General features: G+C 44.7%; 7 protein-coding genes and 1 pseudogene across 9 annotated transcripts in view; 6 read left to right on the plus strand and 2 right to left on the minus strand.

Annotated features, from left to right (window-relative positions):
• Nucleotides 1-2354: 2354 nt before the first annotated feature.
• On the minus strand, nt 2355-11454 carry LOC117058506 (angiogenin-like). Its single transcript, XM_033169696.1, has 2 exons — nt 11271-11454; nt 2355-3188 (listed from the first exon to the last, which is right to left on the minus strand). The coding sequence occupies exons 1-2, from the start codon at nt 11373-11375 to the stop codon at nt 2730-2732; spliced, it is 564 nt and encodes a 187-aa protein (XP_033025587.1). The 5' UTR covers nt 11376-11454; the 3' UTR covers nt 2355-2729.
• A 681-nt stretch (nt 11455-12135) lies between these two features.
• Nucleotides 12136-14555, minus strand: LOC117057480 (annotated as a pseudogene).
• A 1762-nt stretch (nt 14556-16317) lies between these two features.
• LOC117058607 (ribonuclease-like) lies at nt 16318-18897 on the plus strand. Its single transcript, XM_033169881.1, has 2 exons — nt 16318-16464; nt 18039-18897. The coding sequence occupies exon 2, from the start codon at nt 18069-18071 to the stop codon at nt 18495-18497; it is 429 nt and encodes a 142-aa protein (XP_033025772.1). The 5' UTR covers nt 16318-16464; nt 18039-18068; the 3' UTR covers nt 18498-18897.
• Nucleotides 18898-25315: 6418 nt separating this feature from the next.
• LOC117057481 (angiogenin-like) lies at nt 25316-25759 on the plus strand. Its single transcript, XM_033168330.1, has one exon. It carries the CDS (start codon nt 25316-25318, stop codon nt 25757-25759), a length of 444 nt encoding a protein of 147 aa, XP_033024221.1.
• Nucleotides 25760-37952: 12193 nt separating this feature from the next.
• On the plus strand, nt 37953-38544 carry LOC117058740 (angiogenin-like). The gene has a single exon (XM_033170083.1). The coding sequence runs from the start codon at nt 37973-37975 to the stop codon at nt 38420-38422; it is 450 nt and encodes a 149-aa protein (XP_033025974.1). The 5' UTR covers nt 37953-37972; the 3' UTR covers nt 38423-38544.
• Nucleotides 38545-42187: 3643 nt separating this feature from the next.
• On the plus strand, nt 42188-46221 carry LOC117059181 (ribonuclease-like). 3 transcript variants are annotated; one of them, XM_033170734.1, is made up of 2 exons: nt 42188-42299; nt 45381-46221. In XM_033170734.1, exon 2 carries the CDS (start codon nt 45394-45396, stop codon nt 45826-45828), a length of 435 nt encoding a protein of 144 aa, XP_033026625.1. In that variant the 5' UTR covers nt 42188-42299; nt 45381-45393; the 3' UTR covers nt 45829-46221. The 3 variants fall into 3 exon arrangements, with proteins under 3 accessions (XP_033026625.1, XP_033026626.1, XP_033026624.1); XM_033170735.1 differs by having other exon boundaries at nt 42188-42295; nt 45386-46221; XM_033170733.1 differs by having other exon boundaries at nt 42189-42299; nt 45386-46221.
• Nucleotides 46222-55101: 8880 nt separating this feature from the next.
• On the plus strand, nt 55102-55665 carry LOC117057482 (ribonuclease-like). Its single transcript, XM_033168331.1, has one exon. The coding sequence runs from the start codon at nt 55102-55104 to the stop codon at nt 55540-55542; it is 441 nt and encodes a 146-aa protein (XP_033024222.1). The 3' UTR covers nt 55543-55665.
• Nucleotides 55666-58965: 3300 nt separating this feature from the next.
• Nucleotides 58966-70066, plus strand: part of METTL17 (methyltransferase like 17) — a 15125-nt gene continuing 4024 nt past the window's right edge. The window contains exons 1-11 of the mRNA XM_033169633.1: nt 58966-59061; nt 61055-61208; nt 62493-62627; nt 62878-62974; nt 63673-63754; nt 65301-65374; nt 65652-65746; nt 67289-67359; nt 68164-68271; nt 69001-69069; nt 69891-69941. Coding sequence (XP_033025524.1) covers nt 59008-59061; nt 61055-61208; nt 62493-62627; nt 62878-62974; nt 63673-63754; nt 65301-65374; nt 65652-65746; nt 67289-67359; nt 68164-68271; nt 69001-69069; nt 69891-69941 — 990 coding nt within the window. The 5' untranslated portion in view covers nt 58966-59007. The remainder of the gene's footprint in view (nt 59062-61054; nt 61209-62492; nt 62628-62877; nt 62975-63672; nt 63755-65300; nt 65375-65651; nt 65747-67288; nt 67360-68163; nt 68272-69000; nt 69070-69890; nt 69942-70066) is intronic.

Genomic DNA, 70066 nt, shown 5'->3' on the forward strand with positions numbered 1-70066 from the left:
CTAGATAGACCAATGGTCTGACTCAGCCTAAGGCAACTTCCTGTGTTGTTGTTTTTTAATGGGATGGGCCCTGTCTCTTATTAAACCCTGGATTTTTTCTTTCAAAATCCCTCTTGGTTTCTCGATTTCTCCCTGTAATTCAGGAATTCTGAACCCTTTGGTGTGAATTTGAGGAATTTGCAGCACATTCGTTCAAATATTCTTCACTGAGTGATGTGCTGCTAGCTTGTCCAATGTTCTCATAAAGTGTGGGGTGGTTGGGAGGGAGAGAATCGGATTCTTTCAATAGCAACAGTGCCCAAGGGCCATGACTAATTGTAGTCCTGCAATATCTGGAAGGCCAGTTGTGTCCCATCTGTACTAAGATGAATGGATGGAAAGAGGTAGAATGAATCAGTACCGACAATTACTGAATGGCAGGTGCTTATGTTAGACTATTTACAGCTGGCGAAACTGACGGAAGGAGTTAGAGGAGAAATGAAACAGAAAACCTTTGGAGAATGGAAATTACTTAAAGAATACATAAGAATATATCGTAATAACAAGGCCATATTAGCAGAACTAGAGTGAGTGATACTTGTAATTGAAAATAATATTAAACCATATTGAAGATAGATGGAAGAGAAATAAAGATCAAAACTGTGCGGGGGGAAATAAGGATGAATCGAAAGCACATTAAGAAAGATAGGAAGACCTGTATGTGAGAAGTTTGGTTATGTCAACCAATTTTATACTTCCTTTTCTTCTTTTACTAAATTTTCTTTTGCTTTTTGTACCTTTTCTATTTTTTATTACTCTTTTTTCCCCACTCATTTTTTCTTATCTGTATTGTTGAGACTGTAAGTTTTCTTTTTAAATGTGTAAATAAAATCAATGAAGATTATTTAAAAAAAAAAAAAAGATGAATGGGTGGAAAAGAAAAGGTAAAAAGGATTTGTGCAGTATTTATTATTATTATTATTATTATTATTATTATTATTATTATTATTTGTATATCCCCTTCATCTGAAGATCGCAGTTTACAATATAAAGACACAAAATGAGAACAAACAAACAAAACAAACAAAACAAAACAATAACCCCCCTTACCACAAACACATTTAAAAGGACATAGAACGTTAATCCGCCTAAAGCCTTGTTACAGAGAAATGTTTTAATTAAGATTTCCTAAACCAGTATGCCTAAATCAGAGAGGGAGCAGGAGTGTTTAAGAACACTGAAAGACGGGAAGAAGGCCATGAGTTCTACAGCTCAGAAAAAGTAGATTTGATGATAGCAGATTCTTGCAACTGGAAGCCTGACTGATGTCTCTCCTGGACGTCATCAATTAAGAAAAACTAGATCTGTGTGAAAAAATATGCCACAAAATGAAATGATTAAAAACAAACTCGAGAGCCTTTAATGTGTTCATATGCAATGTTTTATTCACTTCTAATTTAAAGATAATGAATAAAAAAGGTTTGTAAGGTTTTTAGTGTGTATTTATATCGTCCTTACTTTTCTTTTTACATGTGCAGTCAATATATGTGCAGCATATATATATTGTGAGCAGTGGCTCACAATAATCACAACAGTGATGAAAATAAAACATCGCAATCATTATAACACCAGACACAAAAGCATAGAATTAAAGCAAACAGCAGCAGCAAATTCATCAAAGCGATACGATCCAATAATGTCATGGTAACTCATAGTGTTGCCAGGATACTTCCCAATGACATGTGCTGAATGCGGTATATTCCAGCACATTGTCACTTATTTCTGTAAAATGATATTACAGTGGTACCTCAATTTTTGAACACAATCCGTTCCAGCTTCTGAAGCGTTTGAGTTCTGAAACGTTCAAAAACCGAAAACTCAATAGCCGACAGCTAGGCCTCAGGATCTTGCACTCAGAGGAAGCTGCGTGGCATGCTCGACTTCCGAGATGTGTTTGAAAACCGAAGCATTTACTTCTGGGTTTACGGCGTTCGAAAACCGAAATGTTCATAAACGGAGATATTCAAAAACCGAGGTACCACTGTGTAAACCTGTTGGATCAGATTCAGTCTCATTCATATTTAGAGTAGTCTCCTTTGTTGTTGTTGTTTAGTCATGTCCGACTCTTCATGACCCCATGCACCAGAGCACGCCAGGCACTCCTGTCTTCCACTGCCTCCCGCAGTTTGGTCAGACTCGCGTTAGTAGCTTCGAGAACACTGTCCAACCATCTCGTCCTCTGTCATCCCCTTCTCCTTGTGCCCTCCATCTTTCCCAACATCAGGGTCTTTTCCAGGGAGTCTTCTCTTCTCACGAGGTGGCCAAAGTATTGGAACCTCAGCTTCAGGATCTGTCATTCCAGTGAGCTCAGTCTCCTTACTGTTTGGAATACCAGTGATGACTCAGTGAAGCTCTATTGATTTCCGTGGGCCTAATCTGCATATGATTCAATCTGGATCCCGTGGTAGTGACCATGATTAACAATGACAATATTAGCATTGATACAATGTCATCTGTATACACAGCGCTTTGCAGAGTAACAAACATTAAAGGCGAGTCCTTGCCCCAGTGAGCTTACAATCTATTTGAGAATAGGGGTGGTGAGCATTAAAGAGGGAAGCGAAAGTCGCGACAAGGGGAGGTTTCAATGGATTAATGTGAACAAAGCTATTTGGCTTTGTTTTGACTGGGATACAGAATTTGATGAATACACAGGGAAGAGAGATGCCTTGAGGTCTAGCAACGGTACTTCAAACAGAGGTCACAATCTGGCTTTCGTCATAGTGCACCGGCCAGCCGCCTTCGCAGCCAATGACGATGTACCTGGGCGAAATGTTCTCCTTGTATTCACATGGTGGGCGGGTGGAGCCCCCCCGGAGTGTGCAAGTTGTGACTCTGAAGTGCTGCCTGCTCTTCCGCAGCTCCCCCAAGGGAAGCCCTCCTTCGGCGCACACGGCCCGGATCTGCCGCTTGGAGCCGTGGATGAAAGTGTTCACCTCCTTGCACTCGGGTTTGGTCAGGCCACGGCTGCCCATGAGGGTGTTGCAGTATCGACCGTGGAAGCGGCTCCTGGGTTCATCGCGGTGCTGGTTCAGGAACTTCTCGTAGCGGGGGTTGTTGCCACAGGAGGACTCAGGCAGTAGATCAACCAGCAGGACAGCAAGGAATAGGCAACAGGCGTCTTTGGACAGCCTCATTCTTCCCAGCACCTAGGATTGTAATATAAATTATAATGCATAAAATAATATTATACAGTCATACCTCGGGTTGTGTCCGCTTCGGGTTGCGTTTTTTCAGGTTACAAACCCCTCAAACCCAGAAGGGTTCTACGCACTTCACGCATGCGCAGAAGTGCGATATCGCGCTTTTGCGCATGCGTGATTCCGCCGCGCGGGTTACGGACTTTTCGGGGTGCGAGTGGAACCCCGGAACGGATTGGGTCCGTAACCCGAGGTACCACTGTAATGCATAAAATAAGTTATGGCAGCAGATAAAGAAATACAACAGGAACATCACGGACATAAGAATGGGAAGCCAAAATGTAAGAAATTATTATTTTGAAAGTGAATTGAATAACGTAATTTTTTTTGTAAAACAGGCACACACGCACGCACACACACATATGGATGTGGGTGGTGCTGTGGTCTAAACCACTGAGCCTCTTGGGCTTTTCGATCAGAGGTTAGGAGGTTCAAATCCCCATGATGGAGTGAGCTCCCGTTGCTCAGTCCCCGCTCCTGCCAACCTAGCAGTTCAAAAGCACGCCCCAAAGTGCAAGTAGATAAATAGGTACCGCTGTGACGGGAAGGTAAACGGCATTTCCGTGCGCTGTTCTGGTATCTGTGTTCCATTGCACAAGAAGCAGCTTAGTCATGCTGGCCACATGACACAGAAAAACTGCGGACAAACGCCAGCTCCCTTGGCCTGTAAAGCAAGATGAGCGCTGCAACAACAGAGTCGTCTGCGACTGGACTTAACTGTCAGGGGTCCTTTATATTTCTTTGCTTCAGAACGACCACTTTAAGCTCATTTACAGAAAAATCCTCCAGATGACCTCTTTAATCAGTTCCCACAAACCTTCTGTGGAAGTTAGAGGACATCAAATCTTTATAGAGAAATTGTTCTAATTTGCTTTCAGGGAGGCAGGGATGGGAGGATCAATTTCAGTTACTCTCTGTTTCTCGTCCCCCCCCCTCCATTCTTAAGTTCGGTTCTCGACGTTTTCACACCAGTTTGCAAATTCTTTTTTTTTTTCCGAAAAAAGTTCTCATGATGGTTAGTTAGCATTCTCATGTGAATTTCTCCCTATCTTTGATATGCATTTTTGCCTAATATTCACATTTTGGAAGGCCGTTTCCTGTAATATAATGCATATTTGTATGTTATCTTCACTACAATATGCACTTTTTATATGTATCTCCTCCTTCCAGTTATTGTACCCCCCCCTCTCTCTCACACACACACAGAGATAACAAACTTTTTTGTCAACTGAGGATTCGACCATTTCTCTTCTCTCAATTTCACATTTTCCCAATTTTAAATTCAGCTATCCACATTTTGCACCAATTCATTATATATATAAATTCATCAGCATTTTAGTGCATGTTCCTCTTAATAAATGCATTTTATATGCAGTTTTTACAAATGTACATACTTTTTGCGAGCAATTTCCTCTGATGCAATGTTTTTTGTTGGTTCCTTTCACTAACATCTTCATTCATGTACACTTTTATCCTAGAATTACATTTTTGTAAGCTTTGGTTGGAGTACTTCACAGGAAAATTTCGGATAAGTGAAATTTTGGATAAGTGAAATTTTGGATAAGTGAAATTTTGGATAAGTGAAATTTCGGATAAGTGCATTTTGAAGGACACCTGCATTTTATCTTGCATATAGTTTTAGAAAGTACAAATTTGATAGATTTGTCTTTAAATGAGTACAGAATTGAACTTCTGCTGCATTTCTAGTCAACTGAAGTTTGCATGGGCAACTTTGAAGCATGCACTCCACCAGAAAAAATGCCTTGCCTCCCTGGAGCCATTTTGTTTGCTTAATTCCTAGCCAGTGGAAGAGTACTGTGTCACTCAAAAGCTTGCACACCATGGTGTGGGTTTTTCCCCCTAGCTCATCATTTATGTTTACAACCAATTAACCCCTGTGTTGCAAACCCTTGAACTGTAACAATGAAAGGCAACACGTTGACCGATAAACAATAAAGGCACTAATTCATTAAACATAACAGCAGTGTGAGTCAACAGTGTGATGCAGCAGCTAAAAAAAGCCAATGCAATTCTGGGCTGCATCAATAGGAGTATAGCGTCTAGATCAAGGGAGGTAATAGTACCACTGTATTCCGCTCTGGTCATACCTCACCTGGAATACTGTGTCCAGTTCTGGGCACCACAGTTCAAGAAGGATACTGACAAGCTGGAACGTGTCCAGAAGAGGGCAACCAAAATGGTCAAAGGCCTGGAAACGATGCCTTATGAGGAACGGCTTAGGGAGCTGGGTATGTTTAGCCTGGAGAAGAGAAGGTTAAGGGGTGATATGATAGCCATGTTCAAATATATAAAAGGATTTCATATAGAGGAGGGTGAAAGGTTGTTTTCTGCTGCTCCAGAGAAGCGGCCACGGGGCAATGGATTCAAACTACAAGAAAGAAGATTCCACCTAAACATTAGGAAGAACTTCCTGACAGTAAGAGCTGTCCGACAGTGGAATTTGCTGCCAAGGAGTGTGGTGGAGTCTCCTTCTTTGGAGGTCTTTAAGGGGAGGCTTGACAGCCATCTGTCAGGAATGCTTTGATGGTGTTTCCTGCTTGGCAGGGGGTTGGACTGGATGGCCCTTGTGGTCTCTTCCAACTCTATGATTCTATAACAAACACCCCATTGTTATGTTTAGTGAATTAGTGCCTTTATTGGTCAACGTGTTGCCTTTCATCATTTATGTTTGGCAACTGAAGCCTCACGGTCTGCTGCCTGCTACATTTAGAACTGATACATTTAGAAGTGCCACATAAAGTTCATTTCACATTTGCAAGGTTTGGGTGCTTTTAGTGTGGCAGCACCTACGTGTATGGTGGAACTCTACAACCATTGATGTTAAGCAGCTTTACTTTATATTGATATGTATAAGAAAATGCCAAAATTGATTGACCACTTAATAACTTACCGTAACACAGCATCTTTAAGTATAAAATAGTATATTGTTGTATGTAAACAGTTCAGAGGGCTCTCTCTCTCTCTCTCTCTCTCTCTCTCTCTCTCTCTCTCTGTGTGTGTGTGTGTGTGTGTAGGTGGTCTGCGAATTTTATTTATTTATTTCATAAAATTTACATGCCACTTGATTGTAGAAAAAACCTCAAAGCAGTTTACAAAAAAAGGTTCTTTTTGTTAAATAAAATAATTATATGGATGTAATCCTAGAAAGGTGGGCCATAAAAGCTCAAATATACATATACAACAAATAAGGGCACCCCATCTCTGTCCTTGTTTGTGAAATTCCCCTGGTGAAACATTGCAGGATGAGGCCCGCTCTCCCGTGCTGTGGTGACAGGTCTTTGAGGTTATTATCCCCTCTACATGTGTGTCTCAATCTATTAAGTCAGTTGGTGGTTTGGAAGCACAAACAGAAGGCAGTTACAAAACACAATTGCAGGACCAAGGAGGTCTTAGCCATTTGCTCAACAGGAAAGATCAGGAAATTGGAGGAGGTTCGGACAAGTTGAGGGATCTCCTTTTTTGAAAGCTGGTTCCAAAAAGTGCCTTGATCTGTTGAAGAAACTCAGACTGTCTTCACCCACCCTATTCAATAACATTTCTATTCTATTCTATTCTATTCTATTCTATTCTATTCTATTCTATTCTATTCTATTCTATTCTATTCTGTTCTGCTCACCTGCTCCATGTGATATAGGCTCCAAAGAAAGTCAATTTGTACTTCTGCCAAATGCCAAGTGCTACAAGTACCACCTCTGGCAGTAGCTGCTCCCGTTTTAAACTTTGTGACTGAAAAAAATAATTCAGCTGTGGAACATTTTGTGGGGATGAAATGAGGAGGAAAGCATGGCCAGTCTAATTTCTGAATCCTGGCCTCCCACATCCTAGTCTGACACTCTAACCAATCCACCACACCAGCCCCCTCTTTGTCCCTCTTTTAAATGCAGCAACAACTGTGCACAGGTCGAATTAGATCAGGGGCACAGTAATGGGAGATTGGCATCAGGGCTGGCAGCCTGAGGCGGTTGCCTCAGGTGGCAGAATCCCAGTAGGGTCTAGGGGCAGCAGATCCTGCCACTGCACCTGCCAGTTGCTGAGGCTGCTGCCGCAGCTGCCATAGCAACCTACAAAGATAGCACTGAGGTCAATTCCGAGGCCTATGGCCTCAGCACCATCTTATACACAGCCTGAGTCTCGCATCAGCAAAGAAGTCATCACCCTCTTCTCTCCCTTCTGCCTCCCTCAGCTAATGTTGCCAGGCACAACAGCAACTGTCCTCTCCCATCTTCTCCCCCACACACAGAATGCTACCTTGCCCAGTGAGGCAGCACCTAACCCCCAACCTTTATTTCCTTTCTTCTTCATGTTTACACATAGGCTTGCAGACCCTCCGAATGTCCCTGTTTTCCAGGGGCAGGCCCAGATTTACAGAAGCCATCCCAGTTTCAGATTTGATCCCAGAATGTCCCAGTTTTCCACGGGATGTCTCTATTTACATCAGAGGATATGGAGCGAGATGACCCCTGAGCCAATGACAACCTTTATTATATATCCGAAGGCAGTTTTTTAAATGTTTAATGTTACTTTTTAAAAATGTTTAATGTTTAATGTTAATGTTAACATACAATCGGCATCGGAAACCCATGAAATGCTCACAATTGTGTACGGAGAGGAAGCTGTAACTCGAAAGGCAGTGTATGAGTGGTTTAAGCGTTTCTGTGAAGGGCTGCCAACCATCGAAGATGACCCTCAGTCTGGCAGGCCATCAACAAGCAGAACGGCAGCAAATGTTGACAGGGTTCGTGAGTTATTCATGCAGGATCGACATTTGTCCGTCCAAATGATGGCGGAAGAATTGCATATTCCGCGTGAAATTGTTACTGAGGTTACTGAGTCGTCCCACCTTCCATATTCTCCCGATCTGGCCCCACCGGATTTCTTTCTTTTTCCAAAACTGAAATCTGCACTGAAAGGGCATAGATTTTCCAACACTGAACAACACTGAATATTTGCTCCAATGTCACCCTGATGTGCTTTCCTTCAGTCATCTATTCCATTGCCCTTTTGCTTTCCTAACCTCAAAAATGTTTTAAAAACCAATTATTTAAAAGTGGGTTTATTTATTTATTTATTTATTTATCGCACTGCAGCAACTGGGTGCGTTGTTCCACTTTAATCGCACAAACCTAAATTTTCAGTATGCAGCTGAATCCCTTCTGAGAAATACTGACAGCCTGGAGATTATCATGTTGCCATAGCTGTCAAGTTTCGGATTTGAAAATAAGGGATCAGCAGTCTCACCTATCCCGGGGACAGTCACATGTCAGTGGTGGGCGGAGCCAGAAGCAAAAGTGGGCGGAGCAGCAATGTAAACTCCAAGCAGGCTCGGGCTCGGAGCGAAGCAAAGAGGAGGGCAGCCAGCAAAGAGGAGGGCAGCCATGTGCTCCGCGCGATGGAGCCCCATTGTCTTCTTGTCTGGTCCCATCAAAACAGGACAGGAAGCAGCAGCTGCTCAAAGGCAGCCAGGCTCCGCCCGCCAGCTAACCCTATTGGCCGGCTGAGGGGCTCAGCGGCAATGGATAGGGGCTGATGTAGGGGGAGGAATACACCCCCCTGTAAGCACGGGAAACGGCTCCCACTTGCTTTGAGGGCTGAGGCTTTTCTCTCCAAGTAGGCGAGGTCTTCCCACCCAGTCCCTGGCCAGCAGGGGAGGAGCTGCTTCCATTAAAAACGGGAAATTTAAGGGAAATAAAAAATAAGGAAGAGCAGCGGGAAACTGCTTGAAATAAGGGAGAATCCCGGGGGAAACGGGATACTTGACAGCACTGCAGGTTGCCCTGGGAGGTTGAAATCCCCCCCCCCCACTGTTGCTTGAATGATACCATTTCAGGTGTCAGATTTGTGACAGTTAATTGTTTTGCACAGAAACTGGCCTGGGTGTCCTGTGCTGAAAGCAGGAGGGCAGTGTTGGGAGGTGATGTCATACATCACATTGGAAAATAGGGGGGGGGAGAAACGTGGGGGAAGTGGAGAGCAAGTGAATAGTGTGTCCTTATTTTTGCCACGAGAGGGCAGAGCAGTGACAGAATTGCTAACCTGGCATTTGCACAGTGAACACAACCTCTCCCTCAGATGGGATGTGCAAATTCTAATAAGCATTCATATAAATCAGACATAGACAGGAGAAGAGAGGGGTACTGCTTTGATAGCTGAACACGTCATTCCCCTTCCCCCTGCAATAAGGTTATAGGTGATTCAGAGGAGGAGGGGCATATGTTGCAGGAGGAAGGAGTCTGGTGCTCCACTGGCAGCACTTAGTTTCAGATATGAATAGGGGGTCTCACACCATGGGGTCTTCCAGATGAGCTGTTTATTGAGAATACATCCTGATTTGCTGGCACAATGCTTAGATCAAGACTGTGATCATGCTCCCAATCACTGTGCATTCACTGTGTTACCAGTGTCTCGTTTTTATTGTGTTTTCGCAGCACGTTATCCAAAATGCATTGTGTATCCTGCACTTTGTTATAAATTGAGGTGTTGTTTCTCAATCCAGCTTCATGCCAAAAGGAGTCCTTAAGTCACTCCTAATTTTTCTTTAGCAAAAGTGTGAACAAGCTTGCCAAGGGAATAACATCCCTCACCCCCATCAATAATAAAAAAGGTAAATGTAGAGGACCCCTGGACAGTTAAGGCGACTATAGGGTTGCGGTGCTCATCTCGCTTTCAGGGCGAGGGAGCCGACGTTTGTCCACAGACAGCTTTCCAGGTCATGTGGCCAGCAGGACTAAACCCCTTCTGGTGCAATGGGACACCATGACAGTAACCAGAGCAGATGGAAACGCCATTTACCTTCCTGCTGCAGTGGTACCTATTTATCTACTTGCACTGGTGTGCTTTTGAACTGCTAGGTTGGCAGGAACTGGGACAGAGCAAAGGGAGCTCACTCTGTCACGTGGATTTGAACTGCCGACCTTCTGATCAGCAAGCCCAGGAGGCCCCGTGATTTAGACCATAGCACCACCTGCTCCCTATCCCCATCAATACCCCCTGGTTAGTACACAAACAGAAATTAACAGCCTATGTGAACAGCGGGGTGGGGGGGGACAACAACGTGAAATGTAGTGGTGAAAAAAACAGCTTCACTGTTCTCTAAGATAGTGATGGGAACACTATGCCTGAACTTTATGGAGCATTTGTTGTGATTTATTTGGGAGGGGGTTATATGGAAAAGAGCATTCCTCCTGAATCCACCCTAATTCACCCTAATTCACAACTTCCCATTTATGATCCACTCATTTCACACTTTTTGGTGCCTTCCCCCAATCTCTTCCATAACCACAAAAAGTCCATTATTGTGTTTGAAGTAGATTTGCAGCACCATGCTTGCATGTATGAATTTGCATGAATTTAATTGTGTTGACATTCTGGAGGCTGCCAAAATTATGTTTTGCATATCACCCCATAAGGATCGCTAATTGGACCGGGCAGGATGACTTGGTGGTGAGTGGAAATGGATTGATCTGCTCTTTCAACATTTGAACAAAAGCCAAAATCTGCATATGAAGTGTTTTTAGGCATGGGGATAAGCAGTCCACGTGCAAATATTTCTTGCAGGCGCAGCTGCAGCAGCTGGCTGAAAAATTAGCAGCCCTACCGCCATCCTGGTTGCTCCATGCCTGACCCGCACCTGTTTCTGTAGGTTAGGAATGTGAATTTGAAGTCCATTGCAGGAAAACAGGACTGGAAAAGAGTGGGATCAACTTTGGTCTTCTTGCTACACGGTGTGTTTTAAATCGAATCACACGGTATTCCTGGTGCTCTGATGAAAATAGCCAGAGGGGTTAAAAGTTAGTGCTGTCCCTGGAATCCTTATGGCGGTCTAACCTCATCCTCCATTTTCTCTTGCACCAGTTTGGAAAGAAAACAGCAGCAACTGGGTGTGGCAGGAGAGAGGAATCCAAGAACTGGTCGACAGGACAATGGAAGAAAGATGCAAATCAGGTTCCTTCAGATAATGAGGAAAAGGCAAAACGGCAGAGGGAAGGAGAGAAAGTAATGCAAAGGACTCACGTTTTCCAGGGGGACCGTATTGGATTCAGCTCCACACAGATCAAGCTGCTGAATTACCACTCTCTTGTGCTTTTGAGACAATGAAAAGTCTGCCAAAAGTTTCATAACTTTTTCCTAGGAAGAAATCCATGGATTGTGCCAGACTGAGTTTTATATAAACTGTGCCTCTCCCTTCTGGCTATCATATTGCCTTTTTGGCTCTCTCTCTCTCTCTCTCTCTCTCTCTCTCTCTCACACACACACACACACACACACACACACACACACTTACATAACAAACACGTTTTTACTCTGTTTCAACTAAGGAAGGAAGGATCTGTCAATTTTAGTTCTTTAAGTTCTCATTCTCCCCTTCTTTAATGTTGTCCCCCACATTTCTTAGCCTTTTTCATCTCATGAAAATTCGTCAGCATTTCAATGTAGATTTATTTTAATCATATAATTTTTTGTATGCAGTTTTGAGAAATGTAAAGCATTTTTGCAAGCAATTGTCCCTTGTGTCATTTTTAATATATCACTTGTATGACTCTGCCTACCTTTCAGCACAGGTCAAGTTTTTTTTGGGGGGGGGACTAATTGAACTAAGAACGTGGCAGCCAGAGGGGGACATAACCTTGACAGGTGGAGCCACTCAATGTGCAACCACACTCTAGTGAGTAATGATACTCAATGTATCCATGTTGTGGATAACGTCTGTGCCAGACAACACCAGCCCTAGCATCTAGCTTATGGGTAAAAAGGTAAAGGGGACGCTGACCATTAGCAGCACACGGAAATGCCGTTTACCTTCCCGCTGGAGCAGTACCTATTTATTTACTTGCACTTTGACGTGCTTTTGAACTGCTAGGTGGGCAGGAGCTGGGACTCAGACATCCACCGTGAAGTGGTTATCTCCTGTCAATGTGACCGTTCCAAAGTCTGTGGTTTCAGACCAGTAGGGGTGGTTGCAGGGCCAGATTTGGTTTGATGAGGCCCTAAGGCTAAGCTACTGAAGGTAATGGGGCCCTTTATATGTCCAGCTGTCCTTTGTCAACAACAAATTGTTGCTTTCTTTCTTTTTGTGTGTGTGTTGAATATATGGTATATGGTAATCTATGGACCTAATAGGTCCATACACAACACAAAACACTGTTGCTGTATGTAGGTTTTATTTTATTTGTGTGTGTTTTTTTAATCTTACATTTTGGAAATGTGCATCCAGTTTTTTTTCCTTTAATTTTTTTGGGGGCCCCTAGAGAGTGAGGCCCTAAGCTATAGCTTGTTTACGGTAGCTTATACGTAAATCTGGCACTGGGTGGTTGTTATCTTTAATGAGTCTGGTCCTCCTTTCCTGACCTTGGAAGAAAAATTACAGGTAGGTAGCCATGTTGGTCTGCCGTAGTCGAAACAAAATAACAAATTTAAAAATTCCTTCCAGTAGCACCTTAGAGACCAACTAAGTTTGTTCTTGGTATGAGCTTTCGTGTGCATGCACACTTCTTCAGAAGAAGAAAAGTTTGACATAAGCATCAGTGGCAACGATGATGTCTCCTTTAAGGCTGACTCCATGGACCACAACAAATTTCAGGCGGACCCTGCCCTGCTGCTGGGCACAACACATATTGTAGTTGAGGTCATCCTGCTGACACAGGCAGGTGCACTGCTCACCTGAGCTCCGGGAGCTCCAGTTTGGACACCGCTGTGGACAGTCCCTCTTCGGGGCCTTCTGGTTTATATGGCCCTCAATGACTTCCTTCAGTAAATTCCTCCTTGGGTCCAGGTAGCTAAACAAGGTGTGTAAGGGTAGGAGAGAATAGGAAACCAGCCCAGGCCTTTTGTTTGCACTAGGAAGTGCTTGGCTTTTCCAGTTTTTGTAAATAGTATATTCGTCTGCTTATATCCTCCCACCACTTCAGTGCGCTGCTTGGCATAGGTGTCTTGGATGAGTCTGCAGGTGCAGGTCTTCCGGAGTTGTTCACACTTGGCATTCTGGGAAACGGACACAGATAGCAAGTCGTATCCCAGAGAAACCTCCCAGCTCAAGCAAGTCTGGATGCTGGAAGCTGTAATCCACCACAAGGCCATCTTCCATGTTTGCATAGCCAACAGGTGGCACATCCGTCAACCCAGCTGCATGTTGCTGATGTAATGGGTGCCACAGGTGTTGATAAAATGCTGATATCTCCCAGAGTTATTCCTCCTTTGCAGCTTGGACACATCATTCAAGCATTCAGAGGACAGCAGTGAGTGTCTCTCGCGGAGTCTCAGGCTGCTCAAGAAGAGAGAGAAAAGGAGCAAAATAATATAAACAAAGTTTAAGGTAAAAAAAAAAGGTAGGTAAAGGACCCCTGGATGGTTAAAGGTCCAGTCAAAGGCGACTATAGGGTGTGGCACTCATATCGCTTTCAGGCTGAGGGAGCCGGCGTTTGTCCACAGACAGCTTTTCGGGTCATGTGGCCAGCATGGCTAAACCACTTCTGGCACAACGAGACATTGTGACGGAAGCCGGAGCGCACAGAAACGCCGTTTACCTTCCCACCACAGTGGTACCTATTTATCTACTTGCACTGGTGTGCTTTCAAACTGCTAGGTTGGCAGAAGCTGGGACAGAGCAACAGGAGCTCACCCATTGCAGGGATTCGAACTGCCGACCTTCCGATCGGCAAGCCCAAGGCACGTAGAAAAAACCTCAAAGCAGTTTTCAAAAAAGTTTCTTTTTGTTAAATAAAATAACTATATGGATGTAATCCTAGAAAGGTGGGCCATAAAAGCTCAAATATACATATACAACAAATAAGGGCACCCCATCTCTGTCCTTGTTTGTGAAATTCCCCTGGTGAAACATTGCAGGATGAGGCCCGCTCTCCCGTGCTGTGGTGACAGGTCTTTGAGGTTATTATCCCCTCTACATGTGTGTCTCAATCTATTAAGTCAGTTGGTGGTTTGGAAGCACAAACAGAAGGCGGTTACAACAGTTACAAAACACAATTGCAGGACCAAGAAGATCTTGGCCATTTGCTCAACAGGAAAGATCAGGAAATTGGAGGAGGTTCGGACAAGTTGAGGGATCTCCTTTTTTGGAAGCTGGTTCCAACAAGAGCCTTGATCTGTTGAAGAAACCCGGACTGTCTTCACCCAACCCATTCAACAACATTATATTATATTATACTGTATTGGCCTGAATATAAGCTGCACCCGAATATAAGTCGCACCTTTAAAATTGGAGGGGGGGGGAATATGCAAATATAAGCCGCTCCATTCCTCACTGCTCCTGGCTGCATACAGGGGGTGGGATCCGCGTTGCATTGCCGATGGCCTTTCCCCTTCCTCGCTCTCCGCCTTCCCGGCCTTGGGGGAGAGGATGGGGGACTACGCATGGGGCGGGCGCTGCATTGCCGCGCTCCTGGTGCTGTTTGCCCCACCCTCCTGGCTGCCTACCGTAAGGTCGCAGATATAAGCCGCACTTTAACTATTCATGGTCGGAATTTGGGAGGATAGTGAGGCTTATATTCAGGCCAATATGGTATTAGCTTCCCCTGCTCCATGTGATATAGGCTCCAAAGAAAGTCAATTTGTACTTCTGCCAAATGCCAAGTGCTACAAGTACCACCTCTGGCAGTAGCTGCTCCAGTTTTAAACTTTGTGACTGGAAGAGATTGAACTGTGGAACATTTTGTGGGGATGAAATGAGTGGCGGAGCTTCATGCTCCAGCACCGGGGGGGGGGGGGCGGGAAGCAGTTGGGGGCGGGGCTGGTGCGTGTTCTGGGGGCAGGGCGTGCTGAAATGGAACCCTATCGGGATCCTGCTGCCCGGGGCATCCCGCCCCCTACGCCCCGCCCTTCCTACGCCAGTGGATGAAATGAAGAGGAAAGCATGGCCAGTGTAATTTCTGGATCTTGGCTTCCCACCATAGCTGTCAAGTTTCAGATTTGAAAATAAGGGATCAGCAGTCTCACCTATACCGGGGACAGTCACATGTCAGTGATGGGCGGAGCCAGAAGCAAAAGTGGGCGGAGCAGCAATGTAAACTCCAAGCGGGCTCGGGCAAAGAGGAGGGCAGCCATGTGCTCCGCGCAATGGAGCCCCATCTCTTCTTGTCTGATCCCATCAAAACAGGACAGGAAGCAGCAGCTGCTCAAAGGCAGCCAAGCTCCGCCCACCAGCTAACCCTATTGGCCGGCTGAGGGGCTCGACGGCAACGGATAGGGGCTGATGCAGGGGGAGGAATACACCCCCCCTGTAAGCACGGGAAACGGCTCCCACTTGCTTTGAGGGCTGAGGCTTTTCTCTCCAAGTAGGCGAGGTCTTCCCACCCAGTCCCTGGCCAGCAGGGGAGGAGCTGCTTCCATTAAAAACGGGAAATTTAAGGGAAATAAAAAATAAGGGAGAGCAGCGGGAGACTGCTTAAAATAAGGGAGAATCCCGGGGAAAACGGGATACTTGACAGCACTGCTTCCCACATCCTAGTCTGACACTCTAACCAATTCACCACACCAGCCCTCTCTTTTTTCTTTTAAAAGAAGCAGCAACTGTGTGCAGGTAGAATTAGATCAGGGGCAAAGTAATAGGAGATTATCATCGGAGCTGGCCAGCTAGGTTTCAAACTGCTAGGTTGGCAGGAGCTGGGACAGAGCGATGGGAGCTCACCCCATCGTGGGGATTTGAACCGCCAACCTTCTGATTGGCAAGCCCAAGAGGCTCAGTGGTTTAGACCACAGCACCACCCGTGTTCCAGTTTGAAAGCATACCAGTGCAAGTAGATAAATAGGTACCCCTGCGGCGGGAAGGTAAACGGCGTTTTCGTGGTCTCTGGTTTCTGTCGTGGTGTTCCGTTGTGCCAGAAGCGGTTTAGTCATGCTTATGGGCTTCCCAGGAAAACAGATCCTGGGTCCAAATCCTGGTGGTGGTTTCTTCAAGTCAGGCACTGGTCATAATGAAGAAGGGCTGAACACATTCGTTTCCAAAGATGGCGGTGCAGGTTGTCCACCTAATTTCATGCTATATAGCTCAGCAACCTTCTGCCAGAAAGTTGCTATGTGCAGGATTACTTAAACAGGGAACTCATAGGACAGCTTAAACTTCTTCATATGACCACAGGTTTGCAAGCTCTATATAACAGGGACTCTGAGAAGAGGAAGGTTGTTCCTGCTGGAGTTCTCAGCCCTGTTGACAGCTGCATTCATTCATCTAGGAGGAAGCCAAAAAGCAGGTTGGGTAAGTTTGGAGTAATGGATCGTGCCTCGTTTCCCCCAGAAGGCTACGACTATCGGTGATGCATGGAGTTTAGGAATGGAATGGATGAGTCTGTGTGACAGAGAAAGCCCCTTAGATTTAGATACACATGTGTCCCTGTAGCCAGAACTCCTGGTTTCTGCCTATGAGTAGTGCTCAGAGGTGAAATGCAACTGGAGATGTCAAAGAGACTCAAATCATCTGGTCTGAAATATAAAATAGGGACATTATAAGGTCCGACCCGATTTGGCTTGCCTTGGATTAAGCCAAGCTATTTCCTGACATTTTCACAGAAATAGCCCTGCTTAATCACCTCAGTCACTCTGAACTGAGCCTGTGGAAGCTCACTTGTCACTAGATGCAAATAGCACTTCTGGTTTAGTGTGCTCACCTTTTTATTGCTGGAAAATTCATTTCTTCACAGCATGACTTGCCAAAATCTAATAAGTCAAGTTCTTTCCAGCACATTATCTCCACGCCAGGAAGCATGTCACCTGCTAAATTTCCGCATATTAAAGGCTCAGTGGTCCTGCCAGGAATAAAACTAGCAACGCTTATGCAGGCATTCATATTCCGAATCACCAGGATCCTCAAGGGACCCACAAGAATACTGCAAGTATAGGGAGAAAGGTCTGCTCTTTTTACTACTATAAATGTGACTATGACAGGGCAGTGAATACATGTTAAGAGGTAAAGATGGATGGATCTGGTCAGTATTGGTTCTCTCAGTTTCTTATTTTTCTAACCTTAAATTTAGTTCTCCACATTTCCACAGCGATTTGTAGGTTAATAAAATAAAATAAAATAAAATAAAATAAAATAAAATAAAATAAAATAAAATAAAATAAAATAAAATAAAATAAAATAAAATAAAATAAAATAAAATAAAATTCACCAGCAATTTAGTTAGGGGTAAATAGTCCATGTTTCTGCTGTGCTTTGAGAAGATTGGAAATGTAGAGGGATGATAGCAACAGCAATAGGGGAGAGGGACATGGCAGCAGTGGTCTCTCAGCAGCGACAATATGGCATTTGCCAGGATGGGGTTAGGATGACCACTCTGCAGCCTCGGCCCATCCCCTTCCTGTCTTTCTAGCATGAGCCATAGCTCAATGCAAGAGCATGTGCTTCAAGGAACTGTGTTTCGTCCCCAGAACCAGATACTCCAGTTACAGCTGCGCGAGACTCCTGCCTGAAGCACTGGAGTACAACTACTATTCAGTGTGGACAAAACTGAACTAGATGGACTGGTGGTTTGGTTTGGTCTAAGGCGATTTCCTTTAGTGCACTGATGGGGAACCTCCATCCCACAGCCTAATAAGGCCCTGCCATTTCCCCCCACAAGTAGTGCCCCATCCAGTATGGGGCAGATTGCACCCTGGCAAAGGGATTGTCAGGTGACTGACAGCTGGGCTGCCCTGCCCACCTGTCAAAATGACCAGCTTGGGCTGGGGTTGCTCAGGATCTGGCCAGGCTAGGCAAAAAATGTTCCTCACTCCTTCTTTAGCATATAGTGCTTAGCATGTGTGTTGCTTTATTATTGCTTGCCTTTGTAGATACCCAGCACAAAAGGACCCTGACCTGGCATGTCTCCCAGGAGCCCTCACCCTCAGGCCCTTCTTCTTCTGCTCGTCATCACGGCCACCACCCTTCTCCCATGGAGCCAGGCTACACCTTACAGTGACTTCCTGGAGAGGCACATGGACAACCCGAAATCTGACTTGCAGAGTGACACCACCTACTGCAACCTGATGATGCAACGGAGACACCTGAACTGCCAGCGAGGCAACGCCTTCATCCATGCCAGCGAGCAGCAGCTGACTTCCATCTGCAATTCCAGAGGGAAGATCCTGGATGGGAACCAGACCAGCAAGACCCTCTTCCCGATCACCATCTGCACCCGGGGGAAAGGCCTCCGGAGAGTCTTCTGCAGGTACAAGGGGAAAAGCAAAATCAAGAGGATCCGGGTCACCTGCCAGAAGGGTTTCCCAGTCCACTACATTTCTCATGCTTAAGCCTAGCAGTTGGAACAGGCCTGGCTGCTGAAAGAATTCTGCTTTTCCTTGGCCATCGCTCTTCAAGCACATCTACCCAGAGCAATTTACAAAGCTGGGCCCCATCTTGGCTGCTCCCTCCTGCGTGCTATGCAAATTACACTCTTTCTGATGTGTCCTGTTTCTCTTTATTCTGCACAGCACATCACACAGCTTTAATTCTGTCAGTGTTTAAAACAACGGCAGTGGTGTTTCTTTAAAACTCCAGAACGTGTCGATCCAAAAGAGTCTGCAGCTTGCTTGCTAGTTTCCATTATACTAGTTTCCAAATCAAGGGAAGCAGCCTCCACTGCCACCTGCCTATGCAGGATGGTTCAAGAAGGAAGGAAGGAAGGAAGGAAGGAAGGAAGGAAGGAAGGAAGGAAGGAAGGAAGGAACAGAAAAGAGGAGAGGAGAGGAGAGGAGAGAGAGAGAGAGAGAGAGAGAGAGAGAGAGAGAGAGAGAGAGAGAGAGACTGTATTCATAATTCAGTATCAGAATGTAGCAAAGTTTTGGAAACCTCAATATTTGAAGGGATCACCAGTGTTTGTCAAACCCTTAATGCTTTGAATAATATAATAATAGAACTGTAGAGCCCTGAGAGTCCAGTCCATCTTCTACAATGAAGGAATCTCAACTAAAGCATTCATGACAGATGGCCATGCACCCTCTCTTTAAAAGCCTCCAGTGAAGGGCTGTCCATCACCTTACAAGGTAGTCTGTTCCACTGTTAAATAGTTCTTACTATCAGAAAGTTCTACCTAATGATTAACCAGAATCTCTTTGCTTGTATTTTGAATACATTGGTGTGGGTCCTACCCTCTGGAGCAGCAGAAAACAAGCTTGCTGCATCTTCCATGTGACAGCTCTTCAGTTGTTTAAATACGGCTCTCTTCTTAATTAGGTTTTGATAAGGTGACAGGCACATATTCTGGATTATCTTCTTCCATGTCTGAATTTACAGCTTTGCTATAATAAAACTGCGCTTCATTCAAGCATGAAATTGAGTCCTTGGTTATTTAGAAAGCTCAATCTAAGCATGCACAAGATCTCCTGTGTTGCTGGGTGGGCAAGGGAGGAATTAAGGGATGGATGAGAGCCTACATTTTTCTTCAGCGACAGTGACAGTATTACAATGATTTTTTTCCCCATCTCTCCGCTATGTTATTTTTAAAAATATCACTGCCCAAAGAAAGCTGGTGTGTCCAGGAGGATTGACTGCAAGGAGCTCCCAAAGGATTCCTCCAAATTGGTTGAACGGGCAATAAAATGGCAATTGCAACCCACCGTTAGCAAGCGTGAAGTGATGCACATTGGATTCAAATATCCCAATTTCACAAGTGTGCTACTGGGCTCTGAAGTGGTGGTGGTTGATCTGGAACAAGACCTTGGGGTTGTGGTGGAGAGCTCAATAAAGATGTTGGCACATCACATGGCAGCCATAAAAGCTGAGTTTCATGTTAGGAACTTCATGTCATGTCTTGGAAATGATTGGACTTACCAATCAAGGCACTGAGAACCAAACCACTGATTCATATCAATCATAACCATATTTACTGGAAGGACATCTACCATGTGTTTTGTATTGGGCACTAATTCCCATCAATGGCTTTCCGGTACACTCACATAACTCACAAAACTGGTTCCAGGTCCTGGGCTAGCACTGTTCATTTGTTTAGCAGCAGGCCAGACATAATTTCAAGTGTACCCCTTTAAAGTAGAACTGATTTTTTTTAGGTGCTTATTAGTAGTGGGGGAGGAAGCCTCAGAGAGATAACAGCCACGCGCGGGGAGGCATCGGAGTGTATTCACACACACCTGCACTGCATATGGTGCCCCAGTAACTGGTCCCGAGTTGAGCTCATCTCCTGTTACAATCACCATCTGTTTAAAATATGATTTCAGCTACCACACTTTTGACTTTTCATGTGAGAACGGATACCAAATTGAATTAAGATATTGAATGCCATTATTGCACAAGCAGACTTCTCCTTAGGCAACAAACATCCATTACTATCCGCTCCAACACTCAGCTGCCCCTTATACTTACCCCTGTCTGCACTGCATCCCTCTCAAGAAACCTCTCAAGATAGTCCCACAATCTTCCAGGGCAGGTCTGAGCAAAAGCAAAAGGATTGCAAGAAGGAGGAGTTGAAGAAGCCCTTTTACATAAGCAAATATCTATTTTACCTGCTCACAAGTCACCATTGGATTGCCACCAGGATTCCTTCCCTCTTGAGGGCAAAAAGGCCACTCTGATCACTTTGGGCCTCCACTTTGTCCCACCGCTCATCTCCTACCTCGCTTTGCATGATATAAGTGTGATCTCGTTCCTTTTCCCGTGATTCTTGATGCTGTGGGATCAAGCAGTTATTTGCAGTGTCCCTGGTTGCTTATTAAAACCCGGCTTCCTTTCTAACTTTCCACCTTGTGACTCAGATTAGCAGACATGGAATATATATTTCTTATATACAGCTTTGTTCTTTCCTGCCTTTTTTCTTTGTATCGCTCTATTTTGTTTAAAATTGAAATTATCTCAATAAAATATTAATATTTAAAATCATTGAAACTGTCTGTGGCTTTCTGGTCCACCTCCATTTGTTTTTCTCGCAGCACTGCCACTTCTGTGCTTTTCTCACATCACCAAAATAATGTTTCCAAATTCCTCCCCAGTACCAGAATTTTAGATTTCAAGTTGTATTGGCTACCTGACAAAAAAACCCAACTTTCAGCTCCTACAGAAGTCTCTGGTCCTCCTACTCCCTATTTGTCAGGGATGTGGCTGAATCGAATGCCTCGGAAGAGTCTGACACTGGAGATGAAGAAATGCCAGTACAGAGGGAGCCAGAGTCTGACTCTGGAGAGGAGGGACTGCAGCCACAGACAGAGCAGGAGTGAGTTAGTTCAGCCCCCCTTCATCAAGAGTTCCCAGACTCAGATAGAGCAGCAGACTCAGAAAGCTCGCAGGCAGAGGGAGGGGAGGAGATCGATGACATTGAGGGGGTTGCTATGCAACCAGGAGGGAGGCAGCTTTTAGAGGGCTCTTCGTTTGATAGCGGGGGGTGGGGAAGTTCACCCACCTTCTCCCTAAACCAGAAGAGTAGAAAGGGTTAAAATGCAACGGATATACAAAAGAGGAAGGACAGGACTTTGGCACCCTTCGTGCTCCAAAAGGGGCGGGGACTCAGAGTGACCAACTCGTAGCTAAGAGCGGCAGTCTCGGAGACACTCTCTGGATGTTAATTGTAAATAAACATGTCATAAAAGTGCCAGAGTCTCATTAATTCTTGTCGGGGCTTGCTTGCTTGCCTGCCTGAGATCATTACACTACAGTGGTACCTCGGGTTACATATGCTTCAGGTTACATACACTTCAGGTTAAGAACTCCGCTAACCCAGAAATAACGCTTCAGGTTAAGAACTTTGCTCCAGGATAAGAACAGAAATCGTGCTCTGGCGGCGCAGCAGCAGCGGGAGGTCCCATTAGCTAAAGTGGTGCTTCAGGTTAAGAACATTTTCAGGTTAAGAACGGACCTCCAGAACGAATTAAGTACTTAACCAGAGGTACCACTGTACTTGATGAAAGGTGTCTCCCAAGATGACAAAACACTAACTTTTTAAAGAGATTTTTTTTTGTTTGTTTACCTACAGCCCATACTTAAAAAGAAGGCAACTTGTAAAACTTAGGCAAAGCAGTTTGTGGAACTGGAGCCAAAGACAGTAGAAACAACTACTTCTAGTTTTGTCCCATTTCCCATGCACTCACTCCCCCGCCCTGAATTCTACAAGGTCAACGCTGAATCTGAGAAGGAAGTTGACAACCAGGGACACCCCCTGGGCTGGCTGTTGCGTAAGGAAGGAGGCAGGTGATGGCTGACTGGGATCAGGCTGAGTTTGTTGGGGCAGTGCTCCTTTGATCCTAAAGGACCAGCCTCCACTGGTTTCTACTAGCACTGCCAGGGACTAATCTGATTGGTGTCCTGAGAATTCCATTTGGACCTTGGGAAAAAGTCAAATAGAATGGGGTCCTGCAAGCTGGCCGTGTGCCATTGGCCAGAGGCTTAGGATAAATGGTCAGGCAAAGCATTGACAGGGTTTCATCTGGAGCTGCAGGCAGACAGAGAGGAGCAAGAGAGAAGACTGGAGGCTAAATAAAAGAAATAGTAAGTTATTGGGTTTGAATGTTGTTGCATAAGAGTGTAACAGTTATTGAAAGTTCACAGCAACATGGATGTATTTCAGTTTATGAGAGGTGGGAGTAAAAATCTACACAGAATTAAAACTGGAAACTTTAAGCACATTATACTTAAATGAATCTTGGGTAGGACTGCCATATCCAGAAACAAAAGTTGTTGGCATTTTTTTTACAAAATAAGTTTTTGACCTGTTTTTAACGAAATTCACCTAAATTAACATTTCTGACATGGGTTGTCATGTGTCCTGATTTTCCCGGATATTTCAGCAAATTTCACCCAGACATTGGCCAAATCCCAGCTGTGTCTGGGAAATTCCAGACGTATGGTGACCCTAATCTTGGATAAAGGAAAATGTCAGAGAACATTACATGCTTGCAGGGCTTTTTTCAGCCAGAACTCCCTGGAACTCAGTCCTGGCACCTCTCATGAGGGCACCATTGCCATTTAAAGAGAAGAAGAGGAGGGGTTCTTGATGAGTTCTGGAACCTCTTTTTCTAGGAAAAAATAGCACTGCATGCTTGGGAAGCATAAGTGGAATGTAAAACATGTTGTTGGGTGCTAAGACCCCCATTATTGTCCATCTGATGGACAATAAACACATAGACATGAGTGTTTTGGTTTATGGGTTCAAATAGGCCACAACTTTATTGGTTACAGATGTGAACGGTTTGGCTTAGGCGTTGGGTGAAGCCAGGCTATATCTTTACTCCTGCCCATCTGCTGGGAGTCCATCTAAGGGTAAACCACCATTAGGTGGAGGCCTATGACTTACATCAAATAGGGACATCCTAAGGGGTCCCCGTAGGGGTTGTGACAGAATCCACAACCCCGGGTCCCTTTAACAAGATACCCTTACTGAGGAAGGGCAGGCGGAGGCTACAACCTCCCCTCCATACAAACAGAGGTTAACCGCCACTCGAGCCCAAAGGGCTTGCCGCCAACACCCTCACACCTGCAACCAATCCCTGATGCACTCTGAAGTGTTATTCAACCGGATTTCATTGCCGACATCGGAAAGGTGTACTCCGTCATAGCGAGACAAGGCTTCCTTGCCGAAGGTGATGGCAGGTGATTGCTTTCTTTCTGGCTCTATTAATGGCCAGAAAGGAAAGCGTAGACCATTGTTTAAGCTGCCCACTGGGAAAGGTGAGCTGACTTATTATAAGGGGAATACTTTTTTTTAAAGAGGGGTGAACATACAGCATTAAACCACTAGATGGGGGAAGCTGTTGTGTGTACGAATTGCAACATGAAAAGGTGACTCCGATTTAGGTCTCATTAAATGCTACTAGGAAAGGAGAAATTAGTTAAACTGCATGTTTCAAAGTTCTGTTTATTGAAAAGGCCATGTGAAAAAATTATTGCAGGCAAATTTAGTGACAGTTTGCATGCCTACATGTTAGAGTGAATATTCCTTCTCCCCACAATCACCAGCCCCCATAGATTTAACTTCCATGGACAGTGAGGGGGGAGCAAACAATCCTGAATTGGCAACTTCAGAAAATACCAACTCCCAAAAAAGGCATTACCTCACCCCCACAAATCTCAACACATACATTTTTTTCTTCTAAAATGTGAATGAAATACTAAGCACGGGACTTTGCATATCATGAGGACTGTCCCTTGTAAATGTAGATAGATGTACATTTTCTCTGTCTCTGGCCAAAGGAAGATAGAATCAAGAGGCCCTCTTTTTGTCACCCTACTTCAAACCTGCTATACCTGTATCCCCTCTATGGTTTAGAGTCAGAGCTGGAGCTCAGATTCATTCATTCAGTCCCTTGCTCAGGTCTCATTTCAGCCATAAACATACCTGGCCTATACAAATATCCTATCTCTTCACTGCATCTCCCTGACCCTCAGCAATAGCATAATGCCAGAGGCATGGTGGGTAATTAATACAGTAGCCAACATCAGTAAGGTGGATGATGTTAATTATTTCATCGCCTGCACTTGAATTTTGTCCTGTTGTGAAAAACATAATAATACACAAAATTCTACCCACTTGTGAAGGGTGTGTGCACAAATGGAGTGGTGATGCTCTATAAAATCCCTTGTGTGGATACTGTCTTCCTTAGACTGTTGTTGCATGACAGTGGTCATGTACTGAGAAATGCTGACTCACCACGTTGTCATTTATCAAGTACTGACTGGCAAGTGTCAATATTCACATGGATATGTGATCGTGACTAGACAACATCCACCACAACATCTGCAGGTGAGAATTCGAAAGGATATACAGTTGTACGTTGAAAGTCGAACGGAATCCATTCCAGAAGTCCGTTTGACTTCCAAAATGTTCAGAAACCAAAGCACGGCTTCTGATGGGGTGCAGGAAGCTCCTGTAGCCGATTGGAAGCCCCGTTGGACGTTCAGGTTCCAAAGAAGGTTCGCAAACCGGAGCAGTCGCTTCTGGGTTTGTGGCATTTGGGAGCCAAAACTCCCAAGTTACAGGTCGTTTGGGATCCAAGGTATGAATGTACAGTATTCGTTTGAACTCCAAGCTGTTTCACAAAGCACCCTCTGGTGGCAAACGGAAAGAAAGCATTTACGCATCCACTTTACTTCCCCCCCAGGTATCTCTTTCAGGCGGTGGTCTCCCACGATGACGCCTTTCAAGGGATCTGGCCTTGTGATCCTCACCTTTCTGGTGTCTGTTCTGGCACTGGGAGCCTATTGTGCACCCACCTATGAGAAATTCCTAACCCAGCACTACAACCATCCCAAGAGCAGTGTCGGCAAGAAGTATTGTGACGTCATGATGAAAAGACGCGGGCTGGACAAACCAGCATGCAAGGAGGTGAACACCTTCATCCACGACACCAAGAATAACATCAAAGCTGTGTGCACTGCATCTGGAGGGAAGGATTACGGGAAGGGACTCAGGATCAGTCTCCGCCCCTTCACTCTCACCACCTGTAAGCACAGAGGCGGCTCAACTCGCCCACCTTGCAGATATTCCGATAACAAATCGTCCAGATACATCGTCATTGCCTGTAATGAGCATGGAGAGCCTGTGCACTTTGATGAAAGTCTCCTTGTAACATAGGATTTTCAAGGCCCAGATAAAAAATGTTTAGCACTCTAATAATTACGGTATGTTCACCTTCACTGAAAATGTTTGATTTCTTTTGAAGTTTCCAGCTCTGAAACTGAATCAAAAAGAAATGTTTAAAAGAGTCTTTGCTTATTGTTAATTACCCTGTTGATTTCCCGCAAATGTATCTGTCCCATGTCTGAGCCCTGAAAGCTCAAGGGTACGGGCATGTGTGTGTTTCTAGTGCATGTGAAAAGAAAAATGGTTTGCTTTAATCACCCGTATCCATACCTGTATCTTTTTTTAAAATTTAGTCTTTTTATTTTGATATTGCATATACATATCTGTACATACATCAAATATACAAAGAAAGAAAAAAGAAAAAGAAAAAAGCCTCAAAAACTGATTATGGTTGTAAACCAAGGTACCACTGTATTTTTATTCTGGGGCACATTCACTGCATGTGGAAAAAGTTCTCTTTTTGATTACACTTCTAGAATTTATTACTGATTTTTAAATTTTATTTTAGCCAATTTTGCTGGGTTCATATACCACCGGTACATCATCTTTGGAAATTTTCTTTAATCGTATAGCAAGCCATGAATCTAATACCATGTTTCCAGAGGTTTTCCCATTTTTCTAGCTCTATATTGTATCCAAAATCCTGCGCCAACTTTACCATACCTGTATCAGACAGCAACATGGTGGAACATTGTACACACAAACACACACACACCTCCAAAGGGGAGGTTGGAAGCTTTGGAGGTGTGAACCCTCTGTTTCATAAAACAGTGTGAAACGCTGAGCAGGAAACAGGTTATGAAATTGCTTTGAGATCAGGATGCTTACCCCTGTGCACAAGCCATAAGTGAATGTATTCCCTGTATGCTTATCTGAGAGTCAGGGACTGTGCTGAGGACAGATGCACTGAGGAGAAATGGTGCTCCTGATCCAGATCCTGAATCTTCCCAGGAGCAGGAGGACAGTATATATTTGGAACAGTGGTTTGCAGAGGGACATAGTTCAGAAGGCAGAAGCTGGGAAATACTGGATTGGAACAGCTAGGAGAAGAAGCACTGGGAGAGAGAGAGTTACCGGTAACAGATTCACCATCTTTGGAAAGCATTCATCCTCTCAGCCCAAGGTCAAGAAGAGCAGATAAGGTGGCAGCACAGAAAGCACAGTGGTTACGAGCTCAGGTTGCAAGACACGGTAGTGGCGTGGGTGATTAGGGAGGAAGTGGGTGGAACCCTTAATTGGGAGCACCACCATTCCTAGGAAATGGATCATTTGTCCTCTCACTGTGATCATGGGTAATCAACATACTCATGTTTGAAGGATTGGAAATCCCAGGAGGCTTCAGTCCCCAGGAGAGCAAAACCAAGAACAGCCATAAAGGAGAGGGCCCATTGGCAGCCATGGCTCTCTGTGGCTCTTGGTGGTTGTTCTGTGCAGAAAAAGCAGGAAACGATGTAAAGCTCAACAGAGCATTATCTTGCTTTCCCTTTCCCCATCAGATTTATTATATAACCCACTTCCTAGGAAATCTTTCCTATATTATATAACCCACTTCCTAGGAAATATCAAGAAAAAATCTGAAATTTTATTTATCAGTTTTTTGACCATTTTTTGAAGTCACTGTAAGCAGATATAAAATTGAACCCAAGCTTTAGAGTCACATAGATACAACATTATATAGGGTCATCAGACACACAAGGAAGTCAATTATTCACAATAATGTCATTGGACAGGATGAATCTCCTGGGAGGTTGTCCTTGTTGCGGCAGGAGTCGTGCAAGTCTTGCATAACTTTGATCGCACGCTCACAGCACTGGTTGCTTCGGGCAATGTTGATTGGAGATTTATCTGTTTTCCAGTTGGTTTCCAAGCATTTGAGACCTCTTGGGTAGTCATTCAGAACTGCAGATAGTTCATCAAAATCTTCAGCGCGGAACAATTGACTGCTGAACCAATGGTCAGCCCATGAGTAGGAAATGAATGAACAAATTTTACGCAGCCTGTTCTGGGTTTCAGTCATCAGAATAAACGCAAGAAGGGCTAGAATGGCACGAGAGTTCCAGTGTGCATTGCTGATGTTTGGGATCTGTTGAAACTTCACGAAGGGGATCTCATTCCTGTCAGTGGAATGATGGAAGACACGTGTGAGGTGGTATAGAAACTTCATGTCGTCTCTCCAGCCGCCTCTCCAAACTCCTTAATCTGAGTTTGACCGTTGCTAAAGGCTGCTTTCAATTTAACATAATTGCTCATCAAATCCTGCACAAAGAAGTACTCGATGTTTGGTGATTTAGTCGACCCATGGAGCTCATCGTCCACGACAACGCAAAGAACGCGATCCAGCACACGGTGCCGGCAACTGATGAACTTGGGTTTGGGGTGACCTTTCTCTTCGAACGTTTGCTGCAGCACACAAGTTTGTTTATCACGTCTTAATATTTATAAATTTATCATTGCTATTTGCCAAGCAAGCTGATGGTTGGTTGCTGTGGTTAGGCTCCTGTGGATTTGTCAAGCAAGCTAACGATTTTCATTTTGCGGCTCAGGTTCTGTAACATCCGATTTGTTCACCAGAAACCGCCTAATACTTACTTCTGCTTCTTGCTGGGTAGCTGTCCACGTGTCTTGTCAGTACTTTTGCTATAGTTTTAACCAGTCCTTTTTTTTCTTTAAAAAAAAATGTTTAGGGGTACTCTCATTTTCCTACTCATATTGAAATACTGCCCCTCAATGAGGCCAAACTTCAATTCACAAAAAGTTTAGGGGTATGCATATGTGATGGGTCTGGAAGCCTTCCACAAGAAATTCCTCTGCTCACTCAGAGATATATTTACAGTCTTTTATTATATACATGTATACAAGTTACGGAATATCGGTTCATCCGTCTGACTCGTCGGTCGCAGATCCAGGAAGTGGAGACCTGCGACTCCGCCTCCAGCATAGGAGTCTGGGAATTCCCAGCCTCCTCATCTGGTTCCTGCGCTTTAACCCCCTCCTGGGCAGACAGGGCCGGTGCTAGGGTTTTTTGCGCCCTAGGCAAGATCACTTTCTGGCGTCCCCCTGGCCAATCCCTAGCACCGACCCTGCAGAGAAGCCCGATTTCAGGCTGCTCCACCCTCTCTGTCACTCTGCCGCTGGCGGAGTGGCACCGGGTGGTGGGGGGGCGGGGGGCAGACTGGCCAGCGCCCCCTCCATTTTGGCACCCTAGGCAACTGCCTAGTTCGCCTAAATGGACCCGCCGGCCCTGTGGGCAGAGGGGACCAGCAATCCCTCTCCATCTGTTCCTGAACTGGTAGAGCGTTGCTGATGCTCTCTGCTAGCATCTGAGACCATCTTCGCCTCCTGACTGTTTTCAGCTTGCTCCCCCTCTCCTTCTCTTGTCCTGTCTAAGTCCTCCTGCTCACTCAGCTCTCCCCCCCCCCTCGGCTCCAAGGCCTGTTCTGGCAGCGCCGTGACAGCATACCCCCGCGTACCCCCAGAAAAGAAGCACTGGTTTTAATTCAGTTACATTTCCACTATGCACAAGCAGCTATAACCAATATGGCTCCTGTCGCAATCCTGAGCTGTGGTATTTTGTAATGCTGTACTATAATCTTTCCCATTCTTTGGTGTTGTTTTTCGTGGTTTATAGTCACAATTGTACGGTATATTCCACAATCATATGGTTGGTACAAGTTCTCTAGTTTCTGGATGTAATAGTACTCAACTGTCAGGCTAGAGCACGCCGGTGAACTCTAGCAGCTCTCTGATTTGGACGCCAGCCGAGATCTGCAAGGGAAGACTGATAAGAGAGCTGCAGAAGGAAGCGAAGGAGGGGACGCGCAGCTCAGAGAGACAGAAGAAGACACACCGGAATATAGTTCTTCAGAGGCTGATAACCCACCCCTCAGCCTGCAGGAGCATCGAAAGGGTGGGTTACAAGAGAGGGCGGAGTTGATGTTACTTAAGCAACGTCAGAGGGTGGGGTCCTCACATGGTGTTAAAGGAAGGAGGAACAACAACGCTGTAGAGCCAGGTGAATCATCATCCAATGTAGCCAGCAGTCATGAGAGCAGGGAGCTCCAGACCTGAGGCTGGTTTGCTTTCCTTTTCCGTTAATAAACTTCAACCTTTCACCGGGTGAACGCGTACATGTCCGGCTGTTGCTTACATCAACTATTTCTTTCTATCAATGTAGAGAGAGCAAGAAATAAAAATTAACAATTAATTAGACTGGTTTGAACGGATTTTGAAAGATCCATCACTTCCCACGTCGAACATTTTTTGCTGCCATTTACTGAGAGCTGTTTCAATTATCTTTCCCCACTTTTCTACTTGAATTCTATTAAACAGAAGAAAGAAACTCAAAGTCTTGGAGGTCTGGGCACCTGTAGCAATTATTAGTGATTTTTTTTCTTTCTATGGGGGAGGGACAGAATAAAATACTGAAAATGGAAAGATAGGTTTCTTCATCATGAAAAAAGAAGAAAACTGGAGAATGCACATTTTGTTTCACAGGCCCTGTTATATAAATGCTAGGAATCTGTTTTTTGTTTTTTTAAGGAGAAAAAGAATGAAAACTGGTAATCTGGGGATTATTGCTAACTTGAGGCACAGAATTTTCCGTCCTCCCCACTTGGAAAGTATTTTTGAGGGAAAATTGTATTAATGAATTTGAAAAATGCCACTATTTCAGATATATCTGAAGAAGTGGACTCTAAGCAGTGAACTCTTATCCTATGATACAGATGTTTTCTAACTGTGGTCCATTGGTTTGTCTGTGAATTCCACTGAATTATGTACAATCCAAATTGTAATGCAATAAAATACAATATAAGAAACAAAAGAAGCACTGAAATACAATTAAAAACAACAAAGCACTTGTTGCCATGTGTTGCAAATACTACAACAGACAGAAAAAACATCATTAAGTGGTCTGACCATATCCTCGGCAATTTTCAAGTAGCCATGGGAGAAATTTAGGAACGACCGCTATATTAAATTTGTGAAAACATCAGGTGCGACATGACCCCTTTGGCTTTTGCTGCTATACATAAAATTATGCTACACATAAAAAGAGGTGATATGAAAGTGAGAAGAGGCAAAGGGGGGATTAAATGAGAACAATTCAAAATAATAAGCTCCTTTTGCTTTATTTCAAGGCAAGGTGATAGAGCTATGTTTGGTTTTTAATATAATAATTCCAGTTGCGTAGCTTCCAGACTAAGCTGGACTTTAGGTTCCCTGGGATCAGCTTCAAGTGATCAGAAAGTGAAGTCAGCACTGGTCAACTAACTTCCTACGTTTCCATGGCAGAAATTTCCAGCCTTGCTTAGCTGGCTTTGCATTTTCCTTTTTAGCGCAGCTTACAACATTAGGAAGGAAGAATTGATATTTTGACGTCATAGTCAGGTGACGGACACTTGTTAAAATGGCATACTGAGGGTGGGGAAACCAAGGACCTGCCCCCACCAGCTGAACCCAGTTCCCCATCCTTGGCCTATGCCAGAGGTCGGCAACCTAAGTCCCATGGGCCTGAAGTGGCCCATGAGGGTCACTTAACCGGACCATAAGCCATCCCCGAACCAAGCCACCTGCTCAGCGAGTCCCTGCTCACTGCACTACCCTGGCACAGCACATCGTGGGGACTCTCTTCCGTGGCTCTGGAAATCACTTCTGCGCGTACCCAGACACCAAAATTGCTTCTGCGCAGGCGTGATTTTCGGCATCTGGGCATGTGCAGAAGCAATTTCCGGCGCCGCGGACATGCGCAGACACGATTTCCAGCGTTGTGCTGTGCTGGTCCAGCCCACAGAGGATCTCCGTGGGAGTGATCCAGCCCATGCCCAGTAAGCCTTGCCGACCCCTAGCTTATGCCATCAGTGAAGTCTTCCACAGATTAATAGAAAAGGTCTCGGGCCTCATTTCTGCCTCAAATTCAGAGGATTGGTGTCCCCATTTCCTGAAGGTTGCCATTGAGCCATGGGCGTACCCGGGGGGGGGGAAGGGGGGGCAATTGCCCCCCCAAGCAAAAAAATTTAAATGGTTATCGGCAGCCTAAAAGGAAACGAAAGCTCTCCTCCTGAAAAAAAGCTCAACGGCTGGTCTTTCTCCCCCTCCCAAAATCTCAATAACAATTGAGCTCTTGCGAGAGCCGAAGAGCAGCTAGTCACTCTGTGTGTGTGTGTGTGTGTTGCGCCGGCTGTTTCCCCCTCCCTCATGCCAACAAAGAGCTGGCGTGCCTATCAGATGTCGTGCTGGCAAGTTTCTGAATTTGCCGGAAATCATCGTTGCAAGGGAGCTTGGGAAACTGAGTTCCCTTGCATGGTGAGTAGTTCCTTTGCAAGGGCTGAGGATCCTGGGAAACTGAGCTTTTCAGCCATTTGGGACTTTCTGTTTTGGGGGGGGGGAGTTTTTCTGTTTTTTGAAGCTGTTTTTGTTTGCTGTTTACATAACGTGGTCAGTAATCAAATAATTCAGGATTTTGTGTGCTCTTGCTTTCCAGTGCTACTGCTTAGAAAATTAATTAAAAGGAATAAATATTTTTTTTAAATAATCATTGTGCATTTTATGTTATCAAAGAGGGTAATTGAGCCATTGGTGCTTCAGCTTGTCCCAGGTTCCTTTTGTGGGGCAGGTTCCAGCCTCCATTGGGGGTGGCATTGTTTTGAAGCAAGGTTTGATTTCTAGGTGGTTTGCCTGTGCAGTTGCCGGGGAATACAGCTTTTGTTTTAAGTTCAGTTCTGAGGTTTGCTACTGCATTTGCTTTTAGCTTTTTGGTTTACTTTGGAGGTAGTGTGGTGTGGGTACAGTTGTTTGGGCGCCATATGTGAAATCGAAGGCCTATCACGCATCAACTGGCTCCTCAGATCTGTGTAAAGTAGTTAGCTGAGTTGGTTTTCCTAGTCTGGGTGTTTTGTACCTCAAAGGTTGTCACACTTTACAAAGCAGGCAGTCTTCTGTCTTGCTGAGTTAGTTTTTAAATCAATTATTTCAGAAGGTCTAGTCCCTAAAAAAAGCTCAACAACTAAAAATGAAACGAACCCCTAAAAAACGGGGCATTCCTCATCCCCCAAAAAGGTCAACAACTTTGAGCTGATCCCCAAAAAACAGGGGTAGATCACTGCCAGATTTTAATTCTGAAAGTAGATCACAGTCTCTTGGGAGTTGGCCACCCCTGGTATAAGACATGTAACTAGAATTAAAAAAAATATCAAGCAAATAGTTGTAATAACTACCGTAATAAAGCACTACTATAATTATATATAATTTCCCTAAAATTTTGGTTTCATTCGCCTTTCCGTGCTGAAATGTCACAACCTGAACGACCATGGCTTCCCCCCCCCCCCAGTTTTGATCCTGGGTACGCCCCTGCATTGAGCCATCCTTGTTTGGCAGCAAGTTCCTCTTCCACTTGGTTGCCTTGTGGGCACTCAGTTGCATTTTCAGGTTTTTGTGTTGTTGTTGTTGTTTTATAAGAATTTATTAATTTTCCAAAAAAAATACAAGAAAAATAAACATACAAAATACAAATACAATACAAAACACTACAACAATACACTACAAAACCACAATACAAAAACAAAATCTAACAAACAAACAATTATTTAGCTATACTTATCTTATTTATAACCTTATTTTGGGACTTCCTCACATCCTCTCTTCTGTGTTCATTTCAAATATACTGTAGTAACTTTATAACATTTTTAAATTCCTCTTCTTCAAATATTCTCAATCCTTAACTATCATCATATATCTATAATCTTATTCCTAACAAAATAAACATAACACAATTCTCACTTCTTACATCCTATTTTTACCTAACATTTTATTGCTATCGCCTAAAATGTCCTCTGATTCCAATTTCAAACATCTAACTTTTCACGTCGTTTCATATATTCTTTAAATTTCTTCCAATCTTCTTGTACCTTCTCCTCCCTCTGGTCTCGGAGTTTCGCAGTCAGTTCTGCGAGTTCCATATACTCGATCAACTTCATCTGCCATTCTTCGACTGTTGGTAGCTCTTCAGTTTTCCATCTTTTAGCAATTAAAATCCTAGCAGCTGTTGTGGCATACATAAAAAATATTCTATCTTTGTTGGGAATTTCATGGTTGGTCATGCCCAGCAGAAAGGCCTCTGGTTTCTTAGTAAATGTGTTTTTTAACACTTTTTAAAACTCATTATAAATCTTCTCCCAGAAGTCCTTTACCTTTGGGCACGTCCACCACATATGATAAAAGGTGCCTTCTACTTGTTTACATTTCCAGCATTCATTACTCAAACCATGATACATCTTAGCTAACTTTACTGGAGTTAAATACCATCTATAAATCATTTTCATGACATTTTCCCTCAATACATTGCATGCAGTAAACTTAGTACCTTCCCTCCACAATCTCTCCCAATCCTCAAACATTATATTATGTCCAACATCTTTCGCCCAGTCAATCATAACTGATTTAACCATTTCATCTTTCATATGCCACTCTAGCAACAAATTATACATTCTGGAAAGATTCTTAGAGTTCGGTTCTATTAGTTCCATTTCCGTTGCTGTTGTTTTTGAAGTATTAATTGAGTTGTATCTTAGGACTTTGCCCTTTTTGAGTGTGGATTTCTGCCCCTCATTACAAACGAACACTGACCCTGACACATGAGTAGAATTCATTGAGCAATTCAGTCTTTACAAATATGAATATAAATGGCAATGAAGAAATTACAGGGGGCAGGGAAGGATAGGTCAGGGTTTGGGATGCAGACAGGCCAAAGAATCTTGCATGGCAGCAAAAAGAGGAGGCATTTAACAGAGCAGAGAAAGAGTGGAGGTTGGGAAACTGAATGCACCACTACTTTTGGATGCCAGTGAACAGGTCCAACCTCCTTCCAAGTAGACATTGTTTTCTTACTAGCACTCGGCAGTGACTAAGAAGGGGTTCCTAATGATTACAGCTGCAACCCAGGCCCTTTCCCAGAAACATTATGAAGGCTTTTCAGCAGCTTTGGCTTTTGAAAACACATTTCGGCATATCTGAGCTGCTTTGCAAAATTGCATTTAATTGTCCATTCATGACTGGCATGATCTGATATTGAGGAAGAGGAAGAGGAAGTTGACAGCTAGGTGCATGCTCTGGGCTAGCTGGAGGAAGTGGCTAGGATCACGCTGTTCCATTCATCCTAAAGGACCAGCCTTCAATGGTTTGTGCTTGCACAAGCAGGGACCAATTCAATAGGTGTTCTGAGGATCACTAAAGGATTCCTATTGGACCTTGGCTGAGGTCCAATAGAAGACTGTCTTGCAACCTGGCCGTGTTCTATTGGCCAGAAGCTGTGTCCACTAGAGAATAAAAGGTTGACAAAGGTTGACAGGGTATCACCTGGAGCTGAGCAAAACAGAAGAGAGGCTAAGAGAGAAGACAGGAGGCTAAAGAGAAGAAATAGTAAGTTATTGGGTCGTGGTTGATGCCTAAGAGTGTAACAATTATTGAAAGGACAGAACAATGGTGGATTTATGACCAGGTCATTACCGAGGAGGCAAGTTTAGTCGTTGTTTGAAGACTATCCTTGCCTCCAGGTCTGGTCTTGACTGCAAGGATACTGGATTCAACAAGGGAGACCCACATGATCTTAAAGTGCTGCTGTGCAATGCCAGGTCAATGATTCACAAGACGGCTGCCATCCACGACTTGATTGTGGATGGAGGACTTGACCTGCCATGTGTCAGGGCCGGTGCGTCCATTTAGGCGAACTAGGCAATCGCCTAAGGCGCCAAAATGGAGGGGGCGCTGGCCAGGCTTGGGCGGGGGTGCGGGACAGGCTAGCAGCAGCTTCTCCGCTGTAGCGGAGAGGTGCTGTTTGCCCCCTACACCACCACCCCGGCTCCCGCTAAAGCAGGCTTTGGCGGGGGTTGGGGGTCGGGACGGGCGAGCAGCGGCAGGGGGGGCGTCAGAAGATTGGTCTTGCCTAGGGCGCCAGAAGCCCTAGCACCGGTCCTGCCATGTGTAACAGAGAAAATGGGCCTGTCCTTGTCGCTGCTTGTCCACCAGGTTTCTCTTACACACAGCAACCCAGATCATCTGGGCGGGGAGACGGGGTTGCAGTGAGTTTTAGGAAGTCATTAGCTTGCACCAGGCATCCTATTGGGAAGACCCAGTTTTCTGAGTGGATGTTCTGGAAGTGGAGCAATAGAGGTAGTACAGGATTCCTTTTGGTGTACCAACCTCCCTGCTGCACCAAGGATTCCCTGCCCTAGCTGCTTCAGGTCGTGGCAGATATTCTCCTGGAGACACCTAGTTTGGTTGTCCTAGGGGATTTTAACATCCATGCTGACACAACCTTACAAGGGGCTGCTTGGGACTTTGTAGAAAGCATGGCCTCTATAGGGCTCTCCCTGAATAAGTTAGGCCCAACTCATAGTCGCGGTACTTGGCTGCCCCCCCCCAATCCTCTCATGGGCCTGGATGGGAGTAATCATCTACACAGAGTAACAAAGGAATTTCAAAGCACATTCCACACAGACGAATCTTAGAAAAAGGGAAATGTCAGAGAACATTACATGCCTGGGAAGCATAAGCAGAATATAAAGCATGCAGTTGTTATTATTAGGGGAATATATATTTTTAAGAGGGGTGAACATACAACGTTAAACCACAAGATGAAGTTGCTGTTGTGTGCACAAACTGCAATATGCAAAAGTGACTGCAATTTAGCTCTTACTAAATCCTGCTAGAAAAGGCAGGGGGAGCTTAAGATGCATTTCTGTAAAAGGCTATGCGAAAAGATTATAGCAGGCAAAATATAGCAACAACTGGAACAATTGTTTAAATCTACTGATTCTGCAACACCAACCCAGCTACTCAAAGCTCATGGTGTTCCCAGGTATACAGCACTTTAACCTAAAGGTTAAGAAATAAATCTTACCGGTATATCCCACTCTCTTGTTGAGCTACTGGTGGTGCTTGGTGAAGACTTTCAGAAGGATTTTAAGGGAGTTTAAGGGAGATTGATTGATTGATTACATTTATACCCCACCTTTCCACCAAGGAGCTCAATGCAGCATCCACCGTTCTCCTCTCCAATCCTATCCTCTCCTCTCCTCAATCCTGTGAGGTAGGCTAGGGTAAGAGACTGAGACTGACCCAGGCTTTCCCAATGAGCTTCACGGCTGAGTGGGGATTTGAACCCTGGTCTCTCAGTGCTAGTCTGGAGCTCAGATTCATACCAATGAGTCCCTTGCTCAGATCTCACTTCAGCCAGAAACTTAACTTAGCTTGTACAAATATCCTATCTTCTGGCCTACCCCCCCCCCCTCTCTCTCTCTATATATATATAGTTTTATAACAAGAATGGTGTTATACAAATAAGTATACCAAGTTTTCTCATGTCGTTTGTATGTCACAAAAATAGCATAATAAATGTTGAAAAATATCTACAACATATGTTTCATTATTAGTGGTGAATGCATAAATTCTTGGTTTATGAATTGGTTTGAACAATTAGGAAGAAGAAGAAGGGGGAAGGGGGAGTGGGAGTGGGGTGGGGTGGGGTAGTTACGCTTCTATTATTCTACTTAGTGTGGTGTTGTTGTTTTTAAAAAAGTGTATTAAACTTCTGTTATAAGACGCATAAGCTGCAATGTGACTGGTTTGTATCAATGGATATGTATCACATGGATATGTGATCCATAGCTGTCAAGTTTCGGATTTGAAAATAAGGGATCAGCAGCCTCACCTATCCCGGGGACAGCCACATGGCAGTGGTGGGCGGAGCCAGAAGCAAAATTGGGTGGCACTGGTGTGAACACACGCAGTAGGCTTACTGTATTTTGGAAACGCTGCCCGTGGGCTACGACGCCTGTAAGCATGGGAAATGGCTCCCGCTTGCTTTGAGGGTGCAAGGAGGCGAGGTCTTCCCAGTCCCTGGCCAGCAGGGGGAGGGAGAGGAGCTGCTTCCTTTGAAAAAAACGAGAAATTAAAGGGATTTCAAGCGGGAAACTGCTTGAAATAAGGGAGATTCCCGGGGAAAACGGGATACTTGACAGCACTGATGTGATCATGACTAGATAACATCCACCACAACATTTGCAGATAAGAATTTGCAAGGATACAGCATTCATTTGAACTCCAAGCTGTTTCACAAAGCACCCTCTGGTGGCAAACGGAAAGAAAGCATTTACACATCCACTTTACTTCCCCCCCCCCCCCGGTATCTCTTTCAGGCGGTGGTCTCCCATGATGATGCCTTTCAAGGGATCTGGCCTTGTGCTCCTCACCTTTCTGGTGTCTGTTCTGGCGCTGGGAGCCTATTGCGCACCCACCTATAAGAATTTCCTAACCCAGCACTACGATAATCCCAAGAGCAACGTTGGAAAGCAGTATTGTGACGCCATGATGAAAAAGCGCGGGCTGGACAAACCAGCATGCAAGGAAGTGAACAGCTTCATCCACGACACCAAGAATAACATCAAAGCTGTGTGCACTGCATCTGGAGGGAAGGATTATGGGAACGGGCTGAGGATCTCCCTCCACCCCTTCAGTGTCACCACCTGTAAGCACAAAGGTGGCTCAACTCGCCCACCTTGCAGATATTCCGATAACAAATCGTCCAGATACATCGTCATTGCCTGTAATGAGAAAGGAGAGCCTGTGCACTTCGACGAAAGCATCATTGTCACGGTGTAAGATTTTCAACGCCCGGATCCAAATATTCAGCTTTTTAACCATTATGCCATCCCTTGCAACTCCACTGAAAACCCCCCTTTGCTGCCATTCTGTCTAGCTCTGCTTTACTGCAATTAAAAAAAAACAAACAAACAAACAAACAAACAAAAACCTTAAACCACAGCGGCAAACAAACATGCTTTGATTCTGTTAAACCAGCAATGTCTGTCACTATTAAACTCATGAGAAAGTTGCATAACATTTGGTGTGTGTTTAATTTAATTTCCTTTTTCTTTTTCCTATTGCATCCAAGGGAGGGAGTGTGGAATGCAGTACTGCACTGTCCGATATTTTCTTTCATGTTTCCGTCCACGTGGGTGGTAGGCTACAGCCATATCAAATCAAATCAAATATTTATTACAGTCGTAGACCAGTGTAAGGAGGGAAGGGTACAATCATTTAAACTCTCAAAACGTTTTGTTTTGTTTTGTTTTGTTTTAAAGGGAGTTAAAACAGAAAATATATAAAAGTCTATCTCAGAATCCTAAAGAAACTAAGAGAGTCTAAAAGAAGGGTTAGGAACATTAGACAAGAGTGAAAGAGCGTAAAAGGTTAGTATATATAAGACTATAGCTGACAGTCTACAGAGCTCTAATACGAGTGCTCATTATATCTCGGTTGTGTGACACAGGCCATCATCCGAGGAATTTTGAGCACTGCTGTGCAGAATCTGGCAACGTATGTTGTAGCAGGATTGGTATCTGAAGAAGAGGAAGAAGAAGAGTTTGGATTTGATATCCCGCTTTATCACTACCCAAAGGAGTCTCAAAGCAGCTAACATTCTCCTTTCCCTTCCTCCCCCACAACAAACACCCTGTGAGGTGAGTGGGGCTCAGAGACTTCAGAGAAGTGTGACTAGCCCAAGCTCCAACAGCAGCTGCATTTGGAGGAGCGGAGACGTGAACCCGGTTCACCAGATTATGAGTCTACCGCTCTTAACCACTACACCACACTGACTCTCAGCAGGGAGGTATAGAATTGTCCTGTGCGCCCTGGTTACTTATGCAGTAATGGTAAGATGAGGCTAGTATGAATGACTCTGTAATAAAGACACTGGAGAAGCACATGCTCTGTTGTTTCCATTTGTCCAGAGTCACAGGGGGCATTGTCTCTCCAGGTAAGCAATCTTCCTGTATCAGCCTTCAAGGACAGGTGAAGGAAGGGCATGACATCGAGCCAAGGTAAACACCCTCTGGTACTTAGGGACTTCGAGTTTAGCTACATAAACCTCTTGGGCTTGCCGATCAGGAGGTTCAAATCCACACAACAGGATGAGCTTCTGTTGCTCTGTCCCAGCCCCTGCCTACCTAGCAGTTCGAAAGCATGCCAGTGCAAGTAGATAAATAGGCACCACTGTTGCTGGAAGGTAAACAGCATTTCCGCGCACTCTGGCTTCTGACACGGTGTTCCGTTGCGCCAGAAGCGGTTTAGTCATGCTGGCCACATGACCCGGAAAGCTGTCTGTGGACAAACGCCGGCTCCCTCGGCCTGAAAGCGAGATGAGCGCCGCAACCCCATAGTCACCTTTGACTGGACTTAACCGTCCAGGGGTCCTTTACCTTTACCTCTATCTTACCATAGGGGAGGCAGAGTACCTGGAAGATTCATTGGCGATAAAAGTTGGGGTCCTGGCTAGATCGAATTGGCACTCAGTGTCTGCAACACACTTTATGAGAGCGGGTAGGCTACAACCATTTCCTGCCAGGAATTATACTACATGATGGCATATGGTTATTCAAAATGAATCATTGTTGGGGGAACATAGTGTCTGCTGGGAGATGGATAGGAGGTTTTTTGATGCTCATGACTGCAGCAAAACCAGGTTTCAGCAAGAAAGGGAAAGGAGTCAAATGTTAGGGTGGGGAGCTGTCACCACTGCCTTTCTCAGTAAGGCTCCTATTCCTTTTATTCTATTTTCCCATCCCCCAAATGTCCAGATTTTCTCCTTCCATTTAACCCCCACCCATATGGTATTCACAATATACAGGTGAAACTTGAAAAACTAGAATATTGTGGAAAAGTCCATTTATGTAAGCAATTGTTTTCATTAGCTACTGGAGTTTAATATATGAGATAGACTCATGACATGCAAAGCGAGATATGTCAAGCCTTTATTTGTTATAATTGTGATGATTATAGCACACAGCTGATGAAAACCCCAATGCTGAAATTGTTAATTTGGGGTTCTCATGTTGAATAACTTCAACTTTTACAGCAAGTTAATAAATTACTAAAACTATAGGTAAGTTAATAATTCACAGCAGCATGTGAAACTTTACGGAGAAGATTTGTCTTGAACAAAGAAAGGGTACTCTCTCTCTCTCTCTCTCTCTCCCTCCCTCCCTCTCCCTCTACCTCTCCCTCTACCTCCCTCTCTCTTTCTCTTTATTTCCTTCCCCAGAGAGTTGAAGATAATTTGGAAGGAGGACCAGTGACAATAAGTGCTCATTGGCAATACCTGAAGGCGATCAGGTAAAATTATCCCCATTGATCAGAGTTTATTAGTGCACACAGTGCCGGATTTATGTGTTAGCTAAACAAGCTATGGCTTAGTGCCCCACTCTCTTGGCCCCCCCAAAAAAATTAAAGGAAAAAACCTGGATGTACATTTCCAAAATATAAGATAAAAAACAAATAAAATAAAACCTACATACAGCAACAGTGTTTTGTGTTGTGTAGGCTCCTATTTGTTATGTGCAAATGGCTTTAGATATCTATTAGGTCCATAAATTGTCATATAGCATATATTCAACACAAAAAACAGCAACAATTTGTTGTTGACAAAGGACAGCTGGACATATAAAGGGCCCCATTACCTTCAGTAGCTTAGGGCCTCATCAAACCTAAATCCGGCCCTGAGTGCACATGCTCATGTTGATGTCACTGGTCATCCTTGCACGTTCTTAACTTAAGATAACTTAAGTGCCCAACTAGATCAGGCCAAAAGAGCAACCGAAGGTGTTTTATACTGAGTCAGGTCACTGGCCCACCTAGCTCTGTCTACACTGACTGGCAGTGGCTCTGCTTTGCATACAGGAAGTCCTATGTTCAATCCCTGAAATCTCAAGGTAGGACGGGGAATGTCCCCTGCCTGAAATCCCAGAGAACCAATGGCCTCACTCAGTATAAGGCAGAGAATGCAAGGCTATCAATAGCACAGACCCATTCCACAAGATTCAGGTTTCAGCGAGGGAAGATGGAGAAGATCTGTGGCATTTCCCTTTCAGAGGGAGAGTAGGCTGATCTGAACTGCTCTTCCTTAGCTCCAAAGCGCAGTCATCTTCTTCAGTCTAATTTTCTCAGCAGCAGTTATTTACTCTTCCCTGGGTCCTCCTAACTTGGTTGACGTGTAACAGAAGAAAGTGGCTAGCGATGTTTTCCTTTCCAAATATTATCAGTTCCAGATGCTCTGCATCTTTTCTTTCCTTAGAAACATGAAACAAAAGTCTCTCCCCCCCTCCCGCCGCCCTTAATCAGTGGGATGCGGTTTTCAGCCTTGTCCATTCTAGCTTTGTCAACACTGAGGCCCTGACACATTTTGGCAGCACAGCACCTTCTCAAGGGCGAGGTGATGATGTTGATTTAAAAAAATAAAATAAAATCGAACCAGATCCATTTGTTAATAAGCAACGAGTGGTCTAGAACCAGCCGATTTGCCTAAAACGGCTTTGAAACAGAGCCTCCCACTTTTCCGCACAGTCCAGAGGATTGCAAAATATGCCATTAAAAAAAAAACAGTTTTTCTGGGAACTTGATCTGTTTCGCCATCTCAGTAAAACAAGATCTCGAGAAGGGGAAAACACAGCTCAGAAGGGGACCATTTTGCTCTGCAAGGCAGGTAGGATTTGTTGAAAAAAGTGAGGGGATTAGGGTCCAAGCATTCAAATGAGTTGCTATAATTAAATGTTCTGGAGTGCATGAGGTGTTAGGGGAGGGGGTAGTATTTCTGGTGAGGGACGTGCCGTGCTCCTTCTTCTCCCGCCTTTGGCCCCCACCCTGCATTCAGCTCTCACCTGTGGCTCCCAGAAGCTGTCAGCATGTGACAGCAGCCACACCCTGGAACAGTTTTGGCTGGCCAGCTAAACCTCAGTGAGTTAGGGACTTCTGCTGCATGTGAACAGTGCCAGATTTATATATAAGCTAAACAAGCTATAGCTTAGGGCCCCACTCTCTTGGGGCCCCCAAAAAAATTTAAAGGAAAAAAACAACTGGGTGTACTGGATAAAAAACAAATAAAATAATACCTAGATACAGCAACAGTGTTTTGTGTTGTGTAGGCTCCCATGATATAAGTAATGGGCCCCACCTGCTAGCCTGCTCCCTAAAATATCACTGGTTTGCTCATTTCTATATATAGGGTGCCTACATTCTGCATGGACTGGTTGCATGGCAACATGCGCAAATGGTTTTAGATATCTATTAGGTCCATAAATTACCATATAGCATATATTCAGCAACAAAAACAGCAACAATTTGTTGTTGACAAAGGACAGCTGGACATATAAAGGGCCCCATTACCTTCAGTAGCTTAGGGCATCATCAAACCTAAATCCGGGCCTGCATGTGAAGACTGGCTCTGGCAGACTGGATGGACGGGACCAATATTGGGCTCAACAGTCAAGAATGTGGTTTCTTTTGAGGTCTCTGAGGCTTTTAACTAGGGACTGGCAGCTGTTTTTATTGGTCTTCTCTCTCTCTCTGCTACTGCTGTTTAAACATTAGTAGTAGTAGTAGTAGTAGTAGTAGTAGTAGTAGTAGTATTTGTACCTCATCTATCTGACTGGGTTTCCCCAGCCACCCTGGGCAGCTTCTAGCATATTCAAAAACATAATAAAACATTAAACGTTACTAACTTTGCTACATAGGGCTGCCTGTATGTTGTTTACTGTGGGATTTTGAAACTGTTTTACTACTTGTTATCTATATTCTGGTAACTATGCCCAGCTTTTCTCCTCCACAAATGAGCTGCTCAAAGCAGCTTGCAAGTGTTAAAAGAAAAAAATAAAGAAGGAAACACGTAAAAGCAACAATGATCCAACCATTAAAACACAAATTATTAAACCAAAAACAGTGGCAAAAAGCAAAGAGAAGGAAACAGGGGAGGAAGCGGCACTAGCAAGAAATAAATTAAGCAGCAACAGAATCAAAGGCTTGTTTAAAAAGGGGAGTTAAATAGAATTCTGATTCTAATCTGCTTTGGATATTTAAAAATGAAAGGTATGCAATTAGAACAAGTAGGAGATTTTTTTTCAAATATAAATAAAGTGGAAGTAGGCTATACAAAAATAAACATTGCGTGGACAGGCAGAGTCCCGCCAACCCCCAGGCGACCCCCGAGCGGAATAATGACTCAAGACAACGTTCTATGGGATTAAAATTGGCCACAACTTTATTAAGTTTCAGATTTAGGGAGACCTTGGCTCAGGCACTGGGCGTTTATCCTTCCCAGCCCCCAGCCGGGGATCTGGGAAACGACAGGGTTATCCAGAATGTGTGAGGATTTGGCTAGCTCTGGAGAACATATATTCAAGCAGAGAGCCCACCCCCCGTTTCGCTGCCGTTGGAGGGGAGAGCACTGACAACCTCTATGGCCAATGCCTCCCCTCAATACCCCTTTAACGGGGAAACCTGAGACCACCGCCACAAGGGGGGCATGGGTCACCGCTTCACGCCCCTCCCCCCAATTTGGAAGATAGACTAAAGGATTCTGCCCAAGGCCTGAAACCACCAAAGTTGTGACGTTTTGCTACGGGAAAGGGAAAACCTGCCAATGCAGGAAAATTCCTTTCCTGCCCTTTAACAGCGACTATGACGTAGCAGCGCCTGCGTACCTGTGGAGAAGAGGTTAATCTGCAAAAGAAGACTTAGGGAGGGCAGGGTGGGAGAAACTCTGGAGCCAACTGACGCTTCACAGGTAAGACTCACCTTCTGCTGTGTGGGCAGGGCGGTCCCTCCCCTTACCTGGCCAACCCCTTGGCAATGCCTCCCCAGGTGGGATTGGGCGATTGGCTGAGTTAGGCGGAGACCTCCAGGTATCCCACCTAGGGAGGGTGAAGCCAGCCCAAACTACAAGGAGCCGCACTGGGATCCGGGGGGCTGCGCGCGACCACACAAAAGGCGTCCCCCCATTTGATATGGGGAGTGGTCATTATTTTCCATCTTACTGTAGGTTTTGTTTCATTTTGAAAAATAAAATTTTATTTTACAGTTTATTATTGTTTATATTTTGAATGACATGTGCACGGGGATAGCAGGGAGGTGAGACGGCTGTCTGAGCATGTGGAGCGTGAGTTCCTATTTGCTCTGCTGCACCAGCCTCCACTGGTGTTTATCACTGATCGATCGATCTCTCAATCTATATTATGGCCCCTGCTTCTCTATCTGGAGCTATGACAGGAAATGAGGGGAAATCCCAGCTATCTAAACTATGTGTTCAACACAGATGAAAAAGCTTGTGACCTCATAAACAGGTTGCTAGATTGTACTCATTTGTAATACTGGCAGGAGACTAAAGAATCAACTCCCCCTCCCTGCTTTTTAACATGTTCTACACTGCCCTTTTTGCAGTCGGCTTCGATGAGCTGAGCCATCCTTTCTGTGACACTTCCTCCTTCCTGCAAAGAGCTTTCAGCTCCTTCCCAGATATCGGTGACCTTTCGCTTTCTTTGTAGAAGCTGCATTTTGTTAACATTCCATGAGCACCTCTTTTCCACTCAGAGGTTAGAACACTCAGGAATGACATCACAGAAGGCCAGCCAATGCCTGCAGAGGATGTGTGTTGGTATTCTCCCAGCCAATCAAAGCAGTGGCCGCTCTTCAGCTTTTATATAGTTACACCGAGTCCTTTACTTTTGTGTGCAAATTGCCTTACAATTTTTTTTAAAAGAAATAAATAATAATTCTCTTCTCCATTCCTAAGTGCAGTGGGCACCATGGCTCAGATGATTGCTTGCTCGCTGCTGCTGTTCCTGATGGTCCTGCCGGCGCTTACCCAGAGGGAATCCCGTCGCGAGAAATTCGGCCGGCAGCACATCGACTTCCCAAAGACCAGAAGCGACTTGGATGCCCGGCGCTATTGCAACCTCATGATGCAGAGGAGGGGGATGACCGACAGTGTTTGCAAACCTTCCAACACCTTCATCCATGGGGACCCCATGGCCGTGGATGCCACCTGCAGTGATGGGGGGACCTACTCCGGCAGTGAGAATTACTATGACAGCAACACACCCTTTGACATCACTGCCTGCCGCATTGTTGGGGGAGGCTCCCAGAGACCCCCCTGTAACTACAGAGGCAGGTCCACCTCCCAGCGCATTCGGGTGGGCTGCACTAACGGGGTGCCAGTTCACTTCAAAATGCCTCTGTAGATGTCTCTGTTTACTTGTGTTGAATCGCAATGTTTTAAATCCCTTTTTAGAATTGGGTAGAATTTTAAAGAAAATCTATTTCTGTTTCTGTATCTCAACTGCAATTTGCCTTATCAAATGCTGCCGTTTGCTTTCTCTGAGGCGCAGTCCCTCCAGTCTTTTCCTCCTGCTTTTGTATTTTAATAAAATGCATGCCATCTAGTGGTCATAAAGCAATATAAATGCATTTTCCTATCCTTGCTTTTTAACACCCGTTAAAGGATAAGGGTGTTAGCCGATTAAAGGCTAAGTGTGTTTTAACACCCACTAAAGATTAAGGCTAAGAACTGGAACCTGTGACTGAATGGTCTTCTCTTGCAGTTTCATGTAATAAAATATTCCTTTACATATGTAGAACTGTGTTGTTATTTGGAACAAAAGGCTGCAGAGAAGTGCTAGCCAGCTACACATGCCCTGCTCCATCCCTCTTTGAACTTTTTAAAGATCTTCAAAACTTGGGGTCTCCCCGCTTGTGTACCTTAGTAAACTTTGGGGTTTCCCAGGACCTCCCCTTTTGTGTGTGGATAGTGTTTGTTTGACTATGAAGTTTACCGGTAAATTTGTTTGCTATATATACCAGCAGCCTTATACTTGGCATTGCTTAAGAATACAATAATAATAATAATTTATTATTTGTACCCTGCCCATCTGGCTGGGTCCCCCCAGCCACTCCGGGCGGCCTCCAACAGATATTAAAATACATTAAAATATCATAGGTTAAAAACTTCCCTAAACAGGGCTGCCTTCAGGTATTTTCTGAATGTCAGATAGTTATTTATCTCTTTCAGATAGTTGTCAGATAGTTATTTATCTCTTTCACCTCTGCCAGTGTGGTACAGTGGTTAAGAATGGTAGACTCGTAATCTGGGTAAACGGGTTCATGTCTCTGCTCCTCCACACGCAGCTGCTGGGTGACCTTGGGCAACTAGTCACACTTCTCTGAAGTCTCTCAGCCCCACTCACCTCACAGAGTGTTTGTTGTGGGGGAGGAAGGGAAAGGAGAATGTTAGCTGCTTTGAGACTCCTTCGGGTAGTGAAAAGCAGGATATCAAATCCAAACTCTTCTTCTTCCACAGGGTGGGTGCCACGACTGAAAAGGCCCTCTGCCTGGTTCCCTGTAACTTTGCTTCTCACAGTGAGGGAACCGCCAGAAGGCCCTCGGCACTGGATCTCAGTGTCCAGGCTGAACAAAGAAACAAATCCAGTTTTGAAATGCTTCAGTCAACCATTTTGTTGCACGATGATGTATGATTGTATCCAAACAAAGAGCTGAATTTCTCCCACATCTCTTCCAAGGACGTCAGGTCTTGATTCTGGTTCCTGGGTCTATAATTCCCACACCTGGGGAGTAGCTACTTTGGAGAACAAGTTACAACTCATTGTTAAGAGCACAATAATGTCGCTGGTTCAGTCCCTGGCATCTACAGATTTTGCTTTGTTTTTTAAAGTTATCAGGTGGTTTGAATGGCCTCTGCCTAAGACTCTGAGTAAGTCAGAGAACACAATACTGAACTAAGTAGGTGACCTGCTAGAAGGCAGCATGTACCATCTTAACAGGCTCAAAAGCAGCAACTTATAATTCAGTATTGAAAGTTGTTAAAACAAATTATAGTAACAGGAATAGGATGAGCCCTGAATGCACAGGAACCTATGAAAACATGGGGTCTGGTGGCTGGTCTTTTGTGATGTTATCCAGCAGGGCCGTCTTAGAGAGATCAGCCGCCATGGTGCAGCGATCCCTCGGCGCCCCAGGCCTGCTGCCTCTCCGCCCGCCTCCCTCCCGCGCTGGCCACCCCTTGGGAGGGGGGTTGGGCGAGCGGGGGATGAGGGGTGTGGTGTTGGAGCGGGCGCTCGCGCGCCGGCGGGCGAGGGATGAGGGGCGGGCGGACGGGTGCTCACGCACCGGCGGGCGGGCGGGCGGGCTGCAAGCCGCCGCCCTCGCCTCCCGGAGCCCCAGCTGGAGTGCTGGAAGGGCGCGCAAAGCCCCGCGCCACTCCAGCGCTCCAACTGGGGCTCCGGGAAGCGAGGGCGGACGGCTTGCAGCCCGCCTGCCCGCCCTCCGGCGTGCGAGTGCCCGCCCACCCGCCCGTGGGGGTGTGGGTGGGGGCGGGTTGGGGAGGGGAGGGGGAGCCCGGTATGCCAGCGGGCTCGCGGGGGCGTCCCTGGGGGGCCCGGCGCCCTGGTGCGCCGCGCCACCAGCCCCTATGGATGAGACGGCCCTGTTATCCAGTCTGCACCACATAAATTGTCTTCTAGAAGTTTCTCTACCATCAGATCACCAGTATCAAGAGGTGTGGTTTCACCACCTTTTAAGTGCCTCTTAGTGATGAGAATTGCAAACCTGTTCAATGACGCCATTACTCTGAACTAGCTAAACTGGCTTGTGAAAGTCACCTCCTGTAATCTCCATTTGATCACAGAAGTTGGTAGGGGTGTTTGGAAACAGGCCAACGGCCAAGTGATTGATATGTTTCTAGAAGTTTTTTCAAAGGGGAGGTAGGAAGTTGCAACGCAGCAGTTGGCATGCTTTGTGGGGCAACGTATCTGCCAAGATCGAACAGTCTTGTTTGTTCTGCTAAAGAAAACAAAAATGGCAAAATCAAGCAAACACCGAAAACATAACTGAATCAGAGCCCCCAAAAAGTACAGGAAAGAAAAACACCAAAGTGGTTAAAATGAACGTAAGGAACATAATTTAATAAGAGCCCTGCTGGACCAGACTGAGTACTGGAGGGAGATTTAAAAAAAACACTAATTACCCATTTGTTTCTTTGAAGTGACTCCTGGAAATGTGGCAGCCCCTCCTAGTGAGGCAGGCCAGCTACAACCTGTTTCACCTGGATAAAATCTGATGCAGTGAAAAGGCTTTTGGCTTTATCTAGATGGGTTTGCCCCAGCCATCACCTTTGGGATAAGAAATGGGAGATTGGGTAAGAGATAAGCAAGAGAGCAGCTCCAAAAGGCTGGTGAACAATAGCTTATGACAAATTCAGAAAGTCCTCCTGCCTACAATGGATTGTTCCTGTTTGCTGCTCCTTTATTAGTGGCCAAATATTGACCGACTCAGGAGACAATGGTGTTCCCATCTCAGGACAAGGCCCAGGATCAGAGCTAAGAATGTCCAGAATGTTGCTGAAGAAATCCAGTGTTTACACTTCAGAGTTCAACAGAAGTGCAATCCTCTGTGAAACTGGACCGTCCTTTGTGTTTCGTGGAGTTCTGTTGCTCTAATAATTATACAGTTGGAGTGTAGAGAATAGAGAGTCATAGATGTTGGATGCAACATCTATCAAGCATCAGCGAAAGCAATATTGAGGTACTTATTTTTTGCCACCACAGGAGAAAGAAAGCATTGATGTATGTTTGCTCCATGCCACTAACAGGTTTCTTCATTGCCACCACCCTCATCCTAGTTAGCTTCCTCCCTTGCAAGATGAAGAAATGTAGAGGTGTCTTAGTTTCTGGGATGTCTGTTCACAATGCACATGATCACTTTAATCTTGGAGGTGTGTCCTGTACAGCTCCATGGAAGGTTTCTCTCTCTCTCTCTCTCTCTCTCTCTCTCTCTCTCTCTCTCTCATTCTCTCTCTCTCCACACACACACACATACAGTGGTGCCCCGCTAGACGAATGCCTCGCTAAACGAAAAACTCGCTAGACGAACGGCATTCGTCTAGCGGAAGCCGCCACGCAAGACGAAAAAGTCAATGGGGCTGCTTCGCAAGACGAAAAATTTTCGTCTTTTTTCCGTTTAGCGGAGCGCGGCTGTCATTGCCGCTTCGCTAGATGAAAAAACCGCTAGACGAAAAAATTCGTAGAACGAATTATTTTCGTCTAGCGGGGCACCACTGTATATACATACTTTATAAATGTGATAACATTGGAAAGAGGGCCCCAGTTAAAAAATTATCACCCTTGACTCTCTTGCAGCTTGGCACAAATCCACTTATAAGCCCTGATATCTTTTATTCCTCAAGTGGCGCTTCTCAAGACCTGTTGACATTAAACACAGTTTCAGAGCTACAAATGGTTCGTCGTAAGAATTAACATGCATGTTTGATGAGTGAGCATATATAATCTGTGCATGCTGGGAAGCCAGGGTGAACTGCAGTTTCTCAGTCTGGATACGTATGCATAGTAAAAATGCGTGCATTGCAACCAGCAGCATGCGGTGGATGACATGCTGGGTCCAGCTGTATGCTTTGTAAAACTCACCAACAGTGCCCTAAGTGGAGATGATTGACAGCTCTAGCCTTCACTTCAGATGAAGAAGCGGAGGCAGTTATGTTACATTGGGCAGAGGATATAGGTTACAATACACCACTCAATTCATGGGAGAAGTTGTGGAAAGGAGATTTAAAATTTATGGCTTGTAGTGCTTTAAAAGAAAACTATATGAAAAGGATGCATCGATGGTATTTATCTCCAGTAAAGTTAGCTAAAATGTCTAAGAATTTATCTAATCTGTACTGGAAGTGTAAAGATAAAGTAGGTACATTTTATCATATGTGGTGGTCATGTAAAAATGCAGTAGGCTTCCGGGAAATGATTTATAACGAATTGAAAAAAATGTTTAGGATAACTTTTGTTAAAAAACCAGAGGCCTTTTTATTAGGAATAACAGATGAAGACTTACCAAGAAATGTTAAAAGATTATTTATGTATGCAACCACAGCAGCAAGGATGCTATTTGCCCAAAGATGAAAGGAACAGAAAGTTCCAACGAAGGAAGAATGGATAACAAAGAGAACAGACTATGCTGAAATGGCAAAGATGACCGGGAAGATCCACAGCCAAGATGAAGGAAAGTTTGTACAAGACTGGAAAATGTTTATAGAATACCTTAAAGTTCACTGTAAAGAGTTAAAAACATTAGCAGGATTGATATAGTATCTATGAAGTACCATGTACAGTAGAACCTCAGCTTACGTTACCCTCGGGTAACGTAAACTTCGGGTTGCGAAAGTGGCAAACCCACTTCCGGGTTTTGCCACTCGCGCATGCGCAGAAGCTCTCTCCGCGCTGCGTGCATGTGCAGAAGCGCTTTTTTGCCATGTGCATGCGCAGAAGCAGCACTTCTGGTTGTGAAACCTCGGGATCCGGCCAGAGCTCTGGAACAGATCCCGTCCGCAACCAGAAGTACCACTGTATTAAGGTTATTAATGGATTTGAGATTGAATGGAAAAGAAAACAAAGGGGAGACATTAGAAACCACTTGGGGTGGGGGGGGGGAAGTCCAGGAGGGATAAATAATTAATTAGTTTTAATGTGTTATGTTGAAAATTTTAAATAATAATATGTATATATATATATATATATGTGTGTGTGTGTGTGTGTGTGTGTGTGTGTGTGTGTGTGTATTTTAAAAAGGCAGTTCTAGCATCCACCCAAACAGGGAATAATTAGAGGGTAAGCAAATCTGTCAGTTTCATTTTCTCTCCAGTTCTCATTTTTAAATCCAATCTTAAATTCACCTCCACAGCAGTTTCATTTTTTTTAAGTCTCCATGGAAATTCATCAGCATTTTGTGTGAATTTCTCCTAATACATACATGTGTTATGCCATTTTGCCCAATGCACACCTTCTTTTTTGCAAAGCAATTCCCCCTTCTATAATGCCAGTTTTATGTGATTCTCAAACATGTGTGCATTTATTGATTTATTTTTACTTTTTTACAAAGGGATTTATAAGCACACTTTACTCCAGCACATGCATTCTTGCACACATTACCTGGCAGCAGAACTGCGAATTTTAAGGTTGGCCATTTTTCGATAGGCGGAATGTTCCAGAAAGTGTTCCAGAAAGTATGTTGACCACGAAGTGCGAATTGAATCAAATTTCTTCCCCATTCCCAGTAACAGTATTGTTTAAATCAATCAAGAAGTGAATTTATCTATTTTTACAGGATTCACACACCCAGGAGAAATATTCAGAAGCTAGGATTCAGCAAGTAGTGTTGTGTTTACTGGTTATCAGAGAGAGACTTCAAACCACAATGAGGTCAACTGTGTCTTGATCCTCAGTGCATTTGTTCTTCTTAATCCCTGCCCTCCATCTCCGTGATCCACACATTGTCTGCCTGTTCAATCCAGCTGCATGTGATCGGTACTAACCTTTTACCAGCAGCTGGTGCGGCTGGGTATAAAGAGCCCAGGGATATGAAGGGGAAATGTTCAGCTCTACAGGAAACTGAATTCACCGCTCCGACGGGCCCCTGGGTGACTTGGAGGCGTTTCTGAGTAGCGCTGGCCGAGCAGATCGCGTAAGTTGGTGCAGAAATCGTTCTGGGTGATAAAATTGTGGTCCTTAGATTGTGTCAGGGAGTGAGGCTGGGTTTGTCTCCAAAGGAAACGCTGGTTGCAACCCAGCTAGAATCACACCGTGTTGACTGTGTAGGTTGGGGAAGCTGCCAACCTACGGATACTGTTGGACTCCAACTCCCACCACTGCCAGCCAGCATGCCGAGTGGTCAGGGATGATGGGAGTTGCAGTCCACAACATCTGAAGGGCCACAGGTAAGCTCTCCTTGCTGCAAAGGGTGAATAGAGGGGCCCCCAAAGTGACAATTTACAGGTCAAACTACGTGAGGCAGCAGCAGCCCTGTTTTTTTTTTCCTCATGCACATTTGTGACGCAGAAGATGGAGAGGAGAGATTTTGTGTTTGGCATAAAAATAAACATGAATGTTTGCAGGGACCCTTCCCAGCATCACCTCCTTATGGCCCAGTGTCTGCTTTCTCCCCCATCCCAGCTCCAGTATCAGCTGGGCTGTAAGGAAGGGGAGAGTAGGAAGGCTCATTTCCCTTCAGCTGCATGTGTATTATTTGGCCTTAAAAGCAGTTTTCTCAGCTTTGTGAAGAATATTCACTGACCAGAAGCAGAGATCGTCCTTCCCGTCACTGAACACCCGTTACGCTGGCTGGGGCTTACGGCAGTCAGAGCTGAAAAGCATCTAGAGAGGGGCACAGGATACCCACTCTGTGCCCCCCCAGACTAAAAAACCCCTGATTCTAACAGTATGTGCTTTGCAGTCATGACACACAAGAAGGTCTGAAGTGTGTGACTGTGTTGTGTGTGTGTGTGTGTGAGAGAGAGAGAGAATAAGGCACCCTGTTGCATGTATCCATGACTGACCCTCAGAGGAAAGGGGGTCTCATGTAGCACCGATTCCCTTCCACACAACAGAATCACCCAGAAAGTACGGTACATCTCTATTGCTGAGCCTCTGACTAACTGAGCAAAAGGGTAAGGGATGTATGAGACCCCCTGAGGGACTAGTTCCTTGTTACAAGAAAGGGTAACAATACCTGGGTTTGGGTTTTTGCTTTTTTAAGCTTGTTTGAGAGAAGCTATTTCCCCTTCAACGTTTAGTGCTTTTTCTGTTGTTGTTTAGTCGTCTTAGTCATGTTTGACTCTCCGTGACCCCATGAACCAGAGCATGCTTTGGAAACCTCTCACTTTCTTCTCAAGCCTTCTCCTTTTTTTTAATGTCTATGGAGTTTTCTTGGCAAAATACTGGAGCGGTTTGCCGGTTCCTTCTCCAGGTGGATCACATTTAGTCTAAACTCTCAGCTATGACCTGTCCGTCTTGGGTGGCCCTGCGCAGCATAGCTCATAGCTTCTTGGGGTTATTCAGGCCCCTTCGCCACGTCAGGGCAGTGATCCATGAAGGGGGCCTTTTCTGTCACAAAATGGTAAATAAATAAATAAATAAATAAATAAAGGTTTTGTTCTCAGGGACTGTTCCCTTTCCTTCCTTCCTTCCTTCCTTCTCCCTTTCTTTCTTTCTTTCTTTTAAATTACCTGTTATGTCCCAGAGCTGAGTCTTACCAATGAAACCATGCAGAGCAAGAAAATTGTTTGTGTGTGTGTGTGAGAGAGAGAGAGACAGAGAGAGAGAATAAGAAATTGCCAAAAGAGCACCTTTAAGACGATCACTTGGTGTAATGTTGAAAACACAGTCCTGGTGCCTTTCAAAAAGTGGGGATTCCACTTTGCTTCCACTTGGTTTGTCTTTGCTTTTCCCTGTCACCAAACTGTGCCTGATACACACCCTGCTTTGATAGAGAACCCTTAAAGCATATGAGAGACTTTGCCCTCTTTTGCATATGGGCGCCCTAAAAACATTCCTGAACAGAAATTGAAGGCTGTCGCAATCCGTCTCACACAGTTTCTGCTTCGTGTGACAGGTTACCTATTGTTCCCTGCTGCCATCTAGTGTCAACTGCACTGACCTAGCCTACTTTTGTGGTGGGTGTCTTGAAACTGGGGCAAAGGAGCTCTCTCACATTGGTACTATACAGCTAGATGCGACCATTTGACTTAAACCCTGCAGAGCAGCTGCCAGACAGTGTGGGCAACATTGAGCTAGATGGACCAATGGTCTGTGTTTGATGGTAAACAATACTTCTTACAGTATTGTTCAGTGCTTTTTTTCTTTAAAAAAAAAAAGTTTAGGGGTACTCTCATTTTGACTCAAGAAAATCACCATTTCATAGTTCAAATCAGGAAAGATAAATACAATAAATGGACAAAAGTACCAAAGATTCACAAAATGTTTAAAGGTAAAGGTACCCCTGACAGTTAGGTCCAGTCACGAACGACTCTGGGGTTGCGGCACTCATCTCGCTCTATAGGCCGAGGGAGCCGGTGTTTGTCCGCAGACAGCTTCTGGGTCATGTGGCCAGCATGACTAAGCCGCTTCTGGCGAACCAGAGCAGTGCACGGAAATTCCGTTTACCTTCCCGCCGGAGCAGTACCTATTTTTCTACTTGCACTTTGACGTGCTTTCAAACTGCTAAGTTGGCAGGAGCTGGGACTGAACAATGGGAGCTCACCCCGTCGCGGGTATTCGAACCACCGACCTTCCGATCGGCAAACCCTAGGCTCAGTAGTTTAGACCACAGCACCACTGTGGTTTAGGGGTATGCATATCCCTTCATCCCCCCCCCCCCCCCAGAATAAAACCACTTGTATTGTATTGTTCACTGCATCGCCAACGATGCAAGTAAAAAACAAGTAAAAAATCCATGTGGAGTTTCGATTTTTTGTTTTGTTTTCCTGTCAATCACGTTTCTTTAAATGCTTTTTAAAAAATTTGACCTTCATTTGCAATGCGTGTTTGTTTTACGATATGCACTGCAACCCATTTTTAAAAAATATAAAGTGATGCGAAATAAACATTTCACCCGCTTCCTTTCGATGGCTGTAGGTTCATCGGAAATCAGCAGTGACAATGATCTCCCTGAAAGGAAACAAAGCGCTACTGCTGTTCCTGTTGGCCTCTTGCCTGACCATAAGCCGTGTCTCCTCGCAGAATCCTCGGCACGAGAAGTTCCTGAGGCAGCACAACGACTTCCCCCGGACCAATGTGGCCGGGCAGGATTACTGTGGGGCCATGATGCTGCGCCGGGGGATGACGAGACCTTGCAAAGACACCAACAGCTTTGTCCATGCGCCCAGGAGCAACGTGAAGGACATCTGCAGCAGAGGCGGAACCCATTACCGCCGGGCCCTGAGGCTCAGCAGGGCACAGTTATCCGTCACCACCTGCAAGCTGCAGGGAAATTCGCAGGGCCAATGCCGCTACTGGGCCCACACGGGACAAAGGCATATTGTCATCGGTTGCGATGCATCAGGGTGGCCTGTCCATTTTGAAGAAAGCAATTTCATGTAGGGCAGACTTGCCTTTTCCACTTGCAGCAAGAGCACTAAACAGCTGTAAAAATCTTTGAAAGCAGGTGTTCCACGGAGCTGATTCACAACAGAATTGTCACCTGAATTTCACTTACCCGAAGTTCTCAGTTAATGTATGTATAGTGTAGTAAGAATTTGCATATTATTTCTTGGGAAGTAATTGTGTACAGCTGGAAACGTTGGCAGCATTAAGATAAATTCAACAGTGTAAATAAGTTTTGATGGATGCAGTGCTTTTTTTCTGGGGGTACGCAAGGGTACGCATACCCCTAAACATTTTGCGAATCTAAGTTTGGCTTCATTGAGGGGCAGTATTTCAATATGAATAGGAAAATGAGAGTACCCCTAAACATATATTTTTAGGAAAAAAGCACTGGATGGATGTAATAATGGAATGCTGAAAGCTTTAGTTTTTGTAAAATATGCAGGGATTTATGATATGTAAAATGAACCATGGAAAGAGAAGAAGGGAAGTCACTGATATTTTAAGGATGTAAATTGTAAAACAGAAAAATTAATAAAAATTATATACAAAAAAAGAAAGAAAAGAATTCCCCTATTATTTCTTTACAGAGGCTCATCAATGTAACGAAACATGACATTGTCCATGCCTTGGATTAATGCAGGGCTGCTCACTATATAACCCATTAAGCCAGAGATTCCATTTGGCCACTTGCCTGGGACATTAAAATTCAGATTAAGGCGTTGTCAGATACCTGTCAGGCCACATAATACAGGGGTGGGGAACCTGTGGCCTTCCAGATATTGCTGGACTCCATTATCAGATCCAAAAATGTGGGACTGGATCATCCAGAGATTTCATGCCACATCGAACAATGCGTTTCCCAAATTCAACTGATATACATGGATGGGCAAAAGAGAGCAGTTGTTTTCCTGCCCTGTCTCTTATACTACTGGCAGGTGTCCATGCTGAGGTTCATTTGCAAATGCTGTAAACCCACAAGATCCAAGACACATAGGGTCAATCCGCATGGTTGGTTACCCAATTTTATCCAGAGCCGTCTCTCCTCCGCACGTGTGGGACATATTGGAGACAGGTATCAATCTAATCTGGCCCATTGATTTTACTCCTCTTTCTCCAGCCATTAGTACAGTGGAACCTTGGTTTTCGAACTTAACCCGTTCCAGAAGTCTATTCAACTCCTGAAACGTTGGGAAACCAAGGTGCAGCTTCCGATTGGTGCAGGCGCCCCAGAAACAATAGCCGGCAGCCACAGCAATCATTCGGCTTCTGAAAAAGTTCGAAACCGTAACACTTACTTCTGGGTTTTCGGTGTTTGGAAGCCGATTTGTTCGTCAACTAAGCCATTTGAGAACCACGGTTCCACTTGTCCTGTTCTACATACATCTTTCCCTCCCTGACCCCCGTCATGACAAAAATTAAAGCTGGATTTCCCACTGTTTTACACACACACACACACACACACAGAGTGAGAGAGAGTGAGAGAGAGTTACTGTTTAGACAATTATAGGTTTAATGGCATCAGGTCAGGGGTCACCAAGGTATCCACAGATGTCTTTCCAGATGCCTTCAAGTTCCTCCACTCCACGCACTGAAATAAGGCTAGAAAGAAACATTCTTTTGTAGTCAGTATAATAGGCTGCAGCTTTTGCTTGGTTGCAGTGCTTTTGTGGTGCCCACAACACACACATTTGCAAATGTGACCTTGAGGCCCAAAAGGTGGAAAGCCTCTGCATTAGGCTATCTGTCCAACAGCTGAGGAAACTATTAAACCGTTGTCATTTTGGATTCAACGGTTTCTGATTAGAGTAAAAATGAAATGTAAGCCTGCATTTGAAAGTTGGCAACATTTTTGAACATTTTGAGCATTTCAATATGTTTTCCTGTGTTTTTTCTTTTTCTTGGATGGTAATAGAAGATATTATGTGTATGACGATAATCTCAGCCTCGTTCAACATTTGAACGAGGGATGCTGTAGGAATGAATACAGGTTCAATACAGATTTGTGGATACGGATGCACTCAAGCTTTGTCCTGTGTCAGATCACCATGTAGTGTATCTGTAGAAGTGTGCATGCACACGAAGGCTCATACCAAGAACAAACTTAGTTGGTCTCTAAGGTGCTACTGGAAGGAATTTTTTAATTATTTTTTTTATTTTGTTTTGGCTATGGCAGACCAACACGGCTACCTACCTGCCACTTGTTTCTGTTACTCTAATACAATTTTTTTTTAAAGTCCAGGAATTATGTTTAAAAATAAAATAAAATACATAATGCAATATGTGCACAAATCTACAACTTACGTACATGCTGCTCTTTATTCACATAAATGACCATGGGAATAATGTGTGGGATTTCATTGTTTCCATGATCACCTAAGTTTGGTCCTTTTCCAATGTAATTAGCCCATTGCTGTTCCACCCTGTTTCTTCCACAGGCAGCACAATCTATTGGCCAATGTGCATTCAGTATATATAATTTCAAAGGTGCAAAAGAAACTGAGCTCTGGAGGGAGGATTTCAGCTTTTGGGGAGGAGAGATTTCTGCTATAGAGATTTGTTATATACATCTGTGCTTAATGCAGTATTCCCGGAGGTGTCTAAAATAAAAGATTATATTGACTGAGGTCTTTTCTTTGTTTCATTTCATCATTCTACAATGCATTGTGCATGTATCTAACATTTCCCTACTTTTCATCCGATCCCCCTGCAATAACTTGAAAACAATAAGGCACAGGAATTTTTTCTTCACATCAGTGAAATAATCCAGTACAGCCATTTTAATCAAAGACTGAGTTGTAGTAGCTAATTTTAAATATGTGTGTGTGTGTGGTGAACTGTCGTGGAACAACCTCACAGAAAAGAACAGTGATTATCCAGAGCTGCTTGCTACTTGCGAATGGGTCTCCATAACAGTTCAAGCTTCAGAGACACAAAAATGCATTATTATTTTTTATTCTCTTAACTTGAGAAAATGAAAAAAATAATAATATGCCCGCTTACTCAGCCAAGCTCACACGTGCAGCTCACAACTCCCCAAGGTGGACAAACTACGTTCTGTACCGTATTCCCGGAAAGCTAAAGGAAGCGGGCGGGGACATCCTTGCCTTAGAACGCCAAACGAGCGAATCAGCGAGCAGTATGTAAATGCACCGCTCTTAAAAAAAAAAAAAGTGACAAAAAATACAACAACTGAGGGGAGGTAGCTGCTGCTAATTGGTGACTCTGGGGCCAATCAGCAGCTTAGGGGGCGTGGACACGGGCACCTGCCTCTCTGGCTTGCCCTCGCTCTGTGTTCCCGCAGCTTGTAGGAACGGAGTGGAGAGTTACGCGCATGCGCTTGTATGATGCAGCTTCGGTCGGTGCCCTTCCCAAGATGGCGGCTGCGATGTGCCTCGGCGGGGTGGGGGGTGGGAGGAGCGTTTATGCGACGGCGCGACGAGCACCCATTCCCTTCCGAAGATGGCGGCTGCGAGGTGCTTGTGGAAAACGTGGAATTATCCTGTGGCGTTTAGGGTGGGTTTCCCCCCCCTTCGCCCCCGTTTATCCGCGAGAGGGCTTGGGGCGGTGTAAACTTTGCATTTCCAGGCTTTCTTTAGGGTTGAGTTTATTAGGTAGCCCGTTCCATTAATTTGCGGGTGGTCCGACTTTCCTGAATTGTGGCTTATGGGAGAATGTGATGCTCTCAGGTTGTAAACCTGCCGCAGTGTCGACCCAGATAAACCTAAAATGCTGGTGTGTTTCTTAGTTTATTTCTGGTTTTCGGATTTTTTTTTGGGGGGGGGGGTGTATGTGTGTTTTGAATTGGTTCCACTAATAATTTTATTGCTTTGAAAACCCGCTTTCAGGGTGATTATTTTTGTTTTTCTAAAGCAACCCAGCAGCATGCAGATGTTATGAAATTGCATGCAGCCTTAATAATTGCAATAATAGTAGTGGTGGCGATGAAGACCAGCCCCCCCCCAACTAAAATGTGGATCTATCAATAACTGTGGTTATTTTTGTTCTTTTGGGGCACCACTTGCTCTGGATTCTGCTTGGTTTTATTTTGTTCGTTTGTTTCATGAAATGTATGTAAAATTCATACAACCTTAAAGCGGCTTGCAAATGGATAGCCTAAGACACAAATGTTCAGCCCCCAATCTTTGGCTCTGTGACTTCTTTGTTAGCCCACCGCTCTCCCCTCACTTGGAAATAATGAAGTTCATACTTCCACCAGGTGGTTATTTATGCCATGCTAGTCTTATTTGTTTACATTTATCTTCTCTTTGTATGTATTGTATGTATATCTTTTCCACTCAAAGATATGGGTGGGGTAGAAATAATAAATTATTATTATTATTATCATCATCATCATCATCATCAAAGCAGCTCACAACAGCAGCAGAATTGTTTTATGCCAACATAGCTTTGCAACTCTAATTAGACAGACATTCTGATGATTTTTAGTATTTTTCCCCCATGGTGTTTTTTTTATTGTTGACCTGATACTTTATAATATGGTGACATAGATACACTTCTGTGAATAAAAGAAAACATTGTGAAATGCATAAAAGCAAACAATTAAAAATCGTTTTGAAGACTAGCAAGTTTGTTTCTCTGAGTTTCTTAGGGATGTGGATGGTCGCTGTTTGGCAAAGTGGTGCTGGATTGGGCCTCCCTAGCTTAGCAATGTTGTCTTTCTACTACTTTCCTTGGCTTCATAAACCTGCATTACTCCTTATAGTTCAGTGTTCAAAACTACCATTGTTTTAGGCCAGACATCATGAAACTAAGGCCCGCGCGAGCCAATTGTGCGGCCCCCAATGACCCCCGCCGCCTGCTCTTACCACCGCTGCACGATGTGGTTGCCCATCTCTGGGTTGACGCGGCGATGGAAATAGCTTTTGCGCATGCGCAAAACGTCATTTCCGGCGCACTTTCAGGTCTGCAGAGGCCCGTGCGCACACAACAGAAGCTATTTCCAGTGCTGCGCCGACCTGGAAGTGCACCGGAAAAAGTGAGTGTGCACTTATGGGCACGCGCTCCCCCGCCCTCTGGCCCGCTGCGCAATCGGTGCCAGAGGAACTGACCCGAGGCTGGGTATGTTTGGGGACCCCTATTCTAGGCGCATTTTGTGACAGGGGATTTCATTAGCACGCGCAGTTTCTCAGCTTAGTACTGAGCCTAAGATTTCAGATTTAAATTGCACAGTGGAAGGAAAGGAGGGCCTTTTTTCTGTCTCCCACTTCCAGCTACTCTGAGGAATATTAGTGGGGGTGGGCAGGGTAAGGACTAGACCATGTGAAAATGAAATATTTTAGCTGCAGTTCATTCATTTTCAGCTTGTATTCTGGTTTTTAAAAAGTGTGCCTAGACATTCTGTTGTTGCGCCCATAAACTAGTTTTAAGGTGTCATTTACCTCCTATCTTTCATATCTCAGTTTGTAACACTGCTGTAGTTCTGCCTGGCTGTGAACATGTCTTTGGGTCTCATAACTAGCCCTTTTTTCTGTTTGTCTACCCTCAGGGCCTGGCTACTGTCATACCCAAGGTCTCACAAGTAGATAATTCTTCCGATTTCTTGGGCAAAATTCCACATCGCCAGCACCCGGGCATCCTCCATCTCAAAAATGTTAGGCTTCCTCCTGAACTGGTAGAAGTAGCTCACTTTCTGGTAACCGGTAAGCAAAACCCATTAACAATGGCACCTCTGTGATATGTGGGTTGGGATGAAGGGTAGTGGACTCATATGCACTTCATAGATTTGTTGGGTAGGCTGAGTTCACTCTTCCCAACTCCAGAGGTGCGGAGTTAAAGAATGATTTTGTAATAAACTATTGTTTTCTTTGTCCCTTGATGTTGTATATCGGGGCGGGAGAATACGTGACCCTCCAGGTTGTGTTGGATTACAACTCCCAATCAGCACGGACAATAGTCAGAAATGAGAGTTATACACTGGAGGACTACAGGTCTCCTAGCCTCCTAGCCTTGAAGAGGGAATGGTCCTTGGGACTTCGTTTTCTTATTTTGGTGATAGGTAGGGAGGGAGAGAGAGAGAGAGAGAGTATACACATGTGCAGTGATTGCTTTTTATTGTATTGCTCCTCTGAGCGATGCAAATGTATCAGAAAGGCAGGATATAAATCATTGCATGAATAAACAACAACAACAATAAAGATAATATTTTTTTAGCTTATTCCTCAAGGAGGTACGGGGCTTTAGACTTGCATCAATGAGGAGTTAAGCCTTCAAGTGTTGTGGGCCTGACTCTGTGCAACTCCCTCTTGCAAAAAGTTAGACAGGCACCATCCCTACTGAGTTTCAGTTGCTTAGGAAAAACTCTTCTGTTTCAGGAGGCCTTTGTACCATGAATGCTTCTCAGATGTTTTTCTTTTAGATTTTAAATTATTGATGTTTTAAAATTTTGAAGCCTTAATTTATGTTTTTAATTTTGTACATGGTATATTTTGTAGCTGTAAGCTTCCTGGAGACCCACATTGGGAAAAGCAAGATACACATTTCTTAAATCAATAAATAATTAAGTGCTTCCCCGCCCTTGCTGTGCAAGTACAGTGGTACCTCTAGTTGCGGACTTAAGTAAACACTTCCGGGTTTGCCGGGTTCGTAAGCTGAAAGTCCGTAAAAAGAGTGGAACATAACACGAGGTATGACTGTACACACCTACATTTTGAGTTGGTGACAGGTCAAGGATTTATACAGACTGGATTGGGGAGCAAAAGACTTCTGTTTTGTTGCTGCTTTTATTAAATAATTAGAATCAAAATCCCTTGCTTACCTACTGCAGGTTTTTTGGGGGGGGTGTACTTACTACCTGTTGCTCATCCTCTGATAAGAAAGTTCCCTGCATGTTCGTAGCATCATAACAAGCTGAGAAAGTGCTTTGGATCTTCAAGTGAGAGCTGCTGTAGGTGCCCTTACCCTAACTAGCTTTTCGTCCCCCCCAGAATCCTCCATGCGGAATCTGGAGCAACAAACCAAGGCCCTCACCAACTACCTGTGGAGCCGCAAACGCCCCCTGGAGGCTGCAGATCTGCGCAGGAAGGCTCATGAATTGGAGCAGAAATTTCGGGAGAAGGGAAGTGAGTGCAGATTTGTGGGGTAGTTGTGGAGGAGACAGTACCTATTCCCAGAGAGTGAGGATATGACACTATTCCCAACTTAGCCATGTAACCTGCTGGGCGATCTTGAGCTATTCACACTCTTTTAGCCTAACATACCTTATGTGTTGTTGCATGGGGGTGGGTGGGAGAAAGGGGGTTGAATAATGATGGATACTAGTGTGGGAGAAGAGTGGGATTAAATAAAATAATTTGACTTCTTCTGTCTCAGATGCAACAGGCCCTCTGGATGAGGAAGCCGAGGCAAAGCTGCAGAAAAAGGTCTTGAATGCCCTCCGTAAAGCAACTTACCACTGGGAAGAGCTGAAGTGAGTGTCCTGGGGACCTTGCCAGAATGACCTGATTCTCTTGGGTTGATTTGGTGTGAACATAGCATGCCATCTCATATTACTGGATGCAGACTAACAGATAAAGCCCCCCCCCTTTTTGCAAAGCCTTTCTCTTTTTGTTTCACGTTCTAAATATGGAGAATCAATACGGTGACTTATTTCAAACAGTAATGTACAGCAAAGTTACGAGGTCCTGGACATGCATTCTTATATGGCTTTAGATAAATTCATGGAGATTAGCACTGTCTGTTGGTGGCTACTATGCAGAATGGGTGTTTACTGCTTCCAGAGTACCAGAGGTAAAGTGGGTCTGAATATCAGCTGCAAGTAGAATAGGGCTGCCAACCTCATTTCCTGCTTGTGGGCTTTGCACAATAATCTAGTTAGCCATTATGGGAGCAGAAGGCTGGACCAGATGGGCCATGGTCCTGATCTGTTCTTTTGACAACTATATGCTACCAAATCCATATCCAAATATTTTATGCATTTATTTATTTTTTGCTGTTGCCTGCCTTTTGAGACTCACACCCGCCTCTGTTCAGATTTTGTCTTAACTCTAAGAACTAGAAGATTGTTCATTATTACATAAATGGAAAGCTGAGTTTCTCAGAAGGTTGAATTAAATTTGGCCTGCCTGCTCCTTGCTGACTTGGTTATGTGGTTTGTTTGTTTTCTAGGTACACTGAAGAGCTCAGCTTTATATACATGGCAGCCCGGATGGATGGGGTTTTTGCAGCTGTGACCCGAGCTTTCCATGAAGTGAGTTGACGCTTCAAGTTTTTAATGGGTGGAGCAGGGTGAGAAGATGGCTGCGTACTACATGTTCAAAATGACTTGGTGGCTATTAATTTACAAGTAGTTAAAACACCACAAACAAACATTCATTTGGTAAAACTCCGGATTATTCAGGCCTGGGGCTCGTGCAGCATCATTTACATATGAGAACCCCAGGTTCTCATCCCCTTTGAGCAAAGGATTTGCTTTGTTGGGGGTCTTCTGGCAAGCCCTACCTTTATGTCAACAAAACAAAATCCCCCCAAAACCCAGAGGGGTTCTGTCTCCATCCATTGGCCCAAAGGAACAGGAGCCATGAATAGTTTCAAGAGAAGATCAGCCTGACCTGAGCTGCATATAAATGCCTTGCTGTGGGTCACCACTTTGTCCTGGCCTTGAATAACAGGTCGTCCCTCTCTACATTTTCCCTCAGCACCTCTTCCTCATACGTCTTGCCTTTTTATTTTTGGGTTTGTAAGACTGTTTGCAAACGCCCCACCCCCACCCCACCAATTGGTATGAGCGAATTTGGCAAATGGTAATTTGCCTCTGCAAACAGAATTAAAAATACAGGAATGAATAAAATAGATATGGCTTGGGTTCCCTGTCCATCATATAAATGCTTTCTGAGCCTGTGGTCAGTATTTCATTCTTGGTGACCTTCTGGGGGCCAAATGGCAGTGGATAGGGCGAGAGGCAAAAGTATGCAGATCAGGAAACAAAAAGTTTCCCTTTGTTCAATAGGCTAGTTTCTATAAACATCCACATGCACGCACCTCTATCCTCCACCCTGGTGAGCAGGAGCCATTATTGGAATTTAGGGGCACAAGAGGGGTATTTGTGGTGTGGTGTGAGAGTCCTGGGGAGCAAATGGAGAGAGGCCCCAGGACTGACATTCCCCATCCTTGATTTATATACTGCCCATTAAATGACGAAACTGCTTCACCTGCATTATTTCTGTAATGGTTAACAACAGCCCTATAAGGTAAGCTAGCATTACTTAGTATGATTCATCTTATACGCCGGGTGTAGAATCTGCAGTCGAGTATATCTGAACCACTGTATTTTAACTGGAAACGTTGGGGGTTGTCTTATACGCCCAGTCGTCTTATATGCCGGAAAATATGGTACACTGTTGAATTTATCTTAATGCTACCAGTGTTTTTAAATGAACACAATTGTCACCCATATATTCAGTAAACATTTTCCAGTCTTCTTTAAACATGCAATCTTCTTGTTCTCTTATTCTATATGTTAAATCTGCAAGCTGTGCATATTCCATCACTTTAAGTTGCCATTCTTCTTTGGTTGGGACCTCTCTCGTTTTCCATTTTTGGGCTAACAAAACACGGGCCACAGTAGTAGCATACATAAATAGTCTTTTTTTAACACCTGGGATTTTCCCTCTGAATTATCCCCAACAAAAAGGACCCTGGTTTTTTTGTTTTTTTTTTTTGGAAAGGTTCATATGTATGTTCAATTGACAGCAGTCCTTGGTTTACAAAGCAATTTCCCTTTTTGCCTCCTTCAGATCCAGAAGAGAGTCTCCGACTTTGAGCCGCGCACCCTGTTGGATTTCGGCTCAGGAACGGGCGCTGTCACCTGGTGAGAAACCATGTCAATTTTTCTGCAGGATTGAGGGAGGGAACGAACAATTGATGTAAATAGGGGTGGGGGACCTGTGGCCCTCCTCCTGCTAAACTCTTCCCATCAGCCAACAGGTCAGTAGTCAAGAATAGTAGTAGCTGTGTTCCAGTATCTAGAGGTTCTTTATCCCTGGTCCAGGAGTCTTCCCATCCCAGCAGCTCGGATCTTTTAGAAGAGAGCATTCATAGACGTGCCACCCTGCTCCTTTCTTTCCTCTCCTTCCCCTTCACTTTAGGGCAGCACACGGCATCTGGGGAAAGAGTATCAACGAGTACATGAACATCGATAGTTCGGCTTCAATGTTAGCCTTAGCTGAGAGGCTGATGAAAGGTGAGAGTTGTGAGTGGTGCTATGTGGAGAACTTTGTGTGGGGTGGGGTGGGGGTTCTCCTTTGCCTGACATCTATCCAGGAGCCCTATCATGCCGGTGAAATACATCCCCCTCCTGCCCCGTCCTTGATTAATAGGTAGGACGCCAGGTGCCTAATGAATGGGGAAATTATATGCAGGGACCATTGAAATGAAGGGAAGCTCTGCCCCTTTGCCCTTTTGTTGTGATTTGCACAGGGCAGTCCAATGTAACCCTATTCTTTAGTGGTGTAGTGGTTAAGAGTGGTAGACTCATAATCTGGTGAACCGGGTTCGCTTCCCCGCTCCTCCACATGCAGCTGCTGGGTGACCTTGGGCTAGTCACACTTCTTTGAAGTCTCTCAGCCTCACTCTCAGAGTGGGGAGGAAGGGAAAGCAGATTGTTAGCCACTTTGAGACTCCTTAAGAGGAGTGAAAGGCTGGATATCAAGTCCAAACTCTTCTTCTACTGCTTTTTAAGCTTCAAACCTGCGTCTGGGCCATATGGCTTCAGACTCTTTCCGTACTGCAGTTCCCACCCATTGCCACCAGAATCAGGGGAGCACAGGATACTGCTCCATCTGGTACGCAGGCTGAGACCCTCCCTGCCCACAGTCTTGCCAGAGTGGTGCATGCTCTAGTTATCTCCCGCTTGGACTACTGCAACGTGCTCTACGTGGGGCTACCTTTGAAGATGACCCGGAAACTGCAACTAATCCAGAATGCAGCAGCTAGACTGGTGATTGGGAGCGGCCACCAAGACCATATAACACTGGTCCTGAAAGACCTACATTGCTCCCAGTATGTTTCCGGGCACAATTCAAAGTGTTGGTGCTGACCTTTAAAGTCCTAAACGGCCTCAGTCCAGTATACCTGAAGGAGCACCTCCACCCCCATTGTTCAGCCCGGACACTGAGGCCCAGCTCCGAGGGCCTTCTGGCGGTTTCCTCCCTGCGAGAAGTGAGGTTACAGGGAACCAGGCTGAGAACCTTCTTGGTAGTGGCACCAGCCCTGTGGAACGCTATCCCATCAGATGTCAAGGAAATAAACAACTATCTGACTTTTAGAAGACATCTGAGGGCAGCCCTGTTTAGGGAAGTTTTTCATATTTGATTTTTAAATGTGTTTTTATTATCCTGTTGGAAGCCACCCAGAGTGGCTGGGGAGGCCCTGCCAGATGGGTGGGGTATAAGTAATAAATTATTATTATTATTATTATTATTATTATTATTATTATTATTATTATTATTATTATTATTATTATTATTATACAGGGCCAGGTCATTGGTCCATCTTTGTCAGTACTGTCTACACTGGCTGGCAGTCACTCCCCAGGGTTTCAGCAGGAGTCTCTCCCAGCCCTACCTGGGGATATCGGGGATTGAGCTTAGCACCTTTTGCATGCAAAACGTACATTCTACTCACTGCGTTATAGCACTTCACCTGTTGTATTTGAGCTCCGACAAACCTCTCCATGCTTCTACCTTTGTTTTTGTTTGTTTTTTAAAAAAAAACAACTACCCAGGCATTTCTGAGGACAAGAATCTCTGCATCCCAGGAGTCTACTTTCGGCAGTTCCTCCCCGTCTCACCAAAGGTAATAATAACTCATCATCTTACTTTCCTCCCAGTGGCAGCTGCACTCAGAGCAGGATGAGTCCCAGGGGGTCTCGTTAAATCCGCATTCAGGTGCCTACGGTCCCCTGTTGTTCTGTTGACTGGGTACCATTGTGTGTTTCCCTGAATCCCACAAGGATTTCCCACTTGAACTGGTTAACTTCCACATCTAAACAGGTTCCCCCTCCCATTCCCCAGGCTTAATGATTGGAACTGGTCTTCACCCGAGTTTGTTTTTAAATACTTCTTAAGCTGTGTAAATTTTCCATTTAAAAAACCCTTCAAGTGGCCAAATTTTGCTACACTTAAAGAGCACTTAAGAAGAATCAGAGTTTTTCTCAAATAATACCCATGGCTTGAGCTGTAAGGAAGTTCATGGGAGGATTTTTTCATGTCTTCTGCTACTTCCACCAGATCCACAACATATTTGTTACACAGGGCCCTTAAAAATATCCAGTATACAGAAGCCTCTTCTGCCTCCCCAACTGCTGCCAGCCACCACCAGTTGGATCATTTCCCTGTGAAGTAGGTTAAGCCGAGAGTGTACCTTTGTCACAGTCACCCAGGAAACTTCATGGCAGAGCAGAGCATGGACTGATCTTCCCGATCTTAAGTCCAAGAGCTTGACCGTTACACTGCAGAAGTTGTCCACGCTGGCTCTAAATTAATCTTTTGGCCTTTTTTCTTTTCTTTGTTTTTTAAAGGACCCTAAAAATTGTAATTGAATGCACTGTTCCTACATATTCCAGCCCCATCTTTCTCTCTCCCTTTGCTCCACATGCAGGTGAAATTTGACCTTGTGGTTTCTGCTTTCTCACTCAACGAACTCCAAAGTTATGCTCAGAGAGTGGAGACATTGCAGACACTCTGGAGAAAGACAGGTGGCTTTTTGGTAAGTGGGCAAACAGCTTTCCCGTCTGAGACTGTGTTTCTCCCCCTAAGTACATGCAACTGAAGCAACCACATATACCTTCCCTGTTAATCTCGCCTTCCATTCTTCTATTCCACGGATGGGGAATAACTGGGTGTGGCCCATGCGGCCTCCTTACCCATCCTGCAGCATATCCTTGCCTCCTCTCTGCCCTCACTCCCTGTATTGCAGTAAGGCTTGCAGAAAGCTACCTATTTGGACCCTGCACACATATTACACGCTCACCATAATTAGAGCTGAGGGTGTGCGGAGCTCCTATTGGCTCCAGTAAATGGAGGGGGATATGCAATTTCTATCGTCTCTGCAGTTCTCTCTTTTTCTCTGACTGTGACCTGGATCCCTCTGTACATTGAAAGAAAAGGGGGCTCCTGATTCTTAGGGCAACTCAGAGGAAACTGTGAGCTGCTGTTCCCGGATCACCAAGTCATGGCTCTGAGAGAGCAGCAGAAAGTGCAGGCACCTGCTTCCCCTATATAAAATCTTAATATTGTAAACTCCCCAGGACAGGGATTTCTTCTCATGTACTTGGCAAAGTGCCTTTCCCACTGGCGGTGCTATAGATAGTAACAACTTCCCCTTTCATTCCATGCACTGCAGAAGCCTGCTCTTGTTTGGGAATGGGGTGGGGGGGTGGGGCTGTTGCTCAGCACCACCCAGTGTATAGTCTCTCCCTTGTCTTCATTTTTTCAGGTTCTGGTAGAGAACGGGACCAAAGAAGGACACCAGATGCTCATGGAAGCCCGGGATCTTATATTAAAGGTGAGGCACTTCTGTGTGTGGCTTAAAGAAATGCATGCAGGCTATAAAATAGGAGTTGACGACCTTTTTGGACCTGCGAGGAAATGCTGGGGGTGCAACCCCTGACTTCTTCCTGCTCCCCAGGGATAGAAAATGTGTGTTAAAAGTGCTGAGTGAGCAAGTGGGAATGAGTGTCACTCTTCCACCTTCCTCTTCCAGTTCTGCGTACTCTCCATGGGACAAAAGGTGATGGCCTCATAACCAATGGGGGCTGTGAGTATGGGCACCAGAAGAAGACATCAAGGGTGCCGTTACACCCATGGGTGCTGTGTTGGTGACCCCTGAAATAAAACGATTGTTTAAAAAAGGATATCGTGCCAGGAAGCACATCAGCTCCCTTCTCTTAGACTGATGGTTGCTTTATGTCTTTCTCTGGAGCGTGGACTGTAATTAATTTGTGCGGAGGAGTTTAAGATTCATAATTTCCCTCTTGAAGACCTTTAACCCCAAACTCTGCTAATTAACGAAACCTCTCCAGATTAAGTCTCTTATTTGCACAGATACTTAAAAATCCAATTTTAATTAAAGAAGGAAAGTTCATTCCCACCCATCATAATTGTAGCAGGCATTTAGGCTTGTCTTCATTTCAAATGGGCCTGAACTTTTAAAACAAGTTGATAGGCCTGTTCCTGTGGTGGCTGCACCTGCTCGACCTCTGGCCCCTGTATTTTCCTCAATATTTTAGCTTCCTTGCTCATGATCGAGGAAGGACTGTGAGAATGATATGCATGACTGTTTTAAATGAATTATGCTTCTCTACCCCCATCCATCTTCTTCTGTAGGGCACAGATGAAGTGGTTCATGATCCCACAGAGCCTTCCGTTTTTGCCCCGGTGAGTTTTGAAATTTCCCTGAAGCTAGATTGAGTGAAAAGGAGCAGCTGCTGCTGCTGAATCCTGAGAAGAAGGAGGTCTTGTGGATGCTTCCTAGGTCCAGGAATTAGGTGATTTACCTGTTC

Source organism: Lacerta agilis, chromosome 14 (assembly GCF_009819535.1).
Source record: "Lacerta agilis isolate rLacAgi1 chromosome 14, rLacAgi1.pri, whole genome shotgun sequence".
Taxonomy (NCBI): Eukaryota; Metazoa; Chordata; class Lepidosauria; order Squamata; family Lacertidae; genus Lacerta; species Lacerta agilis.

Bases quoted from the DNA above. Each gene is read 5' to 3' on its own strand.
- LOC117058607 (XM_033169881.1), top strand. From the start codon at position 18,069: ATGTCTCCCAGGAGCCCTCACCCTCAGGCCCTTCTTCTTCTGCTCGTC.
- LOC117057482 (XM_033168331.1), top strand. From the start codon at position 55,102: ATGATCTCCCTGAAAGGAAACAAAGCGCTACTGCTGTTCCTGTTGGCC.
- LOC117058506 (XM_033169696.1), bottom strand. From the start codon at position 11,375: ATGAAACTTTTGGCAGACTTTTCATTGTCTCAAAAGCACAAGAGAGTG. The intron at 3,189-11,270 runs GTGAGTCCTTTG...TTACAATCCTAG, and splicing joins ATACGGTCCCCCTGGAAAAC to GTGCTGGGAAGAATGAGGCT.
- LOC117058740 (XM_033170083.1), top strand. From the start codon at position 37,973: ATGATGATGCCTTTCAAGGGATCTGGCCTTGTGCTCCTCACCTTTCTG.
- LOC117057481 (XM_033168330.1), top strand. From the start codon at position 25,316: ATGACGCCTTTCAAGGGATCTGGCCTTGTGATCCTCACCTTTCTGGTG.
- LOC117059181 (XM_033170734.1), top strand. From the start codon at position 45,394: ATGGCTCAGATGATTGCTTGCTCGCTGCTGCTGTTCCTGATGGTCCTG.